Here is a 72089-nt window from a genome sequence, read left to right as displayed (position 1 = left end):
GCATAGTGGAAGGTTTTACCCTGCTCCTGGGCTTCGCGATGGTTTTTCAAAAATTCCTCGCAGAGGAATTTAAGCCAGTTGAAAGGGACCCCTTCCTTGCACTGCTCGGCCAGTGCGACCACCGGTGCCGGTACCTCATCGGCACGACACTTCCTCATAAATTTTCCGGCCAAGATTTGGGTTGCTACACATAGCCCTTTGTCCTTGATGCTAGAGATGGCATAGCCCCTCTTCTTCTTCTTCAGCTTGTATTTCATCTTCATGGCTTCTACAAGGGCCAAATCACTACCCTTTCCTTCGGCTATGGTCATGGGGTCCTTTCCTTTGCAGGAGCCAAGAAATGTGGTGAATTATGTCTACCGTGATGAGGATAGGCTCCTCCAGCCATAGATACCCATCATGCACTAGGAAAAGTAGCTGCCTGATGACAAAAATGGTTATGGGCACATGGTGGAAATGCGACACCCATAATAAGTTCACTAGCCTAGCCTTTTCCATACCGTACAACAACTTCCACGGCTCTAATGTTGTCACCACCCCAGCAGTGTTCTGCTTGATGAGGTTCCCGGTCTCTAGGTGAGGGAACTTCTTGCGGTCAGCGAGGTCCCAATCTTCAAACTTCATGGTTGGAACACAGCCTAGGTGCATGCCTTTAAACACAATGCTGTATGGGGAGAGCGGGGTCTAGAGCGAACTCTTAGTTTCATCTAGGTCCTTCGGCACTTTGGTCTTCCATTTCTGCGGAGGGACATATGCGGGCAATTTTGTTGCATAGCATGTAGGTTGAATATCTTCCTCCATGTATTCATCTTCTTCTGCTATGATGATAAGGGCCTGCAAATCTTCTTCTTCCTCATTTGTGTCTATCATGACAGCTTTCCCTTTTTCTACCATTGATAGCTTGCTACGTAGTGGGTTCCTCGGGGACACGCGTACAAGGGCCATTGCTTGTTTATCTTTCTTGGGCCTCAGTGTTTTCCGTGATTTGGGGATTTCTGCCACAACCCCAGCACCTTCTGAAACATCCTCCATAGTTAGGGCCTGTGCGGCCTCGACGGTGGGTACCTCTTCTATCCCTAACCCATCCTTAGTTGTTGTCATTGTATCTAGGCTATATTATGTCACTCGTGAATTCAGGGGCTCAATTATCGCTCGACTCTCAATACTCAGGGTTCTGCTCAATCGCTCAATTCTCAAATGACCAAGTGTTGTTTGTTGGGTAGCCCTTTGTGTTTTATAGTTCCTTTTGAATTCGAATTCAACCGTTCCCCCCAATTTCGGTCCATTAATGCTTTCTTGGCGGCATATTTTTCTAAATCTTGCCCATAAATCGCGTCTTAAATGTCCGCCGCCCACTCCATTTGGCCTCAAGTCGAGCATCCCATCATGAATAGTGAATCCAACAGTCACTTTCCAGCCAACCCTTGCTGTAGCACAACCATCCGTGCGTGGTCACAGTCCCTTTGATGCTCTACTTCTGCGCGCATCCCCAATATCGTGCAGCTCCAGAGCAGAATAGTTTATAGTCTTGTGCTCCCTTCCAACTACCTGGAGTGCTAAGATTGTCCTTCCTGTCACTAGTCAGGTGGTCGCACTGCCTGTTTGGGGCTCCATCTGGTCCTCCACCACGGTTCACGGAGAGTCCCCACTATCTGTTGTTGTGGTTGGCATCACACACTTTACTACTTGCAACGCACTACCCTGCTCACTACATTTGGTGATATGTGGTCCAAGCCAAGGCAGCAGAATAACCAATTCATGGTGATAGTTCTCAAACTTGTCAGTATGATCATATGCACCTTGCCTTACCATCCTAGGTTGTTCGACGAGAAACGCTTCATGTATCTTGTCTTCCAGCTTCTTGACCTTCGCATCCATCATAGCACTTTTCTTCCTTAATCGTACCCTTTCGTTTTCAAGTTCACAGAGTCTAAAGTTTCCTCATCAGATTTCTTCCTCAAGTCCAATGTCTTCTATTTCTTGTGGCTGTATGATTCCTTCATTCCTAGCTTCTTGAACCGTCATATTTAGGGGTGCTGCTATGCACAGACTAAGCTTCACATGCTCCATAGGGATTACAGCCCCTGCTTCATACTTTAGCTTTGGAAGTGCTTGCGCAGTCAAGGTTTTGCATATGGTCCTATAAGCCAACATAATCACTGGTATGCACAGGTCCCAGTCAGTGCGTCTCACATGGTGGACCATGTTCAGTACTTCACACACTTTTTCAAAGGCTTCCATGTGAATAATCTTTGGCATGCTTGGTCTTATCATACTTCGTCGTTTGTGCACTTTTCTTGCTCACTCCTGCTTTTTGGTCCTGTTTCCTATAGCGAGGATGGTGTACATTCGTGCAGGTTGCATACCATATGCCTATACCCATCTGGAGAGGTGGGTGTGTAGGCTGTTTCGTCCATCATATCCAGCTTTCATCCGCATCTGAGGCTTTCCAAACCATATGCGTGTCATTCTTCTGCAGTCGCACTAGTTCTCAAAACTTCGTTGATGCATACCTCACCACCTTGTGGGCATAGCGTGCAGTGCCCATTTCAAAGCAGCGAATCGTTATTGTTCTGGCACTTCTCTTTCAAATTCTTTCAGGAAATCATCTACCACGGTCAGTCCATCATACATGGGAAAATCCCTTACCTCTGCTGCTACACAATGTAGTGACCTTATCATCATGTTTCAGTTGAGCGTGGTTACCTCATGTAACTAGTTCTGCCATCGTTCTATTTCCTCGTCTGAATCTGATGTGCAAGAGCTTTCGCGCTCCCATGAAATCCTACCATCCACTGTAGGATTCACCTAATCCTGTTCTCGAGTGGTTATCTTGTAGATATAGTCTAGATCTTAGTCTCTCTGGTCATCGTGCATTGGATTTGTGTAGCGTAATCCTTCCGTAGGGTCTAAAGGTAGCACTACGCGCAGTGACCTTTTCTCAAAAATCATTTTGCACTTCTTTAGATTTATCACTCCATTCATATAAGTGGCCCAATCTATTCCCAGTAGCACAAGATAGGGATTGATATCATCGACAATCTATATCACTTCGAAATCTACAAGCGCACTTGCACCTTCGATATCTATTGTTATTCCCTGCAATCTTCCCATTGGTAGGATCTTTTGCTGGTTTTCCATTCGCAATTGAATGGGAGACCATTGCAATGCGGGCCTACCCATGCGCTCCCATGTCTGCTTTGGTAGAATGTTTGTGTCTGATCCTAGAACCAAAATCACTTGATCCATTTCATATTACCTAATTTTCGCAGTCAACCTCATCTCCCTTCCTGTTTGCATTGTGTGCTTCTCGAGCTTCCGGACTACACATGGTTCCCCTGATCCAGCACATCTAGTGATGAGTTCTTGCAGTCCCTTCACAGCCTTGTTGTCACGTAGCAGCTTCATGCATGTCTCCAGAAAGGTAGTAAACATTGATGGGCCCATCTCCGATTCTTGTTTATCTTTACTACCCAAAGTAGAGGCCTCCCTGAAGCTCTTCTTAGCTTCTATGAATGTCTCCTTTGTGCACTCCAAATTGAAATCTGGTTCCTTTGTTGGAGCCTTGCAAACCCAATAACTCTCTTCTGGTTGCTTACCTTTGTCATCTCTTGTCGTGATACTGCTTCGAGCACAATGTTTACATTTGGTTCCTCCTCATGTTGCTCTAACCTCATCATTTGCAAGTTTTGAATCGGGGGAGGCTGGAGTATTCATTTATCGCGCAACCTCGCTATCAGTGTGGGGCAGTCCTTCGTCTCATGATCAAACTAGGTACAATATAAACATGATGCTCTCGTCGGATTTGTACAATCACGGGCATATTGCCCTGGCCCTCTGCAATTGTAACAAATCAGCTTTCCGCGACCCCTTCCTGGTCCCATTCCACCTCGACCTTGTTTGCATCCCTAAAAACTAGTGCACGCCATCCCTGTATTTTGATCAAGGGCTCGCGTTTCAGTCTGAACCCTGTAGGTAGGAGTCCGATCTATCATTAATTCATAACTTCCACAGGTATGCTCATCATGGCCTACTAACCTGCAAAAATTACAAAATAACTTCTGGGACGTCTGCGCATACTTTTGTAATAGATGACAATTATTTGTAGCATGCTTCCCTCCTACCTTACAAATTGCACACCATAACGTAAGCACCGTGATTATCCTAGCTTGTGCCTCTGGTCTCAATGGCATTGGCCCTCCTCCCGCTAGGTAGTTCGTGAAGATTGGACGATGGTCCTTGTCATGCCCTTGGCCCTTGAATTTTATGCACCATACCTCCTCGCGTGCTTCTGGGCAAGCTGTCCTATCTTGTTTCAAGCTCTACATCTCAAGACACAAGTTTTTCAATTGCACATGGATCTGTTGGACTCCTAAATTAGGATCTTGTATCGGGGTCTTATGTAGTCTCATTGCGATCTCCAAAGCTTCGACCTAAGTTGACAACTTCTATTATGACAGCGCGTTGCTTAGATGCGCCGTTAACGATGCTATAAACCATGCGCAGTGTTGCCCATCTGTCAAGGTCATGTTGGCTTCATGAATCATACACTTCAGTCTCTAATCCAACTCCCAGGGGGCCTCACTTGGAATCATGACAATTTTCTTAAATCCAATAATCGACTGTCTTTGAGTTTGGTCTGCTAAATTCCCTATTTAGTGCAGCTTGGATATCCACGACCTATACATTTGGATTGTCATTGGAATGCTTGATGTACCATGTTAGTGCGCAATCTTGTAAGGCACTAAATAGTGTTGCCTTCTTGATATTATCATCCATGACTCCTTGCGCTTCCCATACAGCCTTTACTATGAACCAAAATTGGTTCAGATCTTCATTCGCTACTCCTTTGAATACCAGAAACTTTATTGCACTCGCCATATTCAACTGTGATGGTGGCAGAGGTGGTGTGGGCGAAGATGGGGGTGAAGATGGTGAAACTGGTGGTGGTGTAGGTGGGGGTGGTATGCGTGGAATTCGCTACCTTATCAGACTGATCGTGCTTCTCGGTGAAACTTTTACGAGCTCTTCCTCGCTTTCTTGCGGAGGTGAAATCAAGGGACTAGTCTCTAATGCTTCGCTATTTCCATTTCTGTAGATCCTCCCACTTCACGTAGCCCCAAACATAAATTTATTCGCATAACCCGCTTTTCACACAGTAGCATTTTAATCCAAGTGTTCAAAGATTTAATGTACTTACCTTGTGGTCCTTTGAGGAAGCATCATTCCGCCTCGTTGTAGCTGACTGATGTGTCTACCATGAATTCGGTGATAAACCCTCCTATAATTCGATCGAGCCAATGGTCCACAGCGCGTACGATCTTATCTTCCAATGCTTCTAGTCTGCGCACCAACTCTGGAGTCCACATAATAGGTTTGTCGAGCCTACACCTTCCTTGATTGTCTTCTAGCTTCGTGATCGACTCATACAACTAAGAGGGGAAGGATGCAAAGAAAATTTCATGGATTTCCGTATATAAATAGTGCTCTAACCACTGTTCCTTCGATAATCATGGATTCTTATTTTCCTGTGTCGTGAACTCATGAATCTTTCTATCCAACCACCCTTCAATTTCTTTCTTTTTCAGATTCTAGTGACACGACATCAGAAATATCTTATGTATATCCCAGTCCCAGCAATGAAACCATTTGTTGGCTTATTGGGGCTTGACCTAGGTTCAGAGTTAAGTTAGCCAAACAAATCCCCGTACTACTGGCCCTTTCAGCAACATTCTGCGGAGCATGGACTAAGGTCTTACCCGAAGTAGTATGGGAGGGTGCTAGAACTAGGTTTCCACACCCTGGAGAAGTATGATGAGTTCAAGTGGTATGTAGTTAGACCCTACGTGCATGTCACTATGCGAACATTCTCGTACCTCGTAGCCAAAACTGTTGCCTTCGCACAGCTCTACTCGGGGGCTGAGCACTGTTGGTACCCAATTCCTTACTAGTATTCTACTGTTAGTTGATTAACTTAGCTTATTTGTATACATTAAGTTACAATTAGCAATATAAATCATTCATACATGCGCGCACAATAAACAAACAATATATTTTCAATTTACATAAACCATGCATTAATCCAAGAACAAATACATGAATTGGTAAGAACACCTTTCTTTATTAATCTCTTCTTTGGTTACAGACTTGACTCTTCCCTGCTCACTCAGCTTTAGGGGTTCACACACTCAGCTATAGACTACTAGGCCTATGCGCACTTACCTACAGAGCCTTTTCCTACCCTACGACCCAAGACACACTTAATCACTTAGACTCTATCCTTGCCTCTTCACTACTTATTGCCCTCTTTTACACTTAGAGCCTCGCTCTATTTATACAATCCCATTTTCCGCGGACCATGGGTAGGCCGACATTACATTTAAAAGACTAGGGCGGACAACCTTGTGACTCTATCATACATTTCGCACTCTGTGCCCACAATTCACAGAGACTTTACAACAATATTGGGTCAAAACTTGGGCTTTGAGCCCCAAAACATGCTGTGAGGGGATTCCATGCCCAACAATACCCAAATTTGTAAAATACATTCTCCCTTAAGAACTCAACCACCTTCTCCTCTGTTGCTACCTTAATTACCTTGGTTTTAGCCCACTTAGTTAGATAATTAGTGCACATAATGATGTACTATTCTTACTTGGAAGGAGGGTAAGTAGGTCCAATGAAGTCCATGCCCCACTTGTCAAATGGCTCGAAAGTCACTTGAGGCTACAAAGGCGTTTCATCCCTTGGAGCAGGCTTCCCCATCCTTTGGCATCGATCACACTGACTGGTATATCTTTTCACATCCTGATGAAGAGTGGGCCAATAATAGTCTGCTTGTAACACTTTGAATGTTGTCCTATTTGCTACAAAGTGGCCTCCATAAGGCCCATCATGATAGGTCATAAGGATGTCAATGAATTCCTCCTCCCTAACACACCTTCTCAAGATTTGATCTGGGCCAAGCTTGAAGAGATTGCCCCCAATCCAAGTGAAGGGGGTGCTCTTCTTTATAATCTTGCTTTTCCTTTGGAGGACAAGTTTGGTGGGAACTGTACAGATACTAAATAGTTTGCTATGTTAGCAAACCATGCAGAGAGAACTAAAATGGAGAAAAGGTGCTCATCTGGTAACTAGTCATCAACCATTACTTCCTCACCTTCAGGCAAAGTTAATTTGGACAAAAATCTGCAACAACATTTTCCTTTCCAGGCTTATCAGCAGTAGTTAGATCAAACTGCTGTAACAAAAGTAACCATCTTATAATACGATCATTCACATTGGGTTTATTCATTAAATATTTGATTGCAACATGGTCAGTATGGACAAATGTTTTATAGCCTGTAATATAATGCCTAAATTTGCTCAATGAATGCACAACATCCAGGAGCTCCTTTTCGGTCACTGTGTAGTTCAGCTCGGCCTTTGATAGATTCTTATTGATAAAGTAAATGACATAAGGCAATCTTTCATCTATATGACCTAGGGCTGCTCCTATGGCTTTGTTTGAGGCATCATCATGAATATGAAAATGAAGGGCCCAATTTAGGCTTCATAGAATCAGTGCAGTGGTTAACTTGTTATTCAGGATGTCCAAGGCCTCTTAACAACTTTTCGACCATATAAACTGAGAGTCTTTGGCCAACAACCCAAGTAAAGGAGAGGCCAACTTATTGAAGTCCTTTATGAACCTTCGGTAGTATCCAACTAACCCTAGAAAACTTCTAACATCTCTCTTATTTTGAGGAGGTGGGACCCTTTGGATGATAGCTATTTTGTTTGGGTCCACCTGCAGTCCTCACTGAGATATTTAATGACCCAGCACGGTCCCTGTAGTCATCAAGAATTCACATTTTTCAAGACTAAGAGACAGGTTCATTTCAATGCATTTGTGTAGAACCTTACCTATTTTGGACAAAGCCTCCTCAGAATCACCCCCATAAGGTGTGAAATCATCCGTATAGATTTCTACCGCATCATGGACTAACTCAACAAAGGTACTCAAGACTTCTCTCTAAAAAGTGGTAGGAGCATTGCATAGTCCAAAGGAAGGACGCTATAGGAAAAATTTCCCCAAGGACAAGTGAAGGTGGTTTTATCCTGGTCCTTTGCACTGATCTAGATTTGATTGTACTTGCTGAATCCATCTAGGAGAGAGAAAACTTTTTCCTTGCTAGGTCATCTAGTGCTTGGTCGATGAAAGGTAGAGGGAAATGGTCCTTCTTTGTGGCTTTATTCAATTCCATGTAATCGACACAAATCCTCCACTTACCATTTTTCTTGGGAACTAACACCAAAGGAGAGACCCACTCACTGTTGGAGATAGGATAAATGAATCCTGCATCTAGAAATTTTTATAGTTCTTCTTTGACTATATCTTTAAGAGCTGGATTCATCCTCCTTTAGGGTTACCAGGTTGGCTTGCAACCTTATTTGATGTAAATGTGGTGAGTACACACTAAGGGGTGTACTCCCTTCATTTCTTTGTAACTCCAAGCGAAGACATCCAGATGTTCCTTTAGCATGTTGCACAAATTCTCCCCTTAGAGAACAAAAAGATATGGATTGATTCTCAAAGTTATCTCAAGGCCAAATTCAATGGTTTTGACACGGAGAGGGTTTGAATTGAGCAAGTATAGATCAATTGGATGGCTTTTCTAGATTTCCTTTACTACTTCTTCTAGGAAAAATGTATTGGGAGTTGGACTTTGGAGTAGGTGTTCAATCAAATCATCTTCATCCTATTGTCCTCCTCTTATGGTTGTTTCTAAGGTATATAATTAGGCAGAATAAAATTCATCTTCTTCCTCCCCTTCCATCCATAAAGGTAATCATGTTCTAGAGATGGCTGAGCAGGAGGGTATAAGACTAACTCCTTGGACATATGCCATTCTTGATGGTCATATTCCTAGCGCTGCAGCTAATGTAAGCATCGATAGTGGCCAACCAAGGCCTCCCAAGGATGAGAAGGTAACCAGTAAGCTTAGCCTTAGGCTGGAGGAATAGGAAATCTACAAGGTACTCCCAAGAGTCAATGGAGACCATCACATCCTCCAAAATCCCCTCAGGGGTCACTGTGGAGTGGTCTACAAGTTGCAGGACTATTGTGGTCTTTCTTAATGAATCTTGGAGGTTGAGCTTGAGCATGGTGTCCTTGGTCATCACATTAATGGCAGCCCCAAGGTCGATCAAAGTGTGTGGGAAAATGGTGCCATTGATGCGCACATCTACTACAGGGCTCCCAGTGTCCAAATACTTTGGACATATTTCCTGCCCCAGTATTAAGTCAGATAACTGTCCAATGACATTAATGGTAGGGCCATCTCTTCTTCGCCTCCCTAGATGCTTGAAGCACTTCTCCTTAATAAACTTGTTGTAAATAGGTACATCTTTAATGGCTTGGAGAAGTGGAATCTTGACACATAGGTTTTTCAATTCTCCCATAAGTTCAGTCTCTTTTGGGGTAGGCTGGAGTGGTTGAATTAATCTCTCAGGAAAGGGTGGATTTATTTTAAGAATTCTTTCCTCTCTTTCTTCTTCAACCTCCCTAGGTGGAGGTGGAGATTGGTTATCCGGGAGAACTCTCCCAGATCTCAGGTTAATTTCCTGGATCTCCATAGCATAAGCTAGATATGATGTCTCTCCACTGTATATTTGTTGTGACTGTCTATTTTTCGGGTTCGAATTTGGTTGGGCAGGCATCTGGGGTTGTTTAGGTGGAGTAGAATGTAACAAATGTGGTTGGGTAGATGGTGAAGGAAATAAAGAAGGAACATTGTTGTACTGGGGCCTTGACCCTTGGGGTAGTGCATTCCATTGAGGTTGTGGCGGAGCATATGGTTGAAATGACTGGATGGATAGCTGGGAATGATACTGAGATGCAAAGTACCAAGGAGGAGCTGTAGACCAGGAAGGATGGGCAGGGGGTCCCCAAGAACGTATGGATGTGGGTTGGTTGGGGTTGTAATATGCATGGGATGAATCTTGCATGTCTTGTTGGTATGGCCTAGGCCCATGAGGTCTCCTTTGGTTTATGTAGCAGAGCTACTCAGTGACCCCTTTAGCTCCTTGATATACAACTTTGGGTCCAAGAAAAGAAGGGAACTTTTCTGTGGAGTGGTTTTCTTCACAGACAGAGAAAATTTCAATAGAATTAAATGGAAATTCATTCCTAGGGTGCCTCTTGGTGCATCTAGGACAGAAAATGGCCAAGGTTCTCTCTGATTCCTCCCACTTTGTCCTAATATGGATAGTGTCCATCTATAAGGCAAGGGTTTGCAACATATCACTCTTGAAATCTTCCAGCATGTTTTCAATTTCACCCTTGATGGATGAATTGGAAGAGGATGTACTGATCATAGGTTGACTTCCCCTACCCTTTTTCCTAGCTGTCCAAAGATGGTTTATAAAGATAGTCTTGATATCCTCATAGGGTAACTGGTATATATATCCTCATGCTAACAAGTGTAGGGTATCCAAAAGGTCTTCCCTTACTCCTCTAAGTAGGACCAGCTTTAGTGACTCAGGGTCAAGTGTGCACCTGGCCCTTTTGTAACTAAGTTGGAATCTTTTTTCATAATCCTCTAGGGATTCATCATTACCTAAGGTCATCCTAAAAATTTCATCTTTAGTATCCTTAGGCCTATAGTAGTCTCGATACTTTTTTTTGAAGGTTTGCTGCATTTGAGCATAAGTTGTGATGATATCCCCAGGTAAACCCATGAGCAAGTGCAAAGTTGCATCATTGAGGGTAGATGGAAATAGTTTCAACTTTTGTTCATCATTTGTGTAGTCATAGGTTCGACATATAACAACAAACTCAAATAAGAAAGTGTTGGGATCTTCTCTGGTCATGCCATGGAAATGAGGAAGGGTAGAGGGGCTTATATTTTTCATCTTAGTGTCCCCATTGATTTCCCTGATGGGGAAGGCACCCTCAACTCTCTCTCTATTCCCTCTGTCATTTTTGTTTTCAGCCATTGGCTCGGTAGGAATGGGTTCTTCTTCTTCTTCTTCCCCTGTAGGTTCTTCAAATATGTCTGGTTTCTCACCTAAGGGTTCCTCTAGTTCACAACCACCGAAGAAGAGGAAGGTTGGTTGTTGGATGTAGTGGGGGTATTTGGAAAAAATTTCCCTAACTTATCCCTATTCCTACGAGGCATGAAAATAAATGTTCTTGTTTGGTTTTGTGATTTTTTCAAACTTTGAAAGTGATTGCATAATTGAAATTGCAGACTAAATGAAAACTACTGATTGAATGAAAATATTAACTACTTGATTGAAATCTAACTTGCAAAATGGAAAGGAAAGCAAAGAATGCAGAATGAAAAGGAAGTAGAGTAAATTACTTTTGTAGAAATGAAACTAAGAGCAGAATATTAGAAACAAGAAATAGAATAAAGAAGGCAGTAATCACATAGTACTCAGACACCTCCCCGACAACGATGCAAAAAATTGATGAGCACCAATATTGTAGCAAGAACGCTACAATTCTTGGGCTACTAGCTTTACTTTATCAACCCGAGGTTCGTACAAACTTGGAGGTGACAATGCTATATACACAAGTAAAAGTGATGGTTCTATCTTTTGTCATTGTTCAGCTGGCAAGATACCACTAGGGTTTTCAAGCTAGGCTTCTATGGATTCAGAAGAAGCTTGGTTCCTTGATGAAATAAATAGAAATCTACTCTAAGAGAGAGTTGATCTATTGTAATAATGAAAAAACTAAAATTCAATGCTAAGGCACCCCATTTCCTACTTAACTGCTAAGAGCTATGCTTTACAATAATTCTAAATTAACATGAACAAAATGCTACTGTCCTAAGCATGGAAGTCAAAAACATAAACCATCATTTTTATGCATGTAAAGGGATGTAATAAATTTGTTTCGTCTTTTTATGCTTTTCATGAAAAATCAAGTGTGCAAGCTAATCTCTTTTGGTGATGTGGCAGGTGGCTTAGGGATGGCGTTGGATGGCTGGAAGGTTTAGGAGATGGTTGGAAGGTTTGGGAGACCCTCGGGTGACCTTGGGTGGCTTCCTAGAGGTTTTCCCCCAATTCAGCCTCAAAATAGGCCACTAGAGGACAACCTACAAGATGTACTAGAAACCTACAGGATTCCCTGTATTTCTACAAGATATAGCCAAGAGAAAAAAAGATGGGTGTTGGAGGTGGTGGAGGGTTTAGGGAAGGTGGTTAATGGGTGGAATGGAGTGAGAACAGGCCTAGGACCACTCAGAACCCAAAATCAAGTTTAGGAGATGGTTGGATTCGCTCAACATGCTTAATGGAATTTCTATGTAAAATGATGAAATTGGTGAAGGTCTTGATGAAAATTAGGAATGCGTATGGGTGGATAAAGTTGGAAGGTGGTTTCTTGCTATGAGATCTCTTTCTACTTTTGAAGCACCTACTCTGCATCAAACATGCATAATTTCCAAAAAGTCATGTAATCAACAAGATTTCTCATGAGGTAGAAAAGCATAATTTAATGAACTAACTGTCTACCTTACACATGAAGAAATTGCTGAATAAAATGGAATCATGGATGAGATCTACTACAAGAATGAAGATAGAAGAAATGGAAATGAAATCCTACACTTGCAAAATTGATCAAATGTTGGTTCAAGTATAGTAAACTCTAAATCTTGTGAAAGAAATGGAAATCTATCTTTTTGGGGCTGCATAAAGGTCTTTTCCTCAAATCATGATCCTAGAAGGAAGAAGTGAGGCTAGGACACCTACTGACAGCTTTGTGGTGCTTCTTTTATCCCTTCTAACCTGCTACTGAAGTAAGGCACAAATGGAAGAAAACTAATAAACAATTAATCAAATCTACACTACATGCAATGAAATACTTCTAAAGACAGTTTAACCATGAATCTATGAAACTAAGATAAGCATACAGATACAAGAAGAGGAGCCTTTGCTACTAGGGTTAGGCCCTAACCCAAGAGCTTCATCCCTCTGAGTTAACTTAGTGCTAGATCAAGAAAAATCTCATTCTTATTACCAAAACAGAAAATTACATCAAAGTCTTCCACAAGTTTGGAGCTCGAAAATAACTAGAGTTTTTACAACAAAAATTTGAATTCTAATGAGGCTCTAGGAATATCTAATTATAAAATTGAAGTCCCCACCAAATTCCTTAAATTTAGGGAGTCTCAGCTCCCAAAATCGAGATGAACTAACTCTTTGTCTATCACTTGCTCGGCTGCCTTCTGATCTTCATGACTTGGCTGCTTGCACTCCGAGATGGTGGGATTAATGGAGGAATATTTGAATGGGGGAGGAGTAAATGAGGAGGATTTACCTCCTACAATCTCTCTCCCTTGTCCCATTCGATTTTCAAACCTTAGTATTGCCAAAATTCCTTGATTTTCTCTTCCAAACCTACATTCAATGCATATTAGTTCACTAGGCATAATATCTCACTTTAACTCATCTCATTAAACAAAATATAATCAAAACATGTAATAAGTTGTGAGAAGAGTTGGTTTGACTAAGCTAGGAGGTGAATTAAGGCCCATATAATTACCCAATGATGAGGCTCATCATGTGGCTAGACCAACAACATACTTGTGCATGACGTCTACACTAATGGGAAAGTATGGGCTGGTGGCGATGCACATGAACTCATCAAAGTACGAGTCAAGCTCTAGCGGACCTGTGCCTTTGTCTTCACCTAGGTGAGAGTCCCAATAGATGGAATCACATGTGTGTGCACCAAAACATCCATACTCTTGAACACACGTGCAAGGGAACTTTGTATACTAGAGATGAGCTGTGGGAGCTCTTCATATTTCCGGATTTGACTCCAGATACATGCCTTTAGCTTGACCGCATTTGCCTTCATCATCTTAGGCAAGTGAAGTGGGGCTCCCTCATATCTCATCATCCATGTTTGTATGTAATCAAAAACAACATGTAAGTTCATCAAGATACGTGCTCTTCTAGCACATCATTGCTGCCATCCGTTGAGATGGACAAATGCCTTATTCATGGTGCCAAACTTGGAGTACAACGCTCACATAACTGTGTCAAGGGACAATACTTTTTCTAGTATCTCCTTCTTCTGTTTAGCTTGGGTGGACCCTATCACAAATCTCCTCCTTTCTTGGCCATCTATAGTTTCTTAGCCATTCGCTCATTCTCAGCTATTAGAAAGAAAATATTTGAGATAGTGGCTTCGACATACACTCTTGTTGCATCACCCAAGGCTGTTAGATGTTTGCGCATGTCAGACACAATCACTCATTCCTAAACTTGTGGAGGAGATGTATGGTCATCTGGAGTTGACACTCTACGAGACTACACAACTCCATGTTAAGACTTGTCAAATGAGATGTTGTGCATCTCTCCTTCTAGTTGATCTTCGAGGATCTTAGTGCCTCCTCGATTGCTTGAGACTTCCTCATCATCTGGATGCAGTGAAGCCAGTATGTCAACCTCTTAGTGATGAGGCATAAGGTCGATGTCCTGTTCTGATTCTCGTTTCTCCATATCCGTATCCAACTGTTGAAGTGCTTGCTCTATCTCACGAGCGAAGTCCTGCTCCTTCGATGGTTCATCTTGTCTGCCTGATGCTAGCTGTTTTGATGAATTCACTACCAGTACAGGCGTTGTTTCATTTGTTTGCACATGTTGCACCCTGTGTTGTACCTATTGTTGATGCGCTTCCCTCTCTTGTTTTCACAACTCTTGTTCCTTCCAGAGTTTCTCCTTCAGCTCATGCAACTCCTTCTCTATTTCCTCCATTCTTCTCTTCTCCCTCTACCTTTGTGCGATTTGCTTGTCACGTTTTTGTCTCTTTGCCTCTATAGCCAAAGTTGCTTTCTCTACTAGTGGATCTGCTTGAAACTTGCAACTTTTCTCTTCCTCCATGCAATCGACAATATTCCTCTTGCCCTTGTCGCACACTGGTATGTTTGCCTCTACTGGTCCTGGTGCTCTCTGGGATGCTGCCTCATGTTGCTTTACTAACCACTCCATGATGAAGCTGACCTATTCATTGGGTCTAGAGAAACTATAGAAATATATTCATGGGTCCTCCTCGTCCCAATGAAATTCCCCGTGGATCCAGTTTAACTGTACTTGTGCAGTGATCTTTCACAATACAATGTGCGTCATATGGATTGTAACTTTAGAGGTCGAATGGATACTTGCTCATATGTTCTGCTTCGACATCTGCTTGCTTGAAACTACGGATCTCATATAACCGAATTTGCAATGGAAGAGCGGGCTAAGGTGCCTTCTTTTTCTGGTGCAGTCTAGCTGTCAATCCTGCCGAGATGTGATATGCTACTTCCTGCATGACGAGTATGTCCAAAGAAAACTTTGGTAGAACATGCAGAGGCTTCTCCATGTTGAACATTTGTATGAAGGTGTTAGATGGTGAGGCATACCAATCAGCAATGTCGACCAGTGCCTCCATTTTTGTCCTCGACATGTAGGGTGGATCCTGTTCGAATATCATCTTGTAAACTAGGGTGACAAAATGATCGGACAACTGTGTGATAACTCCTTTGAAGATGCATATGGGCAACAACTTACAATATGCGTTCACAGTAGTCTCTGTCAGTGACCGTGCCCACTCCAAGCCTGAGAACTCCTGTCAGGCACAAATTTCATCTAAGATGCAGGCAGACATGTAGATCTCTGCTTGCATATCTTCGGGTGACTATCGAGCCTTTGTCACTTGTTCCTTCAGCTGATGAGCTAGTTGGTCTAGCATGATCACCCAACTCTGTGGGAATGTTTTTTTTTTCTTTCTTGGCCATAAGTTCAACATGAAAATATGACCAAGTATTGATATGCCTTCCGCAATATCTTCGTCTTGTAGATCTGGTTGGGTGTCATTCTGAATCTAGCCATCTCCTTTACCCAGTTCTTAAGAATGCCTCTGGAGTTGGCACTGCTGCTAGGAAAGCTCAAGGGAGTCTCCATGATAGTAATGGGTTTTGACATCTAATACATCTCATCATAATCCTATGCCCAGAAGGTTGCAATCTTCATCTCGCTAACACTGCTCAAAGTCATCGTCTTGGGATTAGTGTGCGAGACGATCCAGTGTATCATGTCTACGCAAGGGAATGCGGGGTATCTGCATGCAATCAGGTACAAGCCAAAATTGTGAATGTTCAAATACACTTAGAGGTCTTCGAGGTCTTCCCTGAAAGTTCCTGAAAATGGTTCATTGATATCTTGTCATTTCATCTTGATGTCTTTGTCTAGAAACAACGTGGTATCTTCATAGATCGATAGACATGCACACACCTGTTCAACTACTGCTCCAGTTGCACTTCCATCAGTGTCCTTTGATCCTGCTCTCTTGGAGGCCATTGATCCTGTATTGCTAAGTGGCATATGAACACCTGAAAGATCTTGAGACAAAGCAACATGCATGGCAAGAAATTCGTTAGTGGAAACCAAAGAAAATTCGGGGAATGACATAACACATACTTGGGGAATGATAGGAAAATATTGCGCAATTTCTTCTGGGAAATTGGGTGACTGGATACTAGAAATATGCAAAAGGTAGTCTGGGCTGTATAGGAGGAAAGACTAGCTACTGGATTTGTGCAATGCGCAATCCAGGCTGACTACTGACTACTGGGATTACACAATGCACAATTATAGCTGGCAATGACTGCAGGCTCAGGGACTGCATTGCGCAATTTTCTGAGCCAACAATCAGTATCCCTCAGAAATGCATAAAGAACTCCTAGAGGACATTTCCTGGGCATAAATGCACATTTCTGGAGAGGAAGACAGAGCCTTCCTTCCCCAGATTTCGGAATGCTGTCTCGGTGAGGCAGAGCCCAGGCCAAGCCTAGCCAGACTCGCCGACAGGCAACTAAAAGAAAATGCAAAAGTGAATGCATGTCGACACTAAGTGAAAGAAGAAGCGATTGATAGTGCATGCAAACATTGAATGAAATATTTAGTAAAAATATCAGCATTCATGTGGCTGAAGCGAGTCATCGAATCAGCGACCATTCATGCAAAATAATTTCATGCATGCAACAATAGTGAGATAGCAATGAAAACTAAAACAAAGCTAGTACAAGCTACTATACATGTAAATGAAAACAAGAATTCAAATAAATTAAGCAAACAACACTGGCACAAGAGAAAACACAAAAAGCGACAAAAATGCTGAAAAAGACAAGTTGAGACCACTTATCCATGAATAGCTGAGCCAGATGTGTCGAAGAGTCCTGGATGTGCTGTGGGATGTCAGAGCTCCAAGATCAATGTGAAAGAATGAGCTTTGAAGTGTTGAATAAATAAGTTTGAGCCCATGACGCGCATGCCACAAATCTAGGAAAAAGTGACACTTGGAAGAAAGGTTCTAAAACGATTTTTCATGTAACCTCCAGCTGCTAAAAATAGCTCCTTGAATCATGGGATGCTTTTTGCATGTTTCCTTTTGCTATTCCAGGAAAAGGCAAGTCATGCATGCAAGTTAAGTTTCCTTGGTCCTGGGTGGAACTGGTCAACCCAACTGCACATGCATGAGGCTGCTCAACTGCAAGGAGAAAATGCGCATTTTTGGATGGGATCTGGGCTACCTACCCAGGAGATTTGCACAATTTCTGGGCAGAGCAGCTGACTATTACCCAAGATTGCACAATTCCTGGGCTGAATAGGCCTACTAGGAAGGATTGTACAATTTTCTGGGTGAAGCTTGACTGGTAGGATTGCTCAATAATGGAGCCCAACAGGCTGCCAGACAAAATTGTGCAATTTTTGGAGGGAAGGCTAGTTGCCCTCCAGAATTGCGCAATTCCTTGGGGGAGCCACTCATCTTGTAGCTGGATCAAGTCTGGATGAACAACCTTTGAGGGGAATGCATCAAGCTTTGATCGACAGGTTGTCTTTGTGCAAGAAAACACTGAAGGTTGTGTACTTGATGAAGCAAGACAATGTGTTGTGAAAGGTTGGTAGGGATGCTCCAAAACGAAGCTAAGGAAAAATTTTCGAGGGTGGTTGTAGCCGCTACAATAGGTTAGAAGGGAAAGAGGGCATGAATTTAGCTTAGAGACCTTGTTGGAGTGACTCATTGATGAAATTTTTCCAAAGGTACAAATTGATCCTAAAAATTTTATTCTCGTGAAGGGTTGGATTTAGATAACCTTTTAAATTAATGAGGAGGAATATTATATAGCAAACTCTTTTTGGTCCATTGATTCAAAACCTTCTATTTTTAAATTATTTAATCCATTATTTGATGCAAGCCATGATTAGCTTGATGTTGTTCCCATTTGGTTTTGGTTGCCTCGACCTACCATCCCATATGTGGAACAAAAAGATATTTAAAGATATTGGGCACAATATTGGGACTTTCCTAAAAGAAAATTATTCATTTAAGGAGGCCAGGGATATGTCAATGGCCAGAAACCTTATGTCCCTTGATTTTGAAAATGGGCTGTATGAAACCATAAAGATTGGAAGATGATTTGAGCAGCTTCAAGTGCTTGATTATGATGGAGTTTTGTTTCGATGCAAACAGCGTCACAAATATGTCCATATTTTTAGTCATTGTAACCTACCCTTCAAAAAAGGATCGATGCAGGGGGTAGACAAGAAAAAATTGAAGTTGGATCCACAGTTGGATGTGGGGATATGCTCAAAATATGGCTACGGGTCATGTGGAGGTGGGGGAATGGTGGTGGATTCATTAGGGCCAAGTTTTATGGAATGTGGGACACTCTTGATTATCTTGATGGTGATGGGCTTTCTCCTTAGGCCACTAAAGAAAGGATAACCTTAGTCTCCATACCTCCATGTTCTCCTTCATATCTCTCTTCTATTACTATACTTGCAAATTCATTCACGAGTTTGGGAAATGATAGGGGTTTTTATTCTAGGGGTTTGGGGTTTGAAGCTATGAATCTAGTTTGTAAAGGTTTCTCTTCCTAGGGTAGTTCTCATATTCCCTTCCCACTAATGACCCTTTCCTATGCAAGAGCATCTACCCTTTTTCATTGTTATGGGGATGAAGATATTAGAAAGATAATTTATAACTTAAGATCTAGAAAAATATTTCCATCTATTGAAGGCTAGTCTGGTGGTCTAGGTCAATTTTTCCTCTCTCCCTTGGGTCCAAGTCTCGTGGGACAAACTATTCTCTATCCAAATAAAAAGAGAAAGCCAAAGAGGAGATGGTTATTGGTAGATATTTATTGGTTACCGAGGTGCTTAGAGCTATGAATGCCTAGGTTTTGGTTTCCCAATGAAAATTTTCTTTCAATTGTAAAGGTTTGGCAAGTTCCTCTAAAAATATTTCCCTAAAGAGCCTGGTTAGGGTAGAGAATCTAGATATTATATTTCTCTTGGAAATTAAGGGGTTTTAAATTTTTAGTGGGCGAATATTTTGTATCATAGTACATTTTTACAAATCACCTTAAATAGCCCACCTTATTTTAAGGGAGAGGGTAAAAAAGGTAAATTTAGCCCTTGAAATTAGGACTTACAACCTTCCATTTGCCCATTTTCAAGAATAGGTTTTATTTAAGTGAATCCGTTCGCCCATTTTCAAGAATAGGTTTTATTTAAGTGAATCCTATGGGCCAAATACCATATTTATAAAAGAGGTATGGTAAATTAATAAAAATATAAATAAATGAGAGGTATGGTAAATAAATAAAACATTTTTTATATTTACTCAATAAGTCACCTTATATACATGTAAGGGTGTAAACAAATAAAAATATAAGTAAAGTGGATGTATGGTAAATAAATAAAACGTTTTTTATATTTACTCCATAAGTCACCTTATATACATGTAAGGGTGTAAACAAATAAAAATATTAGTAAAGTGGAGGTATAGTAAATAAATAAAATTTCTTTTTATACTTACTCAAAGGGTATGTTAAATAAATAAAAATATAAATAAACTAGACGTATCGGAAATAAATAAAACCTCTTTTTATATTTAGTCCATAACCCTCGTTCTATTTATGAAGGCTCAAGAAAGAGGTTTTATTTAAGTGAATCCTATGGGCCAAATACCATATTTGTAAAAAAGGTATGGTAAATTAATAAAAATATAAATAAACGAGACGTATGGTAAACAAATAAAACATTTTTTATATTTACTCCATAAGTCACCTTATATTTATGAACACTCAAAAAATGGGTTATATTTAGGTGAAACCTATGGCCAAAATACTATGGGACAAATACCATGGACTAGATTGTTATTAATACCATGCAAAAAACCATTATTAACCCTAATATTAGAATTAATAAAAACAAAAATGGCACATGGTATTGACCCATGGTATTCACCAAAATGGCACATGGTATTGACCCATGGTATTCACGAATGTAGCCTATTTAAATGGGGGAATTAAACCAGCATGTAGCCTATGCTAAGATTCACTAGGAATTTACAAAGTTTTATTATTTAGTGAAAGACTCGCCAAGATCTTACAAGATTTTATAATTGAGTAAAATATTCGCCATGCCTGGTGAGAGATTCGCAAAAAAATTATATATACATATTATATTATTGATAAAATCGCCTTCCATTTTTCCTATATACCATGGAGATTCACCCATTTATTATATTTATAAATTTAGGGGGGGTTCTTAAAATTTTCCCTGGTGACATTCTCAAAATTATTGGAATATATATTGAGAAGTCTACAGTTCATTGCCTTGGATGCTCGAGGCCATTCAGGGGGTCTTTCTATTGGGTGGGATTCCCATAAAGTATTTATCTAACATGTCTGGAGTATCTACTATGGGTTGGGGATTGAAGTTTTTTCTCTAGAGCTAGGAGCTCCTTTTACTTGTGTAAATCTATGTGGGCATTGTGAAGGTAGATTAGAATTCTAGAACACTGTTTTTGGTTAAAGGTGATGTAATTTAAAAATATGATTATCTGGGGAGGATCTAAATTTATCATTGGATGTTGCTATGTCTTGGCGGCCTAGAGAAAAAATTGAAAACCTTTGATATTTATTTGTTAGTAAGCTAGTGGAAAAAATATTGTAGGATATAGAGCCTGTAAAGCTTAAGCCTACATGGATAAATCACCACATTGGAAAGGATCAAATTGAAAAAAGGATTGATAGGTTTTTGGTTGTTGAAGCAATGGAAGAGTTTTTCAATAAGCTTTGACAATAGGTAGGATATTTGGGGGAGTCATATCATTCACCTATTCTATTGGAACTTAAAGGTCATGGCCCCAATCATGGTAGTCTGTTTAAATTAAACTATTCATGGGTAAAATATGAAAATTTTGTCAATCTGTTCAAAGATGGTTGGATCCCTTATGATCCAAGTATTGGATCTTCAGTTTCTCAATAGTTGGAAGAAAACCTAAGGTGGGTTAAGAGTAAGGCTATGGATTGGGATAATATGAAACAAAGGAAAGATTAGGAGGATATTGTGGATATTAAGAGGTATATTATTGCTCTCTATGATTATGGAGAAGGGGGATTCATGAATGCGGAATTGAGAGAATATTTAGTTTGCTTGGAATCCTACAGGAAGGCCATCCTAGAGGCACAATAAGCTTCTTGGAGATTGGAAATCATATCCATTTGGATCGAAGGAGGGGATGATAACACCAAATTATTCCAAGCTTATGCTAAGGGAACGAATATATGCAATACAATATGGAATATTCAAGATGGGGAGGGTAGGGAGGTCTCAAATGTTTATGGCGTTGCTGCCTTAGGAAGATATCACTTTCATAATTTGTTTAAAGAGCCTGCAAGGGCTAGTATTATTGAAGTCATTAGAGTGGAACAATTATTCCCCAAGTAAGTGGATGGTGATGAAAATAGAGCCCTAGTAGAAGAGGTCTTTGAAGAGGAGTTAAAGATTGTATTGAATAGTTTTCAGAAAGATAAAAATCCCAGGCTTGATGGGTGGGGAATTGAGAATTTTGAGGCGTATTTTGAGCTTATTGGAAAGGATAATTATGTTATGGCCATTTATACACAAGAACTGGGAGATATTGATCTGTAGTATTATGTACCTTACAAGACTACTAGACATCATAGGAGTTTATGGAAATAAGTGAACAAATCAATGAATCCCAAAACCAATCAATCAAATCAATCATTCATGCATAGATCGCTCTACCAAGGGCTTGAGATGAGCACCTGAAATATTTGTAGCTTAGCAGTGGATGTTGGGTTTGATGCAGACAATTCCCACTTTGAACAAGAGATCTCATCTTATACAATAAATCTATAACTTGCGCACAATCACCACCAAACAAGGAGCACAAATGGCCTTTTGCAAAGGATCACCAGCTTAAAAGATGAACATAAACGTGAACAATAAATTATAAATTCATATCTAATAGGAGGGAACATTCACTTCTATTAATCACAAAAGAAAATTGATAGAAAATGTATACCTTCACAAATGATATCCACTCATCTAGCATGTAGCATGGTCTCTTTCTCCCAATACAACAGAGCTCTCACACTATGGTCTTGATAGTAGACATAATCCACTTTTCTCTTGGTGAGATTATATAGGTTCATTCTATTCTCTTAGAGAATGTACGTAGACACCTAGGGGCTTGAGAAGTTAGGAAAATTCTATAATAATGGACCCCTAGCCAACTCATGCACAAGTGGGTCAAGTTCATTTCCTTGAGGATGACAAACTATAGAAGCCTTTTTCTCAATTATCTAAATTATGAAATAATTATTATCTCATAATTATAAATTTGTGACAAAATAAAAATGAGAAATAACTCAATCATGTAATTCCACCCTTTTAACATGGATTAAATCTCACATAAGTAAAATAAAATGTCAAAGGGGATGCATTCTAGCCAGCGATTGAGGTAAGTTGAACTTGAGTTTCTCTCACTATAATGGAGTGGAAAATAGGGTTATAACAGATGCCCCATAATGCATGAGGTAAAAAGAGAAATTTATGTCAAAAACAAAAAAACTTAGAACTCAAAATGGGAGGAAGGGGCTGAGACTACTGTTGAGTTTCCTTTTTGTCTAGATTTTTACTTTTTTATCAAATAATTCTATGCTTCTTCCTGGTGCTTTTAATCATTATTATCCTTTCTATGCTATTATGTTGTTAGCTAGAGGAATTCAGAGGCAAAAGTTGTTGAATTAAGAATTCTTCTTATTTAGTTAATTTGAAGAGTGTTTTGTTTAATAATGTCAATAATAATATGCCTTCTTGGTGGCAGGTGAATAGGTCATGTAATAGCAGTTTTCGTACCAACAGTGCAGGAATGCTTCCTGAAGCACATTTGAGTATGGATTCATCTCATGCATAGAAAGCATTAATGTCATGGCCAAAATATTATTATAGTTGCATATGTTTTAATGTTGGTCCAAATGCAGTAATATACACACCCAATAGGAAGTTGCAAGCCACCTTCTTCAGCAACTTCTTTTCTATTTTTTCTCTGGACTCCAGCAATACAGTGTGCATTACACCTATGCTCCTCCACCATACAATAGACCCTTCAATCCTCTTTGAATGATGTTGTTGTGGGTGTTGAATCACATAGTCTATCCTAAGCCAGTCGAGAGGATAAGGCGAAGGCGTAGTGGGTGACTCTGTTTCGATGCTCCTGTATGTTCATCAATGCTGGATGGAGGACGCATTAATGATGGAGCTCAACTCCATGGTATTTTCAATGGTTTTCTACATGTGCAGCGCTGCAAATATAAGTTGTCCCAATTGTGGGAAGCAGGTCATTCCATATCCTCTGAGCACCGATGATACCTGTGGGAACCCAAAATACCGCATCTTCTGTAACAATAATCATTTGGAATTCAAGTCAGAGAATGGAACTACTTATCCGATCATGACTATTGACCCATCTTCTTCCACTCTGCTTTGAGCGCATAGCAGAGACAATATCCTTTGAGGAGTAGAGATGCATCGGTTAGTCCTATTTAGAAGAGGAAGGATGTTCAGTCAAAGAATGATCCCTCAAACAATCAGAAAAAAGGAAAGGAGCATGCTGATCAGAACTCTAGCAAGGTAAATCAACCATCAACAAGTGCAACTGCAAAAGAAAAAGACAATCAGAAAAAAGTTAGTGAGATGAAGGAGAAAATAGATAAGAGGGACACCGATGTCAAAGAGGTAGAAAAAGTCACATCTTTTAATTTAGAAAGTGAAATTGCTAAATTGAAAGTGTCCATTCCTTTGACTGAGCTTGTTAAGAATAGCCATTACAAACACCATGTGTCTAGAATACTGCAAATTGATCCTTTGTCTGACATGGTGAATGTTGAGGATGATCATCTTGAACTTATTTTTGGTCCAGCTATAGAAGGTCAACTAGAAGATAGCAAAGTCCTGCCCTTTTATTTGAGTCTTAGACTGCATGAGTATATTGTTCATAATGCTATGCTTGATTCCAGAGCTTCCCACAATTTGATGCCCAAGGCCATCATGGAAAAGCTGGGCCTGGATATCACCCGAAAATATCATGATTTGTACTCATTTGATTCTGGTATAGTTCGCTGCATTGGTCTCATCAAATATTTGGTAGTTTCCTTAGATCAAATCCTAGCCAAGAATATCTTGATGGATGTGGTAGTTTCTGATATACCACCTCGATTTGTTATGTTTTTGTCAAGATCGTGGGGAGCCAAACTCAAAGGCACTTTACAACTTGGCATATCTTATGCTACAATCCTTGTTTTCAGTGAATTGAGGAAGTTGTACCGAGAAAAGAAAATGAAATATATGATCACTAGTAAAGAGAAGCCCATAAATAATTTGATAAACAATGTACATACAAATATAGAGTCTTTTGTTTTGTACACTGATAGTGGATTGAATGATGTAGATATTCAACTTGTAGAAGTAGATGATGTACCAGAAATTTCTGAGAGTTTTAATTCTTAATCAAGAAAAGGAAAAAATGGCAATTCCTTTTGAGCAACCTCCACAGGAGCAAAAAGTCAGTGAAGAGCAGAAAAATGAAGCAACCAGCAAATGTAAGATCGAAACTAAAGCAGAATTCCAACATCTGGAAGATGAAGATGGCCTTTGGAGTATGGACTTCGATGGTGCTTTGGGTAAAGACGGTGAAAGTATTGGAATTTGGATTCGAAGTCCTATTTTTTAGCCAGAAAAAATCCCAAGTAATGTTAGAGTCCATTCCTATAAATTAGCTTTCGATTGCTCTAATAATGAAGTGGAGTATGAGACATTGATTACAAGTCTAAAGATTTTGAAGAAGCTGGGTGCGAACATGATTTTTGTTTATGGCGAGTTAAAGCTAGTGATTAAACAAGTCAAAGGAGAATATCAAGTGAAGCATCCGTGGATGAGAGCTTATAGGAACACAATCCTGGATATCTTAAAAATATTTTTAGAATACACATTGACAGTGGTGCTGAGAAGTCAAAACATCATTGTTAATTCACTTGCTACAACAACGAGCAATCTGAAAATTCCAATGAATTCTAGCAATAAATTGGAAATTAATGTCAAACATAGGCCTACTGTTCCTAATAATATGAGATATTGGAAATTTTTATGGGATGGCAATGAAATTAATTCCTTTTTGCAGAATGAAGGGAAGTTTAAGAATGCTTTCATTGATGATGTTTGTGATTCTGATGAATAAGACATTGAGGTAAATCAGATGGATGTTTTACAACTAAAGGATAATGTTATTCCTAGAGGTCTTATACCTTTAGAGGAGTTGTTTGATAAATATGATATGGCGAGAAAACAAACCTTGGTCCCTACTAACAAAGGAGTTGAAGATGTAAACATTGGAACAACATGCCAGCCCAAGCTTGTTAAGTTATCAAAAACATTATCTCCTGAGTCAAAGGCTAACTATGTTAAATTGCTTTTTGAATTTTCTGATGTTTTTGCATGGGATTATTCATATTTGAAAGTATATGACAAGAACATCATTCAACATACCATTCCTATCAAGCCGGATCAAAAACCATTTATACAAAAGTTGAGGAGGATCAATACAAAGCTGCTGCCATCCATCGAGAAAGAGGTAAATAGATTGTTTAAAGTTGGTATCATTGTTCCCATTAGATTCTTTGATTGGGTTTCAAATTTGGTCCCGGTAAGAAGAAAGACTGGAGAGATAAGGTTGTGCATTGATTTCCAAAACCTAAATAAAGTATCCCCGAAAGATAATTATCTTGTTCCTAAGATGGATCATATTTTGCAAAGAGTAGTTGGAGCATCACGGATGTCACTACTAGATGGCTACTCAGGTTACAATAAGATCTTGGTGCACGAAAAAGACCAAGACAAAACTACCTTCATAACACCATGGGGAACTTTTCAGTATGCCAAAATGCCATGTGGGCTGAAGAATGCCAGGGCCACTTTTCAGTGGGCCATGGATATAGCTTTCGCTAACGAGAAGGATGTTTTCTTGGAGATTTATTTAGATGAATTGACAACATTTTCTGGTTCTGATGATGAGAATTTACACCACCTGAGGATTTTTTCAGAAATGCAGGGAGTTCGGGATTTCTTTAAATCCAACGAAGAGTTTTTTTTCCATGGAGGAAGGTAAACTCCTCGGTCATATAATTTCTAAAGATTGTATTCACAATGATCCTTCTAGGGTGGAGGAAATCTAGCTAATAGACTTTCCGCACAACAAAAAGGAGATTCAAGCCTTCAATGGTAAGATGAACTTCTTATGCAGATTTATACCAAATTTGGTTGAGCATTTGGGTGAGTTAACTAATATGTTGAAGAAGGACAATGCTGTGAAATGGACCGAGGATGCCATGAAATCTTTCAGCTCAGAAAAGCTTGCTTTGACCACAACCCCTGCTTTGATTAGTCCCGATTATACTCATGACTTTATTATATTTTCATTTGCATCTGAGCACACTTTGGCTATGGTGTTGATGCAAAAGAAGGATCAGGTGGAACAGCCCATTGCATTTTTCAGTCAGACTATTAGAGATGCTGCTTTGCGCTATAACATTATTGAGAAACAAGCTTTGGCTCTTATAAAGGCATTGAAGGATTTTCGAGTTTACATTCTGCATTCACATACCATAGCATATGTTCCCAATGCGGCTGTCAAAGATGTCCTCATGCAAACTAATCCGGAGGGAAGAAGAGGTAAGTGGATAGCAGCGATGTTAGAGTATGATCTTGAGATTAAGCCTACCAAACTGATCAAAGGTCAAGGATTGGAAAAACTCATGGCTGAGTCGAATCTTCATACTCTGAACATAAATTTGTTGGAAATAACACTAGGGAGGGGGGGGGGTGAATCAGTATTAGAAATTCAATAATATTTCATTTCCATAATCAGATTCATATACGCTACTTCGGTTAATGGAACTTGCATGTATACACAACTGTATTTAAGGAAACTAGCATATATCCCACAAACTTATGATTCAGTTAATTTATCATATGCTAATCTTTGATCAGTGCATCAGAACCATATAAATAGTAACCAAGTGTAGTGAAACAGAATAGACAATCACACACACATGAACACAAGATATAAGGTGGAAACCCATTGTGGGTGAAAACCACCTGCTGCAATTGTCTCTATCTTTTTTTTAATAAGGAACTTATTTTTACAACTTTTGTACTGGTGTAGTCTTATACCAGTATGCAGGCTTCTACTTGCAGAAGGCTACAACCTTCTCTCTTTCTCCAGCTTCTCCTGGAAAGGAGCTACAACCCCCGAGCTCTTGTACTAGCTGATATGTTTACTAGTACGTAGGTGCCAGCCTACAGAAGGCTACAACCTTATCTGTTCTTCTAGGGACCACGTTTCATAAATTTTCAGACTGGATCCATCAATAACATCTTTCAAACATCAAATACATCTGCATCAATCAATCTCCTTTGCACCAACCACAATTGAGTCAATCAATCACTTTTCAGAATGTTGTAACCAGAATACAGTAACCAGAAAATAGTAACTAGAATCCAGAACATTGTAACAGCAACCAGAAGTAGCTAAAACATATTTTATGAGGTATACACTACTTCAATGTGTCGAACTTGCGTGCATACGCATGTTTCTCAAGGCGAACCTACGTACAGATCTGCAAATCAAGTTTAAGATGTATACGCTGTTTTGATATGCAGAATCAACATGTATACACGCCTTTTCTAAAATGAACCTACATACAGATCTATAAATGATGATTTAATCTTTACAACAATTTTAGTTTTCAGTTATACCTAGATCATCATATTTACAGTCTACAACATGCGCCAACTATTCAGATAAAAGATCAAAACCACACAAAGATACTTCACTTCAAGCCTTAAGATCTTGACCCATCAATAGAACTTATCCTTCATCAAGCGCTTAGGTTCATCCTTAATTCAGATCCAATTGTGCACCATAACCCAATAACCTGTATTCTAGATCTTGCTCTTCATTAGATATTCAATGCTTGAGTGTGTTTGCCTAATGATCTTCTCCTCCTTTTATAGTCTTAGGCCTTACTCAATACCATGGACCAAAACCACTTAGAACCAATATCTTGGACCAAATACCTGGGGTCAACACTTCGGACAAGATACCTTGGACCAATACCATGGATCAAAATACCATGGACCAAATACCACGGACCAAAACTAAGTTTTCCAACATGTACACGCCTTTCCTTCCATGAAAGTGCGTGTGTACACCATACACGCCTTTTGGTCTACGAACCCACATGTACACGTGGCTTGGTCAATGAGGAACCTGCGTATACCTCCCTTTCTTCATTCTATGAGTCTGAATTATGATTTGTCATCTGAGTGAGTTGCCATCAAGGATAACACTATGTCATAGTGCCAAATCTATGTCATAATGCCAACAATCTCCCCCTTTGTACTTGATGGCAATCGTAAGTCACTCTCCCCCTTTGTCATCAAGGGCAAAGGGTTATGCTCCCCCTCAGTAGATGCTGAAATGTGCTGATTGAGCTCCATGCTCCCCTTGAATATAAGCAAGGTCTACAAAAAGATGTTCTAAAAGAAGAACATGACTCTATACATACATCATAAATAACCTTCCTATCACCAAAGACTCATACATACATCCATCTCCCAACCAAGTGGGGATATACCAAATGATTATACATGTTAAAACAAGAAGATTACATCATCCATCCCATGCATAGTGGGGAAACAAAGTAGGTCATTTCATGACCTTGACATTAAAAGATATACATGACATAGAGACCAAATATCTGAAACAAGACCATGATAGTTATCAGCAAATATCATCAGCAGCATCTGTCAATCACCATCTAGATCAGCAACCATGATATCCCCCTAAACCTATTCCACATGAATTTGTACCAAGATCTTCTAAGATAATGCCAACAATGCATTATTAGAAGTATATGCTCCCCCTGAACCTGTGCCAGATGATCATTGTCAGACCCATATCAGACTCCTCTCATCTTGATTCTGGCCCACTATTTTTCTTCAAACCAACCTATATGCGACTGTATCCATAGAAACAGGTGTATGTATGTGGATATGCTTCATGAAAACTCGCGTATAACCACTTTTCTCTGAAACAGATAGGTTTCAGCAGCAAAATGATGCATCAACTACTCCCAACTTATGTTTGAGATATTCAAATGTCTCTCTAGGTAGTGGTTTGGTGAATATATCAGCAACCTATTCTTTGGAGGGAACATACTCCAATCTGGCTTCTTGTTCAAGCACTTGTTCACGTAGAAAATGATATTTGATGGGTGTTTCTGCGAAAACTAGTGTCTTTTCGATCGACTAGCCCTATAGGTTTGGTAGATACCCTAGAAACAACAGTTTAAAGTAATTCAATGATTTCTTCTATGCACAGTAGATAGGAGAAAGATGAGAGGACCAACCTAGAACTTCTGCTTAATCCTCAGCTCAATCTTTGTCCCCCTTGACAGAGCTTGCAACTCCTCTCTGTACTTATCCCGCTTGAAGAGTACCTGTAGAAACATAATAGCAAAGAACCATCAAAGCATCTTGATCTATTGTAACATAAACACTACAGAATCAGATGTATAATGAACATACAATGGCATTCACAAATAATAACATTCACAAGTGCACAATTATATGGAAGAAAACTTGAAGAACTTTATTAAATAGAAGGGAGAATTACAACCCATTTTTCTGATCTAGCATCATCCTCCCAGCATCAATCCCTCTTCACGTCATGAAATAGCAAGATCACACCAACAATACAATACTCTTATCTCAAACATAAACTATCAGCACTTCCTTGCAATTCACAATATTCCAGCCTTTAGATCTCTTAGATGAGGGATCCATTTATAGATGTGTGCAAGGGTGTGCGTCATCTCTGGGGTTTTGATTAGTGTCATTCCACTTGTTACAATTGATTCCACTTGTTACAATTAGTTCCACTTGGAGACTTCTTGGATCTCTTACTCATCTCTGGGCGAATTCAGAGAGGCAAGTGTCATAAGAGAAGTTTCTAGAAGATTCCATGAGCATCCACTTAGCAAACTATCTCATACATTTGTCCATCCTCACCCATTGCACCATATAAAAGGCCTAATCAGTATGCATTGCACTTGGCTAGTGTAGAAGTTAGTATGCATCGCACCCTGACAGTGGAGCAGTCAGTATGGTCCAATTTAGGCCAATTCTGGATGGTTTCTTAGGTGGAAATTTTGGGGAATGATGTAATCAGATGACCATATTCTTTTAGGGTATGAAGCAACTCTTTTAGGGGTTGAAAAGCCCTAGTTTATAGACATATAAGATTGGGGTTGAAGTTCCCAAATATGTCTATAACAGTTGCCCTTAAAGCATGAAGTCGTAAATCTTGATGTCGAGTGAAATGCTTTATCATGAGGATCCGAGGTTTCGAACTGGAAGGTGACCTGTATAAGAAACAATACAATACATCATCATAATATAATTTTCATGATCTAGCTGAGGTGGGCATTCCCATGCTCAGCTTTATAAATTCATTTCATGTACATAGAACAGATAGTTGTATTCATATGTAGACTAGTGATTTTTCAAATGTAGAGTCATCATCCTTGGCTTGGATGACCATCTGTGCGACATCTTTATACATTTGATGTTTTTTATATCCCTGAATATATTGCAGCTCGGATGGATGAAACGAGATCCGAGGTCTTCAAACTTGTTCAATCTTCACCTGATGTACAAGTCGATGCATGTGAAGAGATGTTCTGAAGTTGAACATGGAAAGACATCGCCTGATTACCAGCCAATAATGTGAGTTGTTAACAGACGCGAGAGGAATCATCGATAATGATAATGACCCTCAAGGTACTGCAGTACAATTCACGTGGTGTGAATATATGATATGATGTCGAACACCACGCAAAATATTTCGGTCAAAGGCCATTGATGTCAACCTATCGCCGGAAGTGAGAAACTTGCCGTTGAGGCATGCAAGCTCCAAAGTACTGAAAGGGGTGTTTCTAAGTCAATTTCTTAGATAATGAGCTGATGTCGACAAGAAGTGACTCGTCGTAGTAAGGCATTAATGTATCCCACATCTATGACATGAAACGAAGCAAATGATTTTTCTGGAGGTGAAAACGATCTGACGACACAAGGTTCAGGAATGGCATTCATGAAAAATGAAGGTTGAAAGTATTACAGTGGATGAGGCATTAAATGGGTTGTGGTTTCTCAACTGAATGACTTCTCTTGAATATATTGGCAACAATGAGATGGATTGGTAGCGTTAACCCCAATAGATGGATGGTGTGGAAGACCAATGGTGAGATGACTGGTGAACGGAATAACCCAACCAGACTCAATCATGGTGATGGAGTGAAAGTGTCATGTTTAAGAGCGACTTGCTACCATAAATTTCTTCAAGTTTCTTTCCTTTTTCCCCAGTCATTGTCGACCAGTACCTATTTATTTTTGTCAAGCTTGAGGAGGATAACATATGCTTTTTCTATAATTTTCCCTTCGGGCAAACCTATTGCTATGTTTTAACGAGTCTAGCGACAGTGAAACTTGTTCTCATTTAGAATGGAAACGTTTGTTGCTATTGTTTTAACAAGTTTAACGACAAGGATAACTCGGTATTTTTCATGTTTAGAGAGTTTGAAAAAGGATGAAAAGGAAACTCTGTCTCGCCTAGAATGGATGAGTTTGTCGCTATTGTTGTAACAAGTTTAACGACAAGGATAACTTGGTCCTTTTCATGTTTAGAGAGTTTGAAAAGGGATGAAAAGGAAACTCTAGCAGTTCTTTTTCATAGCATAATACCTTAAGTCTGAAAAAAGAGTAAAATAATACAAAAGGGATGACTTTTCTGATCACTTTAACGAGCTGAAAAAGACAAGTGCTTGAATGTTTTCGTGAGCTAATCCCTGAGGTCCGAAAAAGATTAAAATTTATAGGAGGGATGACACTTCCAATTACTTTAACGAGCATGAAAGATCAATTTCTCGACAATATTTCATATTTAATGAGTATAAAAAGGGTTTAAAGGAGACTCGTTTTTTAGGAACGAGTGGTGTTTTGGGTAGCAATTGGTTCCGAGTAATCTTGGAACTTCTCCAAACATGGTGAATTCTGTGAAGAGGATGGCTAACAAGACCACTCATCGCAACTGTTCCTCAAAAAGGGTAAACAACCAAGTGGAAGCGTATGATCGGCCAAAATAATGGAGGTGATGGGAGGTACACAACCAAGGCTCAAAAATATGATAGCATGGCAATCACAATGGTTAATTACTCCAGGTGGGTTCATTTTTTAACAAGCTTGAACCATGGGGGAACTATGCTTGGCGGTGGGTTTATTTTTTAACAATCTTAAACCATGGGGGAACTATGCTCGGTGGTGGGTTTATTTTTTAATGAGCTTAAACCATGGGGGAACTATGCTTGGTTTTTAAAATTTTTTTTTTCTACGTAAGCTAGAAATGACAAAACTAAAAAGCTAGAAAATAAAAAACAAAAAAAAAGTTTTGCATGCCCCCAGCATGATGAAAAGGAGAGTCTCCTGTAATGATATGGAAACTACTGAGGTTAGGTAGGATGGTTTTGTCCAGAAGACAAAACACTTCTTTAGCTTCGTCCACAGAATAGACAAAGGTGAATGGTGTGTCAGACTAATCACATAACCTACAGGGAAACTTATCTTTTCAACTAGGTTCGTCTGCAGAATAGATAAAGGTGCATGCCCCCTAAGCTTCATTACATTCACTAGACTACTCATGGCAATCAGGTGAATGGAATGAAGGTTCATTTACGAGATCAAGTGAAAGACTCGACTGGGATTTTATGAGATCTAATTAGAGACTTGACTTGGAACTTGGGACCTTGTTTCATTTTTTAATGAGCTTGACACAAGACAAGGAACTCTGCTCAGATCCTTGGTTTCATTTTTTAACGAGGTTGACATAAGATAATGAACTCTCCTCATACTCCTTGGTTTCATTTTTTAACGAGGTTGACACAAGATAAGGAACTATCCTCGAAGACCCTTGGTTTCATTTTTTAATGAGGTTGACACAAGACAACGAACTATCCTCAGCTTCCTTTGATCACAACTCATAAGTGGTCATGAAGGAAAGATCTGGTTCCAATGCCCCTAGTACATAATGTACAACATCACTGAATTGATCGTCAGTCGATGTAGGTATGGAATAGGTTGCCACATAATTAACCCATGGCGGGGATGATACCATTGGTATAAATGGACCATTTAGGGATGATGGTTGACTAGGAGTTATATTTGGACCGGGAAATGAAAGCTGATCAACGGTGACAATCCTGCCTTCATGTGGGAAACAAATCACTCAAAAGAGTGTTGAAATAATAGCTCCCATGTGATAAACATAGTCACGCCCAAGAAGTAAATTTTAATATAAAGGTCTTGGGACTACCATCACGTTCAGATAACAGTTTTCCCTCCCAAATTAATAGGTAAATGAGGGAGGATTCCTAATGGTTGACTGGCTCCTCTGTTAAAGCCTAATAGATTCTATGTAATAGGCACAAGCGGTTGTCACATGGAATGAGTCGATCTTGCAGACAAGATAGACCTTCCTAGAATCTAAAGAATACCTAATGACAAGCAAACCAACCAGACACTATCTTTCTCTAAATATGATTTTGTAAACAATGTTAAACAAGTGTTTTTAGGGCCTACCTTAGGTCCAACGCAAGTTTGTGGATGCCCTCGTTGCTTCGATCCAAATGAGCTCCTTTTCGTGAATCTGCAAACGCAAACAAGGCAAACAAATTAAATAGCACCTGAAAAACCAATTGCATAAAACATATTTAACATGAAAGTCAAGGAGTCCATGAAACAAATAACATAAGATACTTGTTGAGAAAAATGAGTTTGATTGTATTAATTCAAAAAAAAGAACTTTACAACCTTTGCCTTGACGCTGTACAAGCTCCTCCCAGGGTCCAACAAGAAGTCTCCTCTACTTTGACAAGCTTCACTCACTTCCCAATGGAACCAAGAGGTATGTGATCTCTCCTCTCAAGCTCAACTAAGAAGTCTTAATTTCACCAGCATTTACCCTCAAAATGTTCAGCTTCTAACCTCCCTAGTCCTCACCCCAATGCCTGTATTTATAGTGCAATGGAGGGAAGTTACTAGGTCCTCCTTCAAAGGGATAAAACCCTCCTTCAAAGGGATAGCTCCTTTAGTCAAGGGATTAGCTCCTTCTCTTTTGGGATGCATGAACCACCTCAGAGTGAACAATCCACATCAAAATTCCTTCTAGAATCCTCTAGAATTAACCCAAAGTGAGTTTTTTAAGATAAACTTTGCGCCTTTTGACTTTCATAGGGGTACACACCCACCCCTTTACAGAAAGAGCGTGTAGATACGCAGTTGACATGAACAAAGGGTGCGGGCCCGCAGGTGACAGTGAGAGAAAGTGCGGAACCAGAGCTTTTATTGATTTTCAATGTCTTTCTCTCATCTTCAAAGCTTGATTTAAAGAGCTGAGGTCTGAGACTTGCTTAGGAGGACAGTACAAGTGATGATGGACTCATACTGACTGCAAATAATCATGATGACGATATTTTTGTGTAACATATTGCCCCCTAAAGTGCGAAGTCTGTAGTAGATGAGGATTTCATTTATCATATAGGAAGAGTGAAGTACTTTATCATTTCGAGGATCATCTTGTGGAGAGCTCGGTCGGAACCTGTAGAAACATTCAATGCAAGATATATATATGGGATCATATCATCGCTGAGGTAGGCATTCCCATACTCAGATCAAAACTAACTAGAAAACTATCTACTGCTCTGATATAGGAATGATCTTGTAATACATCACAAGTATAGACTCATGTGAACACAGTATGGACGTAGACATCTGTTTATGAATAGTCCACAATATAATGAATACAAAATTCCTCGCATCCTGGATGGTGGAAACTAGATCCAGGGTCTTCATTTCTACTTCCCGAAATAGTACGATTCTATCCATGCGAATAAATGTGTTGAAGTCGAACATGGTAGAAACCACTTGATTACCAGTCAATGATGTAAACTGTTAACAAGTGTGAGAGAAACCACCAGTGATGTCAATGGCTCTCAAAGTACCCAGTACAATCCATGAGATGTGAATAGATGTGTTGATGTCGAACATATCATGGAATCCTTTGATCGAAGGTCAATGATGCAACCTATCGTCGAAGGCGAGAAACCTGCCATTGAGGCATGCAGATCCCAAGGTACTGACGATTCCTAGATCATCTTTCTAGATAATGAGCTGAAGTCGATAGAAAGCGATCCGTCGTAGGCAAGCCCACAACACGAAATCATAGATCAAGTTGAAGAAATTTAATTGCAAGGACTGACTCAGGGATGGTCGAGATAGATGACAGATATTTTGCAGATGAATGGCTTATTGGCAGTACCTCTTGAACACATAACGGCACGATAGATGGTTTGGTGACAATTGACCCAAAGTTAATACCCAGAAACCGGCTGAAGACTTTCAATGTGGTTTGATCAACTGTTAGGCAAAGGATTTCCCAACCCAGGTGAATGAAAGTGCCGTGTTCCCCCACCATTTCTGGCAAGTACCTCTTTATTTTTGACAAGCTTGAGGAGGATAACATTTGCTTGATTATAAGCTCATCCTTCGGATGAGTCCAACTTAGTTTAAATTCGAACCCTAAGAAGGAGTGGTTCGTTCCTGTTTGTAATTAAACAGGTCCTTTACTGTGAAATTTTAACGAGTCCAGTATAGGAGAAACTCGGCATTTTTCAGTTTTAGAGAGTTTGAAAAAACTAAAGAAGACTCCAGAGTTGACCTTTTTCGTAAATTTGTGTCTCCCAAGCCCGAAAAAGTATAAAATAATACTTGAGAGAACCGCTTGATCTTACAACCAAGGAGTAATTTTCATATTAGTGTCTCTGATCTGAAAAAGTAAAAAAGCGACCAAGGACACGTCGTTTTATGACCAATATCAAATCTGAAACGACAAAGATCCGGCAATCTTTTAATATTTTTTACGGTCAGTAAAAGAGCTGTAAGTGGACCGTATTTTTAGTTCCATTTTAACGAGTTTAAAAAGAAAAAACTCGGCGATCTTTTCATATTTTAGGAGTCAGAAAAGAGCTTAAAGATGACTCTAAGTGTTTTTCCATTGAAAATGATAGATTTCGCCTGAATAATCCTGTTATCTTGCACAAAAACACAAACATTACTCATACCTATTTGAAATGGATAAAAATGTCGCAAAATACCTTTTCAAAGTGAAACATAAACAAATTTGCAATTCATTTACTCAAAAAACTTATAAAAAGGGGTTTTGACAATTCATTTTTACCGTTTGAGTTTGGGTGAGAAAATAGTGCTTTTGCTCAGAAAACTTCCCGTGAAGATTGCGGAAAATCCAACCGTCGGAATCGAACGCCGTCTTCTCCAGGTAATCCACATCATCTTACTCTTCATTTTTAACCGTTTCATTTCTTGTTTTAGTCATTCATTTTATTTTTTGGAGGGTTTTTAGGCTAAAATTCCGCGCGCGGGGGCCCGCAGGTGTAACACTGGTAACCCGCGGGCCCCGACTTTTTCTCCATTGGGAAAAAGCCAGGGGCCCACACCTTCCATGTAGACAAAGCGCGTACCCACGCACTGTGTCTAACCCGGAGGATGCGTACCCCGCCGCGAGGGTTTTTAACCCAAAAATTCTCAAAAATGGACCAAACAAAATAATTTCTAGCAATTTAATTTATCTTTTTACTTGATGCAGAGAGTACATCATGCTAGATTGGTGTGAAAGAGAGCATGAGGACGTGGATGCTGCCGCATGGAATCATCAACCTTCACTTGATGCTTTGAGGGCATGTGGCTTGTACAAATTCTGGACCATTCCTGGCATGAGGGCTCAGGTGGATTTCTTATAGTGGCTGGTTGACAGGTGGAGCATACGGAACCAATGCTTCTTCATTTGTGGCCACCAGCTCGAGATTGAGCCGGCAGACATATATTTCTTGACTGGTTTGCCTAATAGAGGCGAAGACTTGACTCTATTTGGGACTAGGCCAGGTTGCCAGTCTGTCGATAGCCTCAGGCTAGAGTTCTGCAACAGCCAGGCTAGAGACAAAGGGATAGACATAAAGACCATATCCCATCCTGAACTCATGGTGATTGCGTTTACTGTCACTAGACTTTTCGGAGCTTCCGCATTACATATTGCCACCAGATCCCAGATGCGTATGGTAGTTGATTGCTTTCGAGGCACCATCTACAACTGGTGCGATGCTGTGTTGGCCAATCTGAAAGGCCAACTGACCAGGGCCAAAGACGAACGACTAAAGACCTTTGGTTATGGGGCTTTGGTTGTGACTTTTGGCCTGGAGAGGGTTCCCATGTTGATCCCGCAGCACCTTACTATTGGATTTGGGCTTCCTCGAGAGCCCAAACTGATGCGATGGGTCGCAGTTATGGCCCGTCATCCGGATGAGGGGACAGAGGTTGTTCGATTCAAACCTGAGTATTTCCAATGGTTGGAAAACCAGGTTTTTTCTATTCAGGACTTCCCTTACACTGGGGTAGATTTTCATGGTGACCCAAACATGGCTCTTCCACCAAGAGAGCAGTGGGATGACACAGGTAAAATCCTTTTCAACATTTTTCCTATTTTAATTTTTTTATTTTTCCATCGTCTCAAAACTGATAGAAAAAGTTTCAAATGTAGATGTGGGTCCACAGCGACCAGCCGCTCTCCAGCCTTTTGAGAGGAAACAACCAGTTGCACCTGCGCCAGCCCCACAGGACGAATCAGCAGAGGTTTTGGTCGAGTTGGAGGGTCATCTTGAGCGTTTGACAGGAGATATTCCCGAGACCACTATAGATGACATTCCTCATCGACTTCAGCGCTATGTGATTGGAGTCCCGGGACCTTTTAGGAGGTTCCTTTGCAAGGTGGCCCGTGCAGTGGTTTCTTATAGAGATGATCACCAGTGATAGGATGATCGCCTATTGTGGGCACATATGACATTTTGTTTTTTGTACTTATCATTTTTGCCGATCATAAGGTGTTTTTCAACCTATGATCGAGGATGATGTATTTTTTGACACACTCCTATATATATATCACTATTACCGGCTTATCTTGTAAATCATGTTATGGAATGGTTTTAAATTTACATGTATGATTATTGCAAATGTCTACTTAACATTCGAGAAGCAATTGCATCTGCCAATGTATTTAAAGATCTTGGAATATGCTGATATTCAATATAATCAAACTCACGTTCCAAGAGACGCACTCTCAAAAACAATCTCAGTAACACTGGATTTCTAATGGCATACACTCTATTAAGCTGTAATACAACGAGTTCAGAATCTAACCTCACTATCAAACTCTGAATCCCAAATGAAATAGATTCAGATAATAACTCAATCACTGCACTATACTCGGCAATGTTGTTTGTTGTTTGACTGAGGCTTACCCCATGCATAGAAACTAACTCGTCAGAGGGCGAATAGATAACCCAGGCTGCGGAAGAAATGTTCCGTGTATTACGACAAGCACCATCAGCAAATCCAATGTATGTTTGGAGAGGCATCGACATCTGCAATATCAAGAGTAAAACCAAGATAAGTAGGAATAATGACGAAAAACACTCTCTAAGCTAAGCACACTTTTTAAACTAAAACACACCAGCTAGAAAGAAAAACTAACCTAACTAAAAAATCTCCATACCCATCTTTTAAGCATAATACCTCTTCAGGTAAAGACCATTTCTGGGTTTACCTAAAGAGTCCCCATCAAAGTCTACCAATTCATAGGCCCCTTTTGCTAGCTTTCGCTTGACAATATAGGGACGATGCCACATAGGAACAAATTTTCTAGCGCCTAATTTATCATTAGCTTGATCATACAATAACACTAGGTCTCCTTCCGAAAAATTTTGAGGGGTCACATTTCGATCATACTGAACTTTCATACGTTTTGCGTGAGTCTCGATTGCCAATGCAGCATCACGTCGATTCTCATCTAATTGAGCCAAGTATAATAAACGCTTTTCCTCTTCGGAAGTGGCTGGAAGTAACTCGATGGCCATTTGCAGTGACGGGATTTCGCATTCAATGGGTAACACAGCTTCCAAACCATAGACTAGTTGGAAAGGAGTGAACCCTGTTGATGTTTTCACTGAGGTTCGGTACGCCCAAAGCGCTGAAAATAGCATGTTGTGCCAATTCGACCGATGAATACCAATGATTCGCCGGATCATGATAACTAAAACTTTGTTGATGGACTCAACCAGACCGTTAGCTTGTGGATAATAAGGAGTTGAGCTATCGTGACACAAGCCAAGCTGGTCTATAAGTTCTGTCATAATAACATTTCAAAAATGATGCCCATGATCAGTGATTGTCGCTTGTGGGACACCAAACCTAGCAATTATATGATTGAACACGAAAATTGCAGCTGTTTTGCCGTCTGCCTCAAATGTAGGCATCGCCTCAGCCCACTTAGTAAAATAATCTACTGCAAGGATGATATACACATGCCCCCCGGCCGAGTGAGGGTTACATGTAATAAAAGCGATACCCCATTTGGAAAAAGGACCAACAACAATTATAGGGTGGAGAGGAGCAGGTGGAGCGCGCATATTTCGATCAAACACTTGACAGTTGTGGCATTTTCGGACCGCGTTAATACAATCTTTGAACAAGGACGGTCAGAAGTAGCCAACGCGCAATATATTTTGGGCTGTGGCATACCCAGACATATGACCGCCACATGCTCCAGAGTGACAGTCATTTAGAACCCTTTCAGCTTCCTCACGAGTTAAGCAACGTCGAAAAACAGAGTCCGCCCCACGGCGATAAAGAGTATCTCCAATAATTCTGTATTGTTGGGACTGGAATCGAATTTTTCGACGTTCCGACCTTGAAATTTCTGGCCAAAAGGATTGGGTCTGGAGATAAACGATGATATCCCCATACCATGGATCTAAAGTGCTGATTAGAAACAAGGATTCATCTGCAATGGGCTCCTCCGCCACAGTTTCCGTGTCAGCACGCGGGAAGTCACACATTAACTCCGCAAAAACTAAAGATTTCGTAGACTTGGATTTCTCAAATTCCAAGTCGAACTCTTGCAGGATAACGATCCATTTAGAGTACTTGCTCCCTAGCAATTTCTTTGTCAGAATGTAGATCATAGGGTTGCAATCCGAAATTACTGTAGTTTTACGTAGTAAAATGTAGTGATGAAAACGTTGGACAGCTTGAACGGCTACCAATGCCAATTTCTCCACATGTGAGTATTTTAGCTCAGTTGGATTTAAAGTTCGACTAAGGTAATATATCACATGTTCCGTTCCGAATTCATCTCCCTGAACTAAGACCATTCCAATGGTGGAATGAGAGGCAGCGAGATACAAGAAGTAATCCTGGTTGTAGTTGGGAGGACGCAACAACGGTGCATGGGTCAACGCGTGTTTAAGTGCATCCAAAGATTTCTGAGCTATCTCATCCCAATAGAATGGAGTATTCTATTTCAACAACCGTGTAAAACCCTTTGTAACCTCGGCGTAGTTAGGAATGAATCGTCGTAAAAAGTTTGCTTTCCCTTGCAAACTTTGGAGTTGGTGAAGACTCGAAGGAGGAGGCAAATTGATGATAGCTTCGACCTTCGAGGGATCGACGTGAATGCCGGCTTTCGAAACTACAAACCCCAGCAATCGACCCGTTTCTATACAGAAGACACATTTGTGTGGGTTCAACCGAATCCGATAATGCCTACACCTCATAAATATTGCTCGTAAATGGACGAGGTGATCAACTCGATGTAAGGAATGAGCAGGCAAGTCATCGAGATAAGGTTGCACAATGTGCTTGATGTCATGAAACGCATAAGACATTGCCCTTTGAAAAGTTGCTCCGGCATTCTTGAGCCCAAAAGCTAATTTGCAATAAGCAAATGTCCCCCATGGACAAATGAAAGCCGTTTTTGGTTGATCGACAAGTAGAATATTGATTTGATTGTATCTGGAAAAACCGTCCATGTAGGAAAATATTTCGCTGCCGGCACAATCATCAATGATTTGATCGATATAGGGAGTTGGGTAATTGTCCTTTGGACAGGCTCGATTAATTTCCCTATAATCGATGCATATTCTTATTGTTCCCTACTTTTTGTTAACCAGAACAATATTCGATACCCAATCCGTTAAGGGGATCGGATAAATGAAACCTGCTTTCAACAGTTTTTCAACTTCTGCTTTAATTGCAGCAGCTTTTCTCGGGTGAATCTGACGCAAACGTTGCCGGACGGGTTTAGCGTTCGGGTAAGTCTTGATCTCATGAACAACAATCGCAGGATCAATTCCTGGCATTTCCTCATAGGACCAGGCAAACACGTCGCGGAATTCTTGACATAGGGCCTTATATATTTGAATTTCATCATTTGTACACGAGGCACCTATATGAATGTTCTCAACAATTCCAGGCTTAACCGAAATGTCAATAGGAACAGTTTGAGAGATGTTTCCCAAATTTAACTCTGAATCTGGATGTTTCATTGGATTCTGAGGTTCCTTGACATATTCAGTCGTAAAAATTGATGAAAAATCATTTTCAAAATGATCAGTCTCGGGTAAAAACGAAGATCTGTGATGGAGATCTTCCCATGGTAAATCATCTACACATAGGATTTCACGAATTTGCTCATCAGAGTGAACAAGTTCAGAAAACGTGATTGAATCCGAGCTTGATGTGAAAAGTGATTCCTCACGGACCACATTCATTATGTCGATTTTGGTTGAAGATGGGTCGGCAAAATACTGCATGGCTTCATAGGCAATTTCATATGGACTCAAAGGCATAGCATCACCAAATGAGTCTATCTTAGATTCAGAAGGAATGATCCAAGGATCATCATAAAAAATGGTGTCTTATGTAATCATATGAATGGTTGCAAATGAAGACGATGCGTTGATTGGAGGAAAAGGAAAAGTTCCCAGTAAACCGGCATCTTTAACTAATCCTACTCCAACATCCTTATATGGGATAGTCGTTTTATCGACATGCTGTATACTCTCCGAAGAGGTTGGGTCGGATGAAAAGTAAGCCAGCTGGTCTATTGTTACGATCTTTCCATTATGTGGAAACTTAATTACTCGAAAGACCGATGAAACGACCGCTGTCATAGTGTAAGACCAACTTCGACCCAAGAGAAGGTTGTAATCTAGAGGGGCATCAACCACTTCCACATCTAGACTAACGGTGTTTCCTTCAACCCCTATAGGCAAATCCTATAGAATGCCAAAAGGATGAAACCCACGACCATCAAAGGCCTTAAGAATCGTCGGGGATTGATTTAGTGAAGGAGAACCAAGCGATCTCCAACACTGTATCGATATAATACACGTTGAGGCTCCCTCATCAATTACAATCCGATGAATAGGCCTGTTTTTTACTATCACTGGAATCTGGAAAGCCATTTGATGAGGCAAACGTGGTGTACTATTTTCTAGATCGAAAATTATTAGGTTCGGGTCCTGAACATCAACAGCTCCTATAGCCAACAAAAGTAATTTACGCTGTGCTGGACATGATTGCAGCACTTCCAGAGCCGACATTGCTGAGGGTGAAACAGCTAAATCCTCAACAATGTTATAGTTTTGAGCCGCTCTCGCATGTGGATTGAAAGCTGACTTTCGAAGTATACCCTTGGCGGGCGGTTTGATTACCAAGTCTGGGTTAGGTTTCTCGATCTGTAGTGGATCGGAACTGGGAGCTGAGGTTGATGGGTTAGAATGAGAAGATTCTGCTTCTTTACCATCAACAGGACTTTTACTACCATAATCTTGCGATCGAGTCGCAATCCTTACATGGGACATCATCAATATGGGTTCTTCATTGGCACTCGAGGATGAACCTATCATCTTACTGTCTTGACTTGGAAATGGATCCTTCAAAACAGTAGGAGTTTGGGAACCTTTGATAATCTTCGCAACCTCTGCACGATGAGGGCAATCTCTTGTAAAATGTTCTTCGTCACAAATGAGACAAGGATAACGAGGTTTGCGCTTTTCATCATTGGGTTTCGATTTTTCAGGTTTCTCCTTTGAATTTTTGTTCGTTTTATTCTTCTTCTTTCCTTTCTTCTTCCCACCGGATTTTGATTTAGCTGTAGATGACTCTACAATGTGAATATTGGCGGAAATCTCTGCAGAAGAATCTCCTATTTGGGAATCAGGCAAGGTTATGATAGGAGAAGAATTCTTGGAAGACTTCTTCTTACTTTTAGTGTTAACCTTACCAATCATACCGTCAGCGGCATGAGATCCCGAAGGAGCTGCAGCGATTTGATTTGACTTGGGAAGATCGGGAATTTTTTCGTGTAACGTACCTGACTGAGTATAGACCAAGTCAAGGTACTGTGCTTGAGCAATTACTTGCTCTTCAGTAACAACTCTGGCTTTAGCCACATCTTCAGTGATCTTTGGCAACAAAGATTTTACAAACCACTCAGCCAAAATCTGATCCGGAATAAATACCTTCACTAAACGCCGTCGACGTCTCCATTCATGTATATGATCGGAAATATAAGTGGACGTCGATTGTTTTAATGAAGTTAGTAACTCCATGCCATTGTCATATCTGACTGGCAACTGAAAATGAGTTAAAAACGAGGTAGATAACTGACTAAAATTATAAAAAGTGCCTCGCGGTAACTCAATGTACCACTTGGCCGCGAGACCAATTAGAGTGCGCTGGAAAAGTCTAAGATGGATCGAATCATCTGAAATGGAGTTAGATGCACACCAGAGGTGGTAAGTCATCACATGGTTCGACGGGTCCTCTCCTAATTTACCTTTGAACTTGGGAATGTCACTGGGCAACTTATTCGACATTGGCGGCCAAAACGGAAGATAATTAATGGGATCGTTCGTTAGGCGCGACAAGTCAGGTAAGTCCAAAGTTGCGATAAACGGTAACTGCTGATTAGGGTCCCTAAAACTCTGGGTCATGAGACCAACCCCAGGAGGAGGATATCCGAGATAACTTGGAATAGAAATTGCGTTCAGGATATTGTATCCTCCCGGAAAACTAGGATTAACCGGACTGTACTAGGGTTGTTGAGGTTGTTGATAAGTGTACCCAGGGTACGGTTGATACTGATAAACTGGCTACTGCACAGCAGGACCGAATTGGTACTGTCCCTGGTACGGTTGATAAGTGAATTGTGGTTGACTTGTGACAACCGTACTTAAACCAGGTTGTCCTACAGGTATCTAAACCGTAGTTTGAATCGTAGATCCAGACGGTGGTAAAGATGTCTGAGGAGTAGATACAAGAACAGTAGAAACCGGAGCTGTCGATACTCCGGAAGTAGGTGGGGTAGATTGAACAGATGTTGCAGTAGTTGCAACAGTCGTTTGAGGTGGAGTACGAGGCGCACTAGGCCCAGACTGAGAAACTACCGAAGGGACAAAAGTTTGTATGTTAGACTGGACTGGTTGCTGGGGTGTACCAGAAACTAAGGGTTGTCCAGTTTGAGATGACAATTGTACACTTGGTTGTAACACCTGTTGGGTTTGCGATGGATCCCACACTATATTCATTCCGGGGTACTGACCCATAACAGGTTGAGAATATTGAGGACCATAACTGGGTTGAGGGTAGGATTGATAATTGAAAGGTACATTTCCTGTTCCTTGAACGTAAGATTGACCTTGGGGTGGTTGGAAACCTTGGTTCATGTACTGACCTTGGGGTAGATACCCTTGAGGCACGTACTGATACTGGGGTTGACCTTGAGGTATAAATTGATACTGGGGTTGACCTTGGGGTACATATTGAGTCTGGGGTTGACCTTGAGGAACGTACTTCACCGTAGGTACGTACTGTCCTTGAGGTTTCCCCCTAGATACAAATTTGGTACCTTGAGGTTGCCCCCCAGGCGATAATTGAGGTTGCCCCCCAGGCGGTAACTAGTCACCTTGAGGTTGAGAATTGGGAATTGAACCTGACATCATGAGAATGTCTTCTATGCTCAACGGCTTAGTACCATTGCTTCCAGTTAATAACCCTTGTTCAATGGGTTGAGGAGATGCTCCCGCAAAAGTACCAGAAAGTGACTGATACCCAAAGGGAATAGAAGGACGGCCGTACAAAAAGGATTCAGGCGATTGAGTAAACATGGATGACTGACCTGACATATTTACAGGAGTATAAAAACCTCTAGGATGATAAGGAGCATGAGGTGGTGAAAAACTTAACCCTGAGTTTTCCAAGTAATTAGTTAAAGAAAGATACCAAGTAGTACTCCTAGGTGGATTGTAAAAAATTGATTCACACTCCCTTAGATCAATAAAAGCTTGATTTTCAGGGATATAGATGCCTACTTCTTCTGGAGTAGCAAGTTCTTCAATAGCTATCAAACCAGAAGGAATATTTTCGGTGATTACTCTTTCTACCCTAGGTGAATCAGGAGCACTAGAAGTTGGAGAGACAAACCCCGATGTTGGAGTAACAGGTTCAGATATCTTAGGTTCTTCACCTATATCACTAGTAGATGAAAAGCTACCAGCAAGTTCGGAAACTGAAATAGATTGCAGATCGTAACCTGTTACTAGAGTTTGGTAATCAGGATGTACAACCAATGAAGACTCTCCTTCTTCAGGCGACCCAACCTTACTACCACTAGGAGTTACAAGGACTTTCAAGCCTTCAAGCTGGCTCGGGACTTCTTCAGGAGGTTGGCCCCGAAGTCTATGGGACTTCCTCAGTAAATCAGCCACGGTTAAAATTTTTTAACTACTTCACACGCAAACAAAGTAAAATCTCAATGAAAACCACCTAAAGCCTCTAAAGAACCAAACAAATTTGAATCACACACCTAAAGAATCTAGGAGATCAAACACACACAAACAATAACTTTCCAGACCGAAAACACTAGTTGGTGATGAAGCCCAACGTTGCAGAATTCAGTACAGAAATGGCGGTTGGAACAGTTACCCCGACGACCTGCTTAATGAATAGACTGGCACAAGTTCCTCCACTTAACCATCTCGAGTGAAGTGAACCCCCCAGAAAATCCAAGTGAGTCTAGCCGACGTCTGCTCCAGGTACAGTGGGATCTTCCCACGACTGTCACCTCAGGAAGAATCCTATAGAATATGGTCACTAAGGTTACCAACGGAAACAAATATACCTGGGGGAAGAGTCTATGATCTGATACGCACGCAAGGGCAAAGTAACAAGCTCAATCCCCTTGAAGGCTCCTTGACATAATCCAAGATTTACCAACAAGTGACCCCAGGCTCCTCGACAATGGTTAATCCGAGGTTTACCGTTTTTAATACGTGAATATATGGCGTCGTTCCCAATGAGGAAGGATTGATTCCCACACTAGTTCGGACACAATCTCGTGCTTCTCCTTTAAGAGGAGCTTTCCCAGAGCATAAATGCAACAATTGGATTTTCTCCCTACCACAAGATTGACTACTTGTTTGTTTTACTGTCTTGGAGAGTTAACTAAAACCTATTCCAAGACACTAGCCTAAGCTAGATTGGTGGAAAGAGCCCTAAAAATGAAAAAATTACTAGTTGAATTTTAATTAAGCGCTGTGTTATTTAGGTTGTTATGTTGGCATTATGATGCATGTGTTGTACTTGATGGCAACCCTCTCATAGAAGAATATCTCACTTATGTATAACTGGATGAATCTTCAGAAGAGATATCAGATGTGACTGATGGAGGACAGCTCAAAGGAATCAGATGATAATTCTAAGTGTGACAAGTTAGCTTTGCCATCAAGTCCAAAGGGGGAGATTGTTGGCATTATGAGATAAGTGTTGTCCTTGATGGCAAACCACACTGATGAGAAATCATAGTGCAGAAGGACAGCAGCAAGGAATTGATGATCAGACTATAAGAAGAAGAGAAAGTTCATACACGCAGGTTCATTAAGCCCAAGTCGCGTATACACGCTAGTTCACTATATACCAAGTCGCGTATACGCAGGTTCGCTATATACCAAGTCACGTGTACACGCTGGTTGGCTTCAGTAAAAGCGCGTGTATGTGGAAAACTTATCTTTGGTCCACGGCGGTTATTCCTTGGAAGTTGTGCCTATGGTTTTGGACCTTGGTGTCTCGACGGACGTGTTGATCCCTAGTTTTGAAGTTGATGGTATTGGATTTCTATGGTTTTGGCTCTTGTTATTGAACAAGGCCTAAGGCTATATAAGGAGAAGGAAATCATTAGGCAAGTGTATCTGAAATGTCTTGAATATCTGAGGAAGTATGAGATCCAGTATGCAGGTTATGGGTTGATGATGCATTGCTTGATCTGAGCTAAGGAGAGATCTCACCGGTTGATGGAGAACAAGATCTAAGGAGAGATCGGGATCAAATGGTTTGAAATGAACTATATTTATGATGCTTATTCTAGATCTACATACTGACGCATGTATTGTTCTATAAGTGTTATGAGTATGACTGATGTCTGGTACAGCTGCAAGTTATGAGAAATTATTTTTAGATCTGTACGCGGGTTGTCTTTTGCAAAAGCGCATATACACGCGGGTTTGATTCATCAAAGTAGCGTATTCATTGTAAAGCTTGATATTTGAAGTTGCAGATGGGTCAGATGGTTATTACAGAGTTCTGTGTCTGCTCTGTGTTCTGGTGACAGTGTTGTTGACAGGATTTCAGTGGTTCAGTGATTCAAAGATTGATGATGCTAGTATTGGTTGTCTTGTGCTTCAATGATTTGTTGTGAAAGTTGAATGAATTGTGGTCTTCAGATTGTAATGTTGTGCTTCAGGAATATCCAGTCTGAAAATGTATGAAACGTGGTACCTGGAGGAGAGAAGATTGTAGGCAAGCACCTACGTACTAGTATCTAAGCTAGTACAAAAGCTAAGGGAGATCTTTGGAGCATTGTAGCAGGTAGCAGCCTGTGTACTAGTAAATGGATCGGCTAGTACAAGAGCAAAGGGGGTTGTAGCTCCCGTACTGGTATAAGACTGCACCAGTACAAATATTGTAAAAGGATTTTCTTATTAAGAAGAAGATTGAGATGACTTGCAGCAGGTGGTTTTCACCCACATTGGGTTTCCACCTTATATCTTTGTGTTCATGTGTGTGGCCTTTGTGTGATGATCTGTTCTGTTATACTGCACCTGTTTACTGTTAATATGGTTAATAATGTTCTGATGCATTTACTGAAGATAAGCTAACTGAATCATAAGATTTCTGGATATACGCTAGTTTCTTTAGACACAGCAGCGTGTACACGCGGGTTCACTTAACTGAAGTAGCGTATATGTTTTTGAGCATTGAAAAAGTTTTAATGATCTGATAATACTGATTCACCCCCCCTCTCAGTATTATTTCCAACAATTGGTATCAGAGCAGGTCCTTTGGTAGAAGCTTGATCGCTTGAAGGAGATCCGTGGAACAATGGGAAAGAAGCTTAAGAAGAAAGCTCATAAGAAGAAGAAGACATCTCAGAAGATCTATGACAGTGGGAGAGTCGATTGGGGATTAGGTATAAGAATTTCTTCAGATTCAGAATCAGATTCAGAATCATTATCAGGTATGAATGTGTTATCCTATGATGTTCCTGCTATATTTCCTTGTGAAAGTGATGGAAGTGATAGTGAAACTACTGAACATGATTTTATGGGTGAGCAAGAAAAGTATCAAATAGAGGCAGTATTTAGAAGGCTTACAGACAAAGTTAAAGATCAACAAGATCTATTGAACAAAAGGGAATGTGCTTTCAAAGAAGAAGTTACCGAGCTAAAGGCCCAACTAGAAGAAGGAAACAAGGTAAGAAAGCTACTCAAGGACAAGGAAGACCAATGTCAAAAATTGCAGCATAAAGTGACATCATTAAGAAAAGAAGTCAACGAAAGAAGCACAACCATCAAGAAACTCAAAGATAGATCCAGCTACTATGAAAATATTGAAGCTACAATCCTCTCACTAAAAGGAGATCTTGAAGAATCAAAGAAGCAGAATACAGATCTACTCCAAGCTATTGCAAAACAAGAAAACGAAGCCACCAGCTTAAAATCTCAACTAGAATGTGCCTTCCGAGTTCGTCAAATGCAGCAGGATCTGAATGAAGAACAAGAAAAGGAGATTCTCAAACTAAGGGAAAAAATGGAAGAAGGAAGGAAAGATGAAGAAGATTTGAAAAAGCAATCTCTTGAAAAGGAAGAACAGCTTCAGGTTGAGGTAAATATCTTGAAAGGTAAACTAGAAGAAAAGGATAATCTTTTACGATTTCAAGATAGTTCTAAATTCTTGGATGATATTCTTAGTAGTCAAAGGTCTCCTGCTATCAAGACTGGTCTTGGTTTTCATGAATCTGTTGAAGGTGAATCTAGTTCACAAGGTGAGGCAAGGAACTCTAAAGAGAAATCTAAAATGATCAACAAGGAGATGAAAGGTCAACCCCATCAACAATCAAGGAAAGAGACTCCTCAAAGAAAATCTTTTACTCCTCCTATGAATAATGTTGAATGTTATGTATGTCATAATCTTGGACATGTTGCAGCTAGATGTAGAAGAAGAAGGGTTCAAGACCATCATGCAGAAAGATCATCACACTCAAGGTACTTTAATGGATATTGCTTTACTTGCAATATGTTTGGTCACAAAGCTGCTGATTGTTACAGGAGGAATATGAAACATGTAAGATGTTATGCATGTAACAAGCTTGGACATATAGCAAAGGACTGCAGGAACAAAGGATGGACATCACACCAAAAGGAGAAAACCTCATCACACTTGAAGATATGGAGGAAGAAGGAAGTACAGTCAGCACAATGTACTGAAACACAGCACAACACAGACATATCAGACTCAAAGGGAGCTGAAAGTGTAAAAATTCAGCGTTCTGAATCTCATACGCAAGTTCCTTAAAGGGAAGTCGCGTGTATACGCGAGTTAGACACTGCAAAGTCGCGTATATCTCAGTCTGAGGAAAAGCAGTGGGGACAGGATCAGAAAAAGGATCTGATATGATTCAGTCTATTATTTGCTCTATTGGTTACAGTCTGCTGAGGATGTGTGGAAATGTTTGGTTACTTGTATGATGTCTAGAAGTGTTTTGATCCTAACTTGAGGATGATGATGTTTTGATGCTTATTGCTGATATATGCATGATCAGATCTAACAGATGGCACTGGTTGAGGGGGAGCATATGCCTTCAGTAATTCATTGTTGGAATTATGGTTAATAACCCTTTGTGATGATTCTTATATGACTAAATGATATATCTTGCTATGATGTGGTTGTGACTTGTCTATGATAAACTCTCATATGATTCTTGAAGTTACATAGAAGATGTTCAAATCAGATTTATGGTTGATTCTTTGATGATGCATGTATGGTGCTTACATGGTGATCTTCATAAGGACAAGGAGGAGTACAAAGCTTGAATACACATCTTCCTCACTTGATGATGAGTCACTCATATACTGCTGTTGTCATATGCATAAAGATCATACAGTTATGATGCAGGCACTCTTGTGGATAAGGATTGTTGTTGTTGATGATATCAAGAAGTTTTGTCAAATGAGCTTGAGCTCAAGATACATAGTGCTGATACATGGATGACTACTCAAAATTGTTTTGTTGGGGACATGGTGATGAGTTCTTATCTATATGATGATAGGTTGATACTTACATATGTTGATTGATGCAGATGTTCCCAAGTAATGATACTTGGATCATGTAGATCTTGACGTTGATGTAATGGCTATGGTGGTTTCACATGTAATGTGAATGATTTCATGATGATGTTTAAAAGGAGGAGTTGACATCTATGTTCAGACATACCTTGCTGCAGGACATTTACAGGCTGCTGCTATGAAAATAGTTGTACGCGAGTTTCATAAGGCCTATCCGCGTATATACGCTTGTTTATGTGGATGCAGACGCGTATATGGAGTTTTGAAGGAAATCAGCAGGGACAGATGTTGGTTGCAGAAAGTCTGATATGGGTCCGACAGAGATCATCTGGCACAGGTTCAGGAGGAGCAGATAATCTTCCAATGATGCATTGTTGGCATTATCTTAAAGCTTTTGGTTCTAGTTCACGTTTGTTGTTGGTTTCAAGTGGAACAAAGGCGAAAGGAGAGCAGAAGGATCTCTTGGTTGCTGATCTGAATGGTGATTATCAGATGCTGCTGGTGACTTTCATAAGTCTTGGTCTAGTTCTTTCGTCTCTATGTCATATATCTCTTTTGTGGTATCTCTGTCATGGTGTCAAGGTCATGTAACGGCCTATTTTGGTTTCCCCACTATGCCTGGGATGATTGATGCAATATGTTTGGTTGTCATATGTAAACTTTTGATGTATCCCCACTTGGTTGGGTGGATGAGTCAATTTTTGTATATCCTCACTTAATTGAGAGATGGATGTATGTATGAGTCTTTGATGATAGGAAGATCTTTTATGATGTATAAAGTCATGTTCTTCTTGAAGAACATCTTTTGCAGATCTTGCCTACAGTCAGGAAGAGCATGAACAGCACACTTCAGCAGTACAGAGCTTGGCATGCACTCAGGGGGAGCATTGACAGATTGGTACACTTTGGCATATAAAAAAGGGGAGATCATTCAGAGATTTTAACAGATACTCAGGGGAGTATGGACAGCGAAATGTTCAGCAAAGGAAGAGAACATCCTGGTCCACCCTTTGCCCTTGATGTCAAAGGGGGAGAGTGATTTGGTGTTGTTGCCATCAAGTCCAAAGGGGGAGATTGTTGGCATTATGATGCATGTGTTGTACTTGATGGCAACCCTCTCATAGAAGAATATCTCACTTATGTATAACTGGATGAATCTTCAGAAGAGATATCAGATGTGACTGATGGAGGACAGCTCAAAGGAATCAGATGATAATTCTAAGTGTGACAAGTTAGCTTTGCCATCAAGTCCAAAGGGGGAGATTGTTGGCATTATGAGATAAGTGTTGTCCTTGATGGCAAACCACACTGATGAGAGATCATAGTGCAGAAGGACAGCAACAAGGAATTGATGATCAGACTATAAGAAGAAGAGAAAGTTCATACATGCAGGTTCATTAAGCCCAAGTCGCGTATACACGCTAGTTCACTATATACAAAGTCGCGTATACGCAGGTTCACTATATACCAAGTCACGTGTACACGCTGGTTGGCTTCAGTAAAAGCGCGTGTATGTGGAAAACTTATCTTTGGTCCACGGCGGTTATTCCTTGGAAGTTGTGCCTATGGTTTTGGACCTTGGTGTCTCGACGGACGTGTTGATCCCTAGTTTTGAAGTTGATGGTATTGGATTTCTATGGTTTTGGCTCTTGGTATTGAACAAGGCCTAAGGCTATATAAGGAGAAGGAAATCATTAGGCAAGTGTATCTGAAATGTCTTGAATATCTGAAGAAGTATGAGATCCAGTATGCAGGTTATGGGTTGATGATGCATTGCTTGATCTGAGCTAAGGAGAGATCTCACCGGTTGATGGAGAACAAGATCTAAGGAGAGATCGGGATCAAATGGTTTGAAATGAACTATATTTATGATGCTTATTCTAGATCTACATACTGACGCATGTATTGTTCTATAAGTGTTATGAGTATGACTGATGTCTGGTACAGCTGCAAGTTATGAGAAATTATTTTTAGATCTGTACGCGGGTTGTCTTTTGCAAAAGCGCGTATACACGCGGGTTTGATTCATCAAAGTAGCGTATTCATTGTAAAGCTTGATATTTGAAGTTGCAGATGGGTCAGATGGTTATTACAGAGTTCTGTGTCTGCTCTGTGTTCTGGTGACAGTGTTGTTGACAGGATTTCAGTGGTTCAGTGATTCAAAGATTGATGATGCTAGTATTGGTTGTCTCGTGCTTCAATGATTTGTTGTGAAAGTTGAATGAATTGTGGTCTTCAGATTGTAATGTTGTGCTTCAGGAATATCCAGTCTGAAAATGTATGAAACGTGGTACCTGGAGGAGAGAAGATTGTAGGCAAGCACCTACGTACTAGTATCTAAGCTAGTACAAAAGCTAAGGGAGATCTTTGGAGCATTGTAGCAGGTAGCAGCCTGTGTACTAGTAAATGGATCGGCTAGTACAAGAGCAAAGGGGGTTGTAGCTCCCGTACTGGTATAAGACTGCACCAGTACAAATATTGTAAAAGGATTTTCTTATTAAGAAGAAGATTGAGATGACTTGCAGCAGGTGGTTTTCACCCACATTGGGTTTCCACCTTATATCTTTGTGTTCATGTGTGTGGCCTTTGTGTGATGATCTGTTCTGTTATACTGCACCTGTTTACTGTTAATATGGTTAATAATGTTCTGATGCATTTACTGAAGATAAGCTAACTGAATCATAAGATTTCTGGATATACGCTAGTTTCTTTAGACACAGCAGCGTGTACACGCGGGTTCACTTAACTGAAGTAGCGTATATGTTTTTGAGCATTGAAAAAGTTTTAATGATCTGATAATACTGATTCACCCCCCCTCTCAGTATTATTTCCAACAATTGGTATCAGAGCAGGTCCTTTGGTAGAAGCTTGATCGCTTGAAGGAGATCCGTGGAACAATGGGAAAGAAGCTTAAGAAGAAAGCTCATAAGAAGAAGAAGACATCTCAGAAGATCTATGACAGTGGGAGAGTCGATTGGGGATTAGGTATAAGAATTTCTTCAGATTCAGAATCAGATTCAGAATCATTATCAGGTATGAATGTGTTATCCTCTGATGTTCCTGCTATATTTCCTTGTGAAAGTGATGGAAGTGATAGTGAAACTACTGAACATGCTTTTAGGGTGAGCAAGAAAAGTATCAAATAGAGGCAGTATTTAGAAGGCTTACAGACAAAGTTAAAGATCAACAAGATCTATTGAACAAAAGGGAATGTGCTTTCAAAGAAGAAGTTACCGAGCTAAAGGCCCAACTAGAAGAAGGAAACAAGGTAAGAAAGCTACTCAAGGACAAGGAAGACCAATGTCAAAAATTGCAGCATGAAGTGACATCATTAAGAAAAGAAGTCAACGAAAGAAGCACAACCATCAAGAAACTCAAAGATAGATCCAGCTACTATGAAAATATTGAAGCTACAATCCTCTCACTAAAAGGAGATCTTGAAGAATCAAAGAAGCAGAATACAGATCTACTCCAAGCTATTGCAAAACAAGAAAACGAAGCCACCAGCTTAAAATCTCAACTAGAATGTGCCTTCCGAGTTCGTCAAATGCAGCAGGATCTGAATGAAGAACAAGAAAAGGAGATTCTCAAACTAAGGGAAAAAATGGAAGAAGGAAGGAAAGATGAAGAAGATTTGAAAAAGCAATCTCTTGAAAAGGAAGAACAGCTTCAGGTTGAGGTAAATATCTTGAAAGGTAAACTAGAAGAAAAGGATAAGCTTTTACGATTTCAAGATAGTTCTAAATTCTTGGATGATATTCTTAGTAGTCAAAGGTCTCCTGCTATCAAGACTGGTCTTGGTTTTCATGAATCTGTTGAAGGTGAATCTAGTTCACAAGGTGAGGCAAGGAACTCTAAAGAGAAATCTAAAATGATCAACAAGGAGATGAAAGGTCAACCCCATCAACAATCAAGGAAAGAGACTCCTCAAAGAAAATCTTTTACTCCTCCTATGAATAATGTTGAATGTTATGTATGTCATAATCTTGGACATGTTGCAGCTAGATGTAGAAGAAGAAGGGTTCAAGACCATCATGCAGAAAGATCATCACACTCAAGGTACTTTAATGGATATTGCTTTACTTGCAATATGTTTGGTCACAAAGCTGCTGATTGTTACAGGAGGAATATGAAACGTGTAAGATGTTATGCATGTAACAAGCTTGGACATATAGCAAAGGACTGCAGGAACAAAGGATGGACATCACACCAAAAGGAGAAAACCTCATCACACTTGAAGATATGGAGGAAGAAGGAAGTACAGTCAGCACAATGTACTGAAACACAGCACAGCACAGACATATCAGACTCAGGGGGAGCTGAAAGTGTAAAAATTCAGCGTTTTGAATCTCATACGCAAGTTCCTTAAAGGGAAGTCGCATGTATACGCGAGTTAGACACTGCAAAGTCGCATATATGTCAGTCTGAGGAAAAGCAGTGGGGACAGGATCAGAAAAAGGATCTGATATGATTCAGTCTATTATTTGCTCTATTGGTTACAGTCTGCTGAGGATGTGTGGAAATGTTTTGTTACTTGTATGATGTCTAGAAGTGTTTTGATCCTAACTTGAGGATGATGATGTTTTGATGCTTATTGATGATATACGCATGATCAGATCTAACAGATGGCACTGGTTGAGGGGGAGCATATGCCTTTAGTAATTCATTGTTGGCATTATGGTTAATAACCCTTGGTGATGATTCTTATATGACTAAATGATATATCTTGCTATGATGTGGTTGTGAGTTGTCTATGATAAACTCTCATATGATTCTTGAAGTTACATAGAAGATGTTCAAATCAGATTTATGGTTGATTCTTTGATGATGCATGTATGGTGCTTACATGGTGATCTTCATAAGGACAAGGAGGAGTACAAAGCTTGAATACACATCTTCCTCACTTGATGATGAGTCACTCATATACTGCTGTTGTCATATGCATAAAGATCATACAGTTATGATGCAGGCACTCTTGTGGATAAGGATTGTTGTTGTTGATGATATCAAGAAGTTTTGTCAAATGAGCTTGAGCTCAAGATACATAGTGCTGATACATGGATGACTACTCAAAATTGTTTTGTTGGGGACATGGTGATGAGTTCTTATCTATATGATGATAGGTTGATACTTACATATGTTGATTGATGTAGATGTTCCCAAGTAATGATACTTGGATCATGTAGATCTTGACGTTGATGTAATGGCTATGGTGGTTTCACATGTAATGTGAATGATTTCATGATGATGTTTAAAAGGAGGAGTTGACATCTATGTTCAGACATACCTTGCTGCAGGACATTTACAGGCTGCTGATATGAAAATAGTTGTACGCGAGTTTCATAAGGCCTATCCGCGTATATACGCTTGTTTATGTGGATACAGACGCGTATATGGAGTTTTGAAGGAAATCAGCAGGGACAGATGTTGGTTGCAGAAAGTCTGATATGGGTCCGACAGAGATCATCTGGCACAGGTTCAGGAGGAGCAGATAATCTTCCAATGATGCATTGTTGGCATTATCTTAAAGCTTTTGGTTCTAGTTCACGTTTGTTGTTGGTTTCAAGTGGAACAAAGGCGAAAGGAGAGCAGAAGGATCTCTTGGTTGCTGATCTGAATGGTGATTATCAGATGCTGCTGGTGACTTTCATAAGTCTTGGTCTAGTTCTTTCGTCTCTATGTCATATATCTCTTTTGTGGTATCTCTTTCATGGTGTCAAGGTCATGTAACGGCCTATTTTGGTTTCCCCACTATGCCTGGGATGATTGATGCAATATGTTTGGTTGTCATATGTAAACTTTTGATGTATCCCCACTTGGTTGGGTGGATGAGTCAATTTTTGTATATCCTCACTTAGTTGAGAGATGGATGTATGTATGAGTCTTTGATGATAGGAAGATCTTTTATGATGTATAGAGTCATGTTCTTCTTGAAGAACATCTTTTGCAGATCTTGCCTACAGTCAGGAAGAGCATGAACAACACACTTCAGCAGTACAGAGCTTGGCATGCACTCAGGGGGAGCATTGACAGATTGGTACACTTTGGCATATAAAAAAGGGGAGATCATTCAGAGATTTTAACAGATACTCAGGGGAGTATGGACAACGAAATGTTCAGCAAAGGAAGAGAACATCCTGGTCCACCCTTTGCCCTTGATGTCAAAGGGGGAGAGTGATTTGGTGTTGTTGCCATCAAGTCCAAAGGGGGAGATTGTTGGCATTATGATGCATGTGTTGTACTTGATGGCAACCCTCTCATAGAAGAATATCTCACTTATGTATAACTGGATGAATCTTCAGAAGAGATATCAGATGTGACTGATGGAGGATAGCTCAAAGGAATCAGATGATAATTCTAAGTGTGACAAGTTAGCTTTGCCATCAAGTCCAAAGGGGGAGATTGTTGGCATTATGAGATAAGTGTTGTCCTTGATGGAAAACCACACTGATGAGATATCATAGTGCAGAAGGACAGCAGCAAGGAATTGATGATCAGACTATAAGAAGAAGAGAAAGTTCATACACGCAGGTTCATTAAGCCCAAGTTGCGTATACACGCTAGTTCACTATATACAAAGTCGTGTATACGCAGGTTCGCTATATACCAAGTCACGTGTACACGCTGGTTGGCTTCACTAAAAGCGCGTGTATGTGGAAAACTTATCTTTGGTCCACGGCGGTTATTCCTTGGAAGTTGTGCCTATGGTTTTGGACCTTGGTGTCTCGACGGACGTGTTGATCCCTAGTTTTGAAGTTGATGGTATTGGATTTCTATGGTTTTGGCTCTTGGTATTGAACAAGGCCTAAGGCTATATAAGGAGAAGGAAATCATTAGGCAAGTGTATCTGAAATGTCTTGAATATCTGAAGAAGTATGAGATCCAGTATGCAGGTTATGGGTTGATGATGCATTGCTTGATCTGAGCTAAGGAGAGATCTCACCGGTTGATGGAGAACAAGATCTAAGGAGAGATCGGGATCAAATGGTTTGAAATGAACTATATTTATGATGCTTATTCTAGATCTACATACTGACGCATGTATTGTTCTATAAGTGTTATGAGTATGACTGATGTCTGGTACAGCTGCAAGTTATGAGAAATTATTTTTAGATCTGTACGCGGGTTGTCTTTTGCAAAAGCGCGTATACACGTGGGTTTGATTCATCAAAGTAGCGTATTCATTGTAAAGCTTGATATTTGAAGTTGCAGATGGGTCAGATGGTTATTACAGAGTTCTGTGTCTGCTCTGTGTTCTGGTGACAGTGTTGTTGATAGGATTTCAGTGGTTCAGTGATTCAAAGATTGATGATGCTAGTATTGGTTGTCTTGTGCTTCAATGATTTGTTGTGAAAGTTGAATGAATTGTGGTCTTCAGATTGTAATGTTGTGCTTCAGGAATATCCAGTCTGAAAATGTATGAAACGTGGTACCTGGAGGAGAGAAGATTGTAGGCAAGCACCTACGTACTAGTATCTAAGCTAGTACAAAAGCTAAGGGAGATCTTTGGAGCATTGTAGCAGGTAGCAGCCTGTGTACTAGTAAATGGATCGGCTAGTACAAGAGCAAAGGGGGTTGTAGCTCCCGTACTGGTATAAGACTGCACCAGTACAAATATTGTAAAAGGATTTTCTTATTAAGAAGAAGATTGAGATGACTTGCAGCAGGTGGTTTTCACCCACATTGGGTTTCCACCTTATATCTTTGTGTTCATGTGTGTGGCCTTTGTGTGATGATCTGTTCTGTTATACTGCACCTGTTTACTGTTAATATGGTTAATAATGTTCTGATGCATTTACTGAAGATAAGCTAACTGAATCATAAGATTTCTGGATATACGCTAGTTTCTTTAGACACAGCAGCGTGTACACGCGGGTTCACTTAACTGAAGTAGCGTATATATTTTTTGAGCATTGAAAAAGTTTTAATGATCTGATAATACTGATTCACCCCCCCTCTCAGTATTATTTCCAACAATTGGTATCAGAGCAGGTCCTTTGGTAGAAGCTTGATCGCTTGAAGGAGATCCGTGGAACAATGGGAAAGAAGCTTAAGAAGAAAGCTCATAAGAAGAAGAAGACATCTCAGAAGATCTATGACAGTGGGAGAGTCGATTGGGGATTAGGTATAAGAATTTCTTCAGATTCAGAATCAGATTCAGAATCATTATCAGGTATGAATGTGTTATCCTCTGATGTTCCTGCTATATTTCCTTGTGAAAGTGATGGAAGTGATAGTGAAACTACTGAACATGCTTTTATGGGTGAGCAAGAAAAGTATCAAATAAAGGCAGTATTTAGAAGGCTTACAGACAAAGTTAAAGATCGACAAGATCTATTGAACAAAATGGAATGTGCTTTCAAAGAAGAAGTTACCGAGCTAAAGGCCCAACTAGAAGAAGGAAACAAGGTAAGAAAGCTACTCAAGGACAAGGAAGACCAATGTCAAAAATTGCAGCATGAAGTGACATCATTAAGAAAACAAGTCAACGAAAGAAGCACAACCATCAAGAAACTCAAAGATAGATCCAGCTACTATGAAAATATTGAAGCTACAATCCTCTCACTAAAAGGAGATCTTGAAGAATCAAAGAAGCAGAATACAGATCTACTCCAAGCTATTGCAAAACAAGAAAACGAAGCCACCAGCTTAAAATCTCAACTAGAATGTGCCTTCCGAGTTCGTCAAATGCAGCAGGATATGAATGAAGAAAAAGAAAAGGAGATTCTCAAACTAAGGGAAAAAATGGAAGAAGGAAGGAAAGATGAAGAAGATTTGAAAAAGCAATCTCTTGAAAAGGAAGAACAACTTCAGGTTGAGGTAAATATCTTGAAAGGTAAACTAGAAGAAAAGGATAAGCTTTTACGATTTCAAGATAGTTCTAAATTCTTGGATGATATTCTTAGTAGTCAAAGGTCTCCTGCTATCAAGACTGGTCTTGGTTTTCATGAATCTGTTGAAGGTGAATCTAGTTCACAAGGTGAGGCAAGGAACTCTAAAGAGAAATCTAAAATGATCAACAAGGAGATGAAAGGTCAACCCCATCAACAATCAAGGAAAGAGACTCCTCAAAGAAAATCTTTTACTCCTCCTATGAATAATGTTGAATGTTATGTATGTCATAATCTTGGACATGTTGCAGCTAGATGTAGAAGAAGAAGGGTTCAAGACCATCATGCAGAAAGATCATCACACTCAAGGTACTTTAATGGATATTGCTTTACTTGCAATATGTTTGGTCACAAAGCTGCTGATTGTTACAGGAGGAATATGAAACATGTAAGATGTTATGCATGTAACAAGCTTGGACATATAGCAAAGGACTGCAGGAACAAAGGATGGACATCACACCAAAAGGAGAAAACCTCATCACACTTGAAGATATGGAGGAAGAAGGAAGTACAGTCAGCACAATGTACTGAAACACAGCACAGCACAGACATATCAGACTCAGGGGGAGCTGAAAGTGTAAAAATTCAGCGTTCTGAATCTCATAGGCAAGTTCCTTAAAGGGAAGTCGCGTGTATACGCGAGTTAGACACTGCAAAGTCGCGTATATGTCAGTCTGAGGAAAAGCAGTGGGGACAGGATCAGAAAAAGGATCTGATATGATTCAGTCTATTATTTGCTCTATTGGTTACAGTCTGCTGAGGATGTGTGGAAATGTTTTGTTACTTGTATGATGTCTAGAAGTGTTTTGATCCTAACTTGAGGATGATGATGTTTTGATGCTTATTTCTGATATATGCATGATCAGATCTAACAGATGGCACTGGTTGAGGGGGAGCATATGCCTTTAGTAATTCATTGTTGGCATTATGGTTAATAACCCTTGGTGATGATTCTTATATGACTAAATGATATATCTTGCTATGATGTGGTTGTGAGTTGTCTATGATAAACTCTCATATGATTCTTGAAGTTACATAGAAGATGTTCAAATCAGATTTATGGTTGATTCTTTGATGATGCATGTATGGTGCTTACATGGTGATCTTCATAAGGACAAGGAGGAGTACAAAGCTTGAATACACATCTTCCTCACTTGATGATGAGTCACTCATATACTGCTGTTGTCATATGCATAAAGATCATACAGTTATGATGCAGGCACTCTTGTGGATAAGGATTGTTGTTGTTGATGATATCAAGAAGTTTTGTCAAATGAGCTTGAGCTCAAGATACATAGTGCTGATACATGGATGACTACTCAAAATTGTTTTGTTGGGGACATGGTGATGAGTTCTTATCTATATGATGATAGGTTGATACTTACATATGTTGATTGATGCAGATGTTCCCAAGTAATGATACTTGGATCATGTAGATCTTGACGTTGATGTAATGGCTATGGTGGTTTCACATGTAATGTGAATGATTTCATGATGATGTTTAAAAGGAGGAGTTGACATCTATGTTCAGACATACCTTGCTGCAGGACATTTACAGGCTGCTGATATGAAAATAGTTGTACGCGAGTTTCATAAGGCCTATCCACGTATATACGCTTGTTTATGTGGATGCAGACGCGTATATGGAGTTTTGAAGGAAATCAGCAGGGACAGATGTTGGTTGCAGAAAGTCTGATATGGGTCCGACAGAGATCATCTGGTACAGGTTCAGGAGGAGCAGATAATCTTCCAATGATGCATTGTTGGCATTATCTTAAAGCTTTTGGTTCTAGTTCACGTTTGTTGTTGGTTTCAAGTGGAACAAAGGCGAAAGGAGAGCAGAAGGATCTCTTGGTTGCTGATCTGAATGGTGATTATCAGATGCTGCTGGTGACTTTCATAAGTCTTGTTCTAGTTCTTTCGTCTCTATGTCATATATCTCTTTTGTGGTATCTCTGTCATGGTGTCAAGGTCATGTAACGGCCTATTTTGGTTTCCCCACTATGCCTGGGATGATTGATGCAATATGTTTGGTTGTCATATGTAAACTTTTGATGTATCCCCACTTGGTTGGGTGGATGAGTCAATTTTTGTATATCCTCACTTAATTGAGAGATGGATGTATGTATGAGTCTTTGATGATAGGAAGATCTTTTATGATGTATAGAGTCATGTTCTTCTTGAAGAACATCTTTTGCAGATCTTGCCTACAGTCAGGAAGAGCATGAACAACACACTTCAGCAGTACAGAGCTTGGCATGCACTCAGGGGGAGCATTGACAGATTGGTACACTTTGGCATATACAAAAGGGGAGATCATTCAGAGAGTTTAACAGATACTCAGGGGAGTATGGACAACGAAATGTTCAGCAAAGGAAGAGAACATCCTGGTCCACCCTTTGCCCTTGATGTCAAAGGGGGAGAGTGATTTGGTGTTGTTGCCATCAAGTCCAAAGGGGGAGATTGTTGGCATTATGATGCATGTGTTGTACTTGATGGCAACCCTCTCATAGAAGAATATCTCACTTATGTATAACTGGATGAATCTTCAGAAGAGATATCAGATGTGACTGATGGAGGACAGCTCAAAGGAATCAGATGATAATTCTAAGTGTGACAAGTTAGCTTTGCCATCAAGTCCAAAGGGGGAGATTGTTGGCATTATGAGATAAGTGTTGTCCTTGATGGAAAACCACACTGATGAGAAATCATAGTGCAGAAGGACAGCAGCAAGGAATTGATGATCAGACTATAAGAAGAAGAGAAAGTTCATACACGCAGGTTCATTAAGCCCAAGTTGCGTATACACGCTAGTTCACTATATACAAAGTCGCGTATACGCAGGTTCGCTATATACCAAGTCACGTGTACACGCTGGTTGGCTTCACTAAAAGCGCGTGTATGTGGAAAACTTATCTTTGGTCCACGGCGGTTATTCCTTGGAAGTTGTGCCTATGGTTTTGGACCTTGGTGTCTCGACGGACGTGTTGATCCCTAGTTTTGAAGTTGATGGTATTGGATTTCTATGGTTTTGGCTCTTGGTATTGAACAAGGCCTAAGGCTATATAAGGAGAAGGAAATCATTAGGCAAGTGTATCTGAAATGTCTTGAATATCTGAAGAAGTATGAGATCCAGTATGCAGGTTATGGGTTGATGATGCATTGCTTGATCTGAGCTAAGGAGAGATCTCACCGGTTGATGGAGAACAAGATCTAAGGAGAGATCGAGATCAAATGGTTTGAAATGAACTATATTTATGATGCTTATTCTAGATCTACATACTGACGCATGTATTGTTCTATAAGTGTTATGAGTATGACTGATGTCTGGTACAGCTGCAAGTTATGAGAAATTATTTTTAGATCTGTACGCGGGTTGTCTTTTGCAAAAGCGCGTATACACGCGGGTTTGATTCATCAAAGTAGCGTATTCATTGTAAAGCTTGATATTTGAAGTTGCAGATGGGTCAGATGGTTATTACAGAGTTCTGTGTCTGCTCTGTGTTCTGGTGACAGTGTTGTTGACAGGATTTCAGTGGTTCAGTGATTCAAAGATTGACGATGCTAGTATTGGTTGTCTTGTGCTTCAATGATTTGTTGTGAAAGTTGAATGAATTGTGGTCTTCAGATTGTAATGTTGTGCTTCAGGAATATCCAGTCTGAAAATGTATGAAACGTGGTACCTGGAGGAGAGAAGATTGTAGGCAAGCACCTACGTACTAGTATCTAAGCTAGTACAAAAGCTAAGGGAGATCTTTGGAGCATTGTAGCAGGTAGCAGCCTGTGTACTAGTAAATGGATCGGCTAGTACAAGAGCAAAGGGGGTTGTAGCTCCCGTACTGGTATAAGACTGCACCAGTACAAATATTGTAAAAGGATTTTCTTATTAAGAAGAAGATTGAGATGACTTGCAGCAGGTGGTTTTCACCCACATTGGGTTTCCACCTTATATCTTTGTGTTCATGTGTGTGGCCTTTGTGTGATGATCTGTTCTGTTATACTGCACCTGTTTACTGTTAATATGGTTAATAATGTTCTGATGCATTTACTGAAGATAAGCTAACTGAATCATAAGATTTCTGGATATACGCTAGTTTCTTTAGACACAGCAGCGTGTACACGCGGGTTCACTTAACTGAAGTAGCGTATATGTTTTTGAGCATTGAAAAAGTTTTAATGATCTGATAATACTGATTCACCCCCCCTCTCAGTATTATTTCCAACAATTGGTATCAGAGCAGGTCCTTTGGTAGAAGCTTGATCGCTTGAAGGAGATCCGTGGAACAATGGGAAAGAAGCTTAAGAAGAAAGCTCATAAGAAGAAGAAGACATCTCAGAAGATCTATGACAGTGGGAGAGTCGATTGGGGATTAGGTATAAGAATTTCTTCAGATTCAGAATCAGATTCAGAATCATTATCAGGTATGAATGTGTTATCCTCTGATGTTCCTGCTATATTTCCTTGTGAAAGTGATGGAAGTGATAGTGAAACTACTGAACATGCTTTTATGGGTGAGCAAGAAAAGTATCAAATAGAGGCAGTATTTAGAAGGCTTACAGACAAAGTTAAAGATCAAAAAGATCTATTGAACAAAAGGGAATGTGCTTTCAAAGAAGAAGTTACCGAGTTAAAGGCCCAACTAGAAGAAGGAAACAAGGTAAGAAAGCTACTCAAGGACAAGGAAGACCATTGTCAAAAATTGCAGCATGAAGTGACATCATTAAGAAAACAAGTCAACGAAAGAAGCACAACCATCAAGAAACTCAAAGATAGATCCAGCTACTATGAAAATATTGAAGCTACAATCCTCTCACTAAAAGGAGATCTGGAAGAATCAAAGAAGCAGAATACAGATCTACTCCAAGCTATTGCAAAGCAAGAAAACGAAGCCACCAGCTTAAAATCTCAACTAGAATGTGCCTTCCGAGTTCGTCAAATGCAGCAGGATCTGAATGAAGAACAAGAAAAGGAGATTCTCAAACTAAGGGAAAAAATGGAAGAAGGAAGGAAAGATGAAGAAGATTTGAAAAAGCAATCTCTTGAAAAGGAAGAACAGCTTCAGGTTGAGGTAAATATCTTGAAAGGTAAACTAGAAGAAAAGGATAAGCTTTTACGATTTCAAGATAGTTCTAAATTCTTGGATGATATTCTTAGTAGTCAAAGGTCTCATGCTATCAAGACTGGTCTTGGTTTTCATGAATCTGTTGAAGGTGAATCTAGTTCACAAGGTGAGGCAAGGAACTCTAAAGAGAAATCTAAAATGATCAACAAGGAGATGAAAGGTCAACCCCATCAACAATCAAGGAAAGAGACTCCTCAAAGAAAATCTTTTACTCCTCCTATGAATAATGTTGAATGTTATGTATGTCATAATCTTGGACATGTTGCAGCTAGATGTAGAAGAAGAAGGGTTCAAGACCATCATGCAGAAAGATCATCACACTCAAGGTACTTTAATGGATATTGCTTTACTTGCAATATGTTTGGTCACAAAGCTGCTGATTGTTACAGGAGGAATATGAAACATGTAAGATGTTATGCATGTAACAAGCTTGGACATATAGCAAAGGACTGCAGGAACAAAGGATGGACATCACACCAAAAGGAGAAAACCTCATCACACTTGAAGATATGGAGGAAGAAGGAAGTACAGTCAGCACAATGTACTGAAACACAGCACAGCACAGACATATCAGACTCAGGGGAGCTGAAAGTGTAAAAATTCAGCGTTCTGAATCTCATACGCAAGTTCCTTAAAGGGAAGTCACGTGTATACGCGAGTTAGACACTGCAAAGTCGCGTATATGTCAGTCTGAGGAAAAGCAGTGGGGACAGGATCAGAAAAGGGATCTGATATGATTCAGTCTATTATTTGCTCTATTGGTTACAGTCTGCTGAGGATGTGTGGAAATGTTTTGTTACTTGTATGATGTCTAGAAGTGTTTTAATCCTAACTTGAGGATGATGATGTTTTGATGCTTATTGCTGATATATACATGATCAGATCTAACAGATGGCACTGGTTGAGGGGGAGCATATGCCTTTAGTAATTCATTGTTGGCATTATGGTTAATAACCCTTGGTGATGATTCTTATATGACTAAATGATATATCTTGCTATGATGTGGTTGTGAGTTGTCTATGATAAACTCTCATATGATTCTTGAAGTTACATAGAAGATGTTCAAATCAGATTTATGGTTGATTCTTTGATGATGCATGTATGGTGCTTACATGGTGATCTTCATAAGGACAAGGAGGAGTACAAAGCTTGAATACACATCTTCCTCACTTGATGATGAGTCACTCATATACTGCTGTTGTCCTATGCATAAAGATCATACAGTTATGATGCAGGCACTCTTGTGGATAAGGATTGTTGTTGTTGATGATATCAAGAAGTTTTGTCAAATGAGCTTGAGCTCAAGATACATAGTGCTGATACATGGATGACTACTCAAAATTGTTTTGTTGGGGACATGGTGATGAGTTCTTATCTATATGATGATAGGTTGATACTTACATATGTTGATTGATGCAGATGTTCCCAAGTAATGATACTTGGATCATGTAGATCTTGACGTTGATGTAATGGCTATGGTGGTTTCACATGTAATGTGAATGATTTCATGATGATGTTTAAAAGGAGGAGTTGACATCTATGTTCAGACATACCTTGCTGCAGGACATTTACAGGCTGCTGATATGAAAATAGTTGTACGCGAGTTTCATAAGGCCTATCCGCGTATATACGCTTGTTTATGTGGATGCAGACGCGTATATGGAGTTTTGAAGGAAATCAAGAGGGACAGATGTTGGTTGCAGAAAGTCTGATATGGGTCCAACAGAGATCATCTGGCACAGGTTCAGGAGGAGCAGATAATCTTCCAATGATGCATTGTTGGCATTATCTTAAAGCTTTTGGTTCTAGTTCACGTTTGTTGTTGGTTTCAAGTGGAACAAAGGCGAAAGGAGAGCAGAAGGATCTCTTGGTTGCTGATCTGAATGGTGATTATCAGATGCTGCTGGTGACTTTCATAAGTCTTGGTCTAGTTCTTTCGTCTCTATGTCATATATCTCTTTTGTGGTATCTCTGTCATGGTGTCAAGGTCATGTAACGGCCTATTTTGGTTTCCCCACTATGCCTGGGATGATTGATGCAATATGTTTGGTTGTCATATGTAAACTTTTGATGTATCCCCACTTGGTTGGGTGGATGAGTCAATTTTTGTATATCCTCACTTAATTGAGAGATGGATGTATGTATGAGTCTTTGATGATAGGAAGATCTTTTATGATGTATAGAGTCATGTTCTTCTTGAAGAACATCTTTTGCAGATCTTGCCTACAGTCAGGAAGAGCATGAACAGCACACTTCAGCAGTACAGAGCTTGGCATGCACTCAGGGGGAGCATTGACAGATTGGTACACTTTGGCATATAAAAAAGGGGAGATCATTCAGAGATTTTAACAGATACTCAGGGGAGTATGGACAGCGCAATGTTCAGCAAAGGAAGAGAACATCCTGGTCCACCCTTTGCCCTTGATGTCAAAGGGGGAGAGTGATTTGGTGTTGTTGCCATCAAGTCCAAAGGGGGAGATTGTTGGCATTATGATGCATGTGTTGTACTTGATGGCAACCCTCTCATAGAAGAATATCTCACTTATGTATAACTGGATGAATCTTCAGAAGAGATATCAGATGTGACTGATGGAGGACAGCTCAAAGGAATCAGATGATAATTCTAAGTGTGACAAGTTAGCTTTGCCATCAAGTCCAAAGGGGGAGATTGTTGGCATTATGAGATAAGTGTTGTCCTTGATGGCAAACCACACTGATGAGAAATCATAGTGCAGAAGGACAGCAGCAAGGAATTGATGATCAGACTATAAGAAGAAGAGAAAGTTCATACACGCAGGTTCATTAAGCCCAAGTCGCGTATACACGCTAGTTCACTATATACAAAGTCGCGTATACGCAGTTTCGCTATATACCAAGTCACGTGTACACGCTGGTTGGCTTCAGTAAAAGTGCGTGTATGTGGAAAACTTATCTTTGGTCCACGGCGGTTATTCCTTGGAAGTTGTGCCTATGGTTTTGGACCTTGGTGTCTCGACGGACGTGTTGATCCCTAGTTTTGAAGTTGATGGTATTGGATTTCTATGGTTTTGGCTCTTGGTATTGAACAAGGCCTAAGGCTATATAAGGAGAAGGAAATCATTAGGCAAGTGTATCTGAAATGTCTTGAATATCTGAAGAAGTATGAGATCCAGTATGCAGGTTATGGGTTGATGATGCATTGCTTGATATGAGCTAAGGAGAGATCTCACGGTTGATGGAGAACAAGATCTAAGGAGAGATCGGGATCAAATGGTTTGAAATGAACTATATTTATGATGCTTATTCTAGATCTACATACTGACGCATGTATTGTTCTATAAGTGTTATGAGTATGACTGATGTCTGGTACAGCTGCAAGTTATGAGAAATTATTTTTAGATCTGTACGCGGGTTGTCTTTTGCAAAAGCGCGTATACACGCGGGTTTGATTCATCAAAGTAGCGTATTCATTGTAAAGCTTGATATTTGAAGTTGCAGATGGGTCAGATGGTTATTACAGAGTTCTGTGTCTGCTCTGTGTTCTGGTGACAGTGTTGTTGACAGGATTTCAGTGGTTAAGTGATTCAAAGATTGATGATGCTAGTATTGGTTGTCTTGTGCTTCAATGATTTGTTGTGAAAGTTGAATGAATTGTGGTCTTCAGATTGTAATGTTGTGCTTCAGGAATATCCAGTCTGAAAATGTATGAAACGTGGTACCTGGAGGAGAGAAGATTGTAGGCAAGCACCTACGTACTAGTATCTAAGCTAGTACAAAAGCTAAGGGAGATCTTTGGAGCATTGTAGCAGGTAGCAGCCTGTGTACTAGTAAATGGATCGGCTAGTACAAGAGCAAAGGGGGTTGTAGCTCCCGTACTGGTATAAGACTGCACCAGTACAAATATTGTAAAAGGATTTTCTTATTAAGAAGAAGATTGAGATGACTTGCAGCAGGTGGTTTTCACCCACATTGGGTTTCCACCTTATATCTTTGTGTTCATGTGTGTGGCCTTTTGTGATGATCTGTTCTGTTATACTGCACCTGTTTACTGTTAATATGGTTAATAATGTTCTGATGCATTTACTGAAGATAAGCTAACTGAATCATAAGATTTCTGGATATACGCTAGTTTCTTTAGACACAGCAGCGTGTACACGCGGGTTCACTTAACTGAAGTAGCGTATATGTTTTTGAGCATTGAAAAAGTTTTAATGATCTGATAATACTGATTCACCCCCCCTCTCAGTATTATTTCCAACAATTGGTATCAGAGCAGGTCCTTTGGTAGAAGCTTGATCGCTTGAAGGAGATCCGTGGAACAATGGGAAAGAAGCTTAAGAAGAAAGCTCATAAGAAGAAGAAGACATCTCAGAAGATCTATGACAGTGGAGAGTCGATTGGGATTAGGTATAAGAATTCTTCAGATTCAGAATCATTATCAGGTATGAATGTGTTATCCTCTGATGTTCCTGCTATATTTCCTTGTGAAAGTGATGGAAGTGATAGTGAAACTACTGAACATGCTTTTATGGGTGAGCAAGAAAAGTATCAAATAGAAGCAGTATTTAGAAGGCTTACAGACAAAGTTAAAGATCAACAAGATCTATTGAACAAAAGGGAATGTGCTTTCAAAGAAGAAGTTACCGAGCTAAAGGCCCAACTAGAAGAAGGAAACAAGGACAAGGAAGACCAATGTCAAAAATTGCAGCATGAAGTGACTACTCAAGGACAAGGAAGACCAATGTCAAAAATTGCAGCATGAAGTGACATCATTAAGAAAACAAGTCAACGAAAGAAGCACAACCATCAAGAAACTCAAAGATAGATCCAGCTACTATGAAAATATTGAAGCTACAATCCTCTCACTAAAAGGAGATCTTGAAGAATCAAAGAAGCTGAATACAGATCTACTCCAAGCTATTGCAAAACAAGAAAACGAAGCACCAGCTTAAAATCTCAACTAGAATGTGCCTTCCGAGTTCGTCAAATGCAGCAGGATCTGAATGAAGAACAAGAAAAGAAGATTCTCAAACTAAGGGAAAAAATGGAAGAAGGAAGGAAAGATGAAGAAGATTTGAAAAAGCAATCTCTTGAAAAGGAAGAACAGCTTCAGGTTGAGGTAAATATCTTGAAAGGTAAACTAGAAGAAAAGGATAAGCTTTTACGATTTCAAGATAGTTCTAAATTCTTGGATGATATTCTTAGTAGTCAAAGGTCTCCTGCTATCAAGACTGGTCTTGGTTTTCATGAATCTGTTGAAGGTGAATCTAGTTCACAAGGTGAGGCAAGGAACTCTAAAGAGAAATCTAAAATGATCAACAAGGAGATGAAAGGTCAACCCCATCAACAATCAAGGAAAGAGACTCCTCAAAGAAAATCTTTACTCCTCCTATGAATAATGTTGAATGTTATGTATGTCATAATCTTGGACATGTTGCAGCTAGATGTAGAAGAAGAAGGGTTCAAGACCATCATGCAGAAAGATCATCACACTCAAGGTACTTTAATGGATATTGCTTTACTTGCAATATGTTTGGTCACAAAGCTGCTGATTGTTACAGGAGGAATATGAAACATGTAAGATGTTATGCATGTAACAAGCTTGGACATATAGCAAAGGACTGCAGGAACAAAGGATGGACATCACACCAAAAGAGAAAACCTCATCACACTTGAAGATATGGAGGAAGAAGGAAGTACAGTCAACACAATGTACTGAAACACAGCACAGCACAGACATATCAGACTCAGGGGGAGCTGAAAGTGTAAAAATTCAGCGTTCTGAATCTCATACGCAAGTTCCTTAAAGCGAAGTCGCATGTATACGCGAGTTAGACACTGCAAAGTCGCGTATATGTCAGTCTGAGGAAAAGCAGTGGGGACAGGATCAGAAAAAGGATCTGATATGATTCAGTCTATTATTTGCTCTATTGGTTACAGTCTGCTGAGGATGTGTGGAAATGTTTTGTTACTTGTATGATGTCTAGAAGTGTTTTGATCCTAACTTGAGGATGATGATGTTTTGATGCTTATTGCTGATATATGCATGATCAGATCTAACAGATGGCACTGGTTGAGGGGGAGCATATGCCTTTAGTAATTCATTGTTGGCATTATGGTTAATAACCCTTGGTGATGATTCTTATAACTAAATGATATATCTTGCTATGATGTGGTTGTGAGTTGTCTATGATAAACTCTCATATGATTCTTGAAGTTACATAGAAGATGTTCAAATCAGATTTATGGTTGATTCTTTGATGATGCATGTATGGTGCTTACATGGTGATCTTCATAAGGACAAGGAGGAGTACAAAGCTTGAATACACATCTTCCTCACTTGATGATGAGTCACTCATATACTGCTGTTGTCATATGCATAAAGATCATACAGTTATGATGCAGGCCTCTTGTGGATAAGGATTGTTGTTGATGATATGAAGAAGTTTTGTCAAATGAGCTTGAGCTCAAGATACATAGTGCTGATACATGGATGACTACTCAAAATTGTTTTGTTGGGGACATGGTGATGAGTTCTTATCTATATGATGATAGGTTGATACTTACATATGTTGATTGATGCAGATGTTCCCAAGTAATGATACTTGGATCATGTAGATCTTGACGTTGATGTAATGGCTATGGTGGTTTCACATGTAATGTGAATGATTTCATGATGATGTTTAAAAGGAGGAGTTGACATCTATGTTCAGACATACCTTGCTGCAGGACATTTACAGGCTGCTGATATGAAAATAGTTGTACGCGAGTTTCATAAGGCCTATCCGCGTATATACGCTTGTTTATGTGGATGTAGACGCGTATATGGAGTTTTGAAGGAAATCAACAGGACAGATGTTGGTTGCAGAAAGTCTGATGTGGGTCCGACAGAGATCATCTGGCACAGGTTCAGGAGGAGCAGATAATCTTCCAATGATGCATTGTTGGCATTATCTTAAAGCTTTTGGTTCTAGTTC

The sequence above is a fragment of the Pinus tabuliformis genome, chromosome 8 (assembly GCF_031772625.1).
Source record: "Pinus tabuliformis cultivar Carrire ecotype Pingquan chromosome 8, CPIR1, whole genome shotgun sequence".
NCBI classification, from domain to species: Eukaryota; Viridiplantae; Streptophyta; class Pinopsida; order Pinales; family Pinaceae; genus Pinus; species Pinus tabuliformis.
This window is presented reverse-complemented; position numbering follows the sequence as displayed.